General features: G+C 32.7%; 3 protein-coding genes across 3 annotated transcripts; 1 reads left to right on the top strand and 2 right to left on the bottom strand.

Moving 5' to 3' along the window:
* The first annotated feature begins 33,359 nt into the window (after positions 1–33,359).
* LOC134247085 (macrophage-expressed gene 1 protein-like) lies at positions 33,360–35,487 on the top strand. Its single transcript, XM_062729423.1, has one exon. It carries the CDS (start codon positions 33,363–33,365, stop codon positions 35,466–35,468), a length of 2,106 nt encoding a protein of 701 aa, XP_062585407.1. The 5' UTR covers positions 33,360–33,362; the 3' UTR covers positions 35,469–35,487.
* Positions 35,488–38,676: 3,189 nt separating this feature from the next.
* Positions 38,677–54,411, bottom strand: LOC134247089 (uncharacterized). Its single transcript, XM_062729426.1, has 6 exons — positions 54,399–54,411; positions 44,605–44,668; positions 44,274–44,500; positions 41,226–41,370; positions 39,130–39,285; positions 38,677–38,909 (listed from the first exon to the last, which is right to left on the bottom strand). Exons 2-6 carry the CDS (start codon positions 44,666–44,668, stop codon positions 38,677–38,679), a joined length of 825 nt encoding a protein of 274 aa, XP_062585410.1. The 5' UTR covers positions 54,399–54,411.
* An 8,853-nt stretch (positions 54,412–63,264) lies between these two features.
* LOC134247086 (uncharacterized) lies at positions 63,265–70,968 on the bottom strand. The gene is made up of 4 exons (XM_062729424.1): positions 70,749–70,968; positions 70,458–70,614; positions 67,046–67,198; positions 63,265–63,602 (listed from the first exon to the last, which is right to left on the bottom strand). The coding sequence occupies exons 1-4, from the start codon at positions 70,845–70,847 to the stop codon at positions 63,493–63,495; spliced, it is 519 nt and encodes a 172-aa protein (XP_062585408.1). The 5' UTR covers positions 70,848–70,968; the 3' UTR covers positions 63,265–63,492.
* Positions 70,969–72,089: the final 1,121 nt, after the last annotated feature.

The following is a 72,089-nucleotide window of genomic DNA, read 5'->3' as shown; positions in this document are numbered from 1 at the left end:
CACCATTGTGGCCACGCCCTATTCCCGGGGGTAATGATTTGAACAATTTAAAATCTACACTACCCTAAGAAGCGTCCACAAAAGTTTCACTTCTGGTCCAGTGGTTCTTGAGAAGATTTTTTAATGACTCCACCCTATTTTTTGTTTTTTCTTGATTATCTCCCCTTTTGAGGAGACTTGGTCCTTCATTTTAACAATTTAAATTACCCTCTACCCAAGGATGCTTTGTACTAAGTTTGGTCAAAATTGGCCCAGTGGTTCTTGAAGTCGAAACTGTAAAAGGTTTACAGACGGACAGACCGACAGCTAGACGGACAGATGGATGTACGACGGACAAAATGTGATCAGGAAAGCTCATTTGAGCGTTCGACTCAGGTAAGCTAAAATATGATTTTCAACCTTCTGTATTTAATACTTTAAGTTAATCTAACTTTCTTTAGGACAGACGAGACGTTCCTGAATAATAGATAAAATTTTCCAAGAGTATGTCATTGAAGTATTGCCACTTATGTTTACTCACAAAAAATTGAGGTACCTTACCAGGCATTTCTGCAAGATACCAGGGGTAGTTTTTCTTATTTAATCCTTTGGGGAAGAAAAATAATTTTTCAGTTTCAAATGTTTAAGTGTTTGGGTTTTTTAAAATTCGTTTAGAAACTGGTTTAGAAATCAGAATGTAATTAAAATTTTGAATATTTTTCAAGATTACGAAGATATTCAAAACACGCAGCACTGTTAAGGCTAGAAAATGGGGGCGGGGCCTAATTTATACGGGAAAAGTTTACTGTGACGTCACACACAAATATGACTTTTATGCATTCATCATATTACCCCAAAAAAGAAATATTGCAACTTTAAACTGTATTAGCATAATAAACAACAATAAAACTTACCAATGCATTAACAAATGTCGCTAGTTAATTCCCATACAGCTGGTTTTAAACAAATCACTGATCTCGATGAACTTGTCAATCATGACGTCATTTTGGTAAAAATGACGTATTTCATGTACTGTGAAAGGCAGATTTCGGAATTTTTTAACAATGAAAAATGTGTTTTATTATAAAACAGAATATTATTTACAGGTTTTTGATAGGCTAATATACGGAAGCCCATTTAGGACCTATCAAAAAATATTTTTGAATTCGTTATAACAATTTTTAGAATTCGTTATAACGAATTTAATTTATTATAACAGATTTATTGAATTTGTTATAACGAATTTAATATTATATAACTTTGTGAAATCCGATAATCTGATTGGTCAATACGAAGTACTTATTTTTTAATAACGACCGCTGAAAGCGAATAATGACTCGCACGCTCTGCCTCGTTTTCACTTTCGCTTTAGACAAACATGTAAGTTCGCAAGTTGTAGGTAAGAAAAATTTAAAAGACATAGTGAAGAACTTTGAGGCTGATATTACAAAACAATTACAAGGATATCTGTCAACATTTTTCGAGAATACTTAGCACATATAGTCTGGTCCTGATTTTTAAAAAGAAGGCTAGAAATAACTTCAAACGGCAAATAATTATTATTTGGTCCAGCATAATTTTTTCACCTATTTCGAGTATGCTGAATCCGAAAAAATATGCTGGCCTTCATGAAAATGGCGCTAAAGAGGTCAAAATGGCGATTCAAAATGGCGGACATCAAATTTTTCTGATTTTCTCTTAATGTCGTTCAAAATGGAGAAGTAATGAGTGAATATCTAACTGCGTGTAATAAAACTATAAAAACATAATAGGATGCTAACATTATTAGTTAAACTCAGAAAATTTAGTCGTTTCTACACTTAATTCGAATTTTCTCTGATTTTTTTGTCTATTGTTTCTATATTCTTCTTTGTTAAGGATTTTACATTTGCAAATATCCATACACTGCAGATTTGTATTTTTCCCACTACATCTCACTATTCTTCAATTGAATAATAGTACAGCTGCAAGTTAAAAGTCAAAATGGCGATTCAAAATGGCGGAAATTCATCCTTTTTTTAAAATTATTTCTTAATGTCGTTTACATAGGAGAAAGGATTTGTGAATATCTTACTGAGCGTAGTACAACTGTGTAAAATGCCAACAGAACACTAATTTGATCACTTTAAATCGGAAAATTTAGTCGTTAAATTTGAAATGTGTTAATTAGCTCAAAATGGCAATTCAGTTGACGTCTTATACACTCGAATTTCGTAAATTACCCAAACTGCTTAAATCTGGTTTGTTTTGCAGAAAATTAATTACAGTTTGCTTTTTTTATTCATGAAATAATAATAATGTTCAAATATGCAATGAAAGTTGGAAAAAATTTTGTTAATGACTTAGGATTTTTATAACACGGATTTTTGTTTAATTACTTCTATTGTTAAGATTAATTTTTGACGACAATTCCGAAGACATTTTACCTTTTACCTGTCTCACCATGCTTCTTCATATAAAAAGTTAATAATATCATACAATAATTGCTTTTTTGAGGACAATATGAAAATTAAGCTACCCGAAGAGCAGTATCCCCCGAGCATTAAGGCGAGTGGACATTCAGTTGTTGGAAATTCTTGATTATTTTTAGTCCAGTGTAGAAAAAAAAATAAATGTTTATGTTCATGTTGAAGGTCTAGTGCAACATAACTTAGTATGATTTTTAAAATGATTGACCACGACCAATTATAGGGCTAGTAATTGTTACATCATATAAATCTGAATATATTATAATATCCAAATATAAACATACAAATGTATATGTTAAGAATTATCAGTATAATATACGTAAACCATAAATTTTCCTGTATATAAATTTTAAAAAAAATGAAATTTACAAAAGCTGAAAGATGAAAATGTTTGTGTTCAATCCCCCCCCCCTCGATTCTTGATACAACCTTACACTATCCTAACAAAGAAGTGTGGATCAAGTTGCCTTGTAAAGTTCTTGAAGTGTTCAAGAAAATTTAGTTGTCAAGAGAAGTGTTGACTAGATCGAAATCAGGAATGGCTTAGGCCTATTGGTACGAAAGCTTGTAAGTGATAGGAATCACGAGGAATCTGCAGGCGCTCTTAAATTGCCTAATTTTACAACTTTTCTCACCAAAATATGCACACAATGTGATTTCAGATGATCAAGTTTGAGAATTTTCTTGCTAATAGAATGACCTTTCTTCCCTTAAAGACAACACATCTTCATGTATACGAGGTCACAAAACAAAGAGCTACATGTCTTGAATATTAGAGATTTTTTTATACCCCCGCTTGAAAAGCGGGAGGGTATAGAGTAATCGGTATGTCCGTCCGTCCGTCTGTTACGCTTTGGGGTACCCATCTCTTATCCGCAACTCTTCTCATACCACTGAATGAAATTTGATGAAACTTTAACAGTATCTTTATTACATATTGCCATTGTGATCTCCTATTTTACCACGGGTACTTTTTCATCCGACACACATTTTGGGTTTCCCCTAGCAAAACATGGGCACTGTCATTATATTTATATTGGAGACCGGGGTATCATTTAGTGAGCTAATTGCTTACAGAACCTCTTGTTCATTTTGCATATGGTTTTGGATAATAAAATAGACTTTTAACATTTGAACATAAATGTTTTGTTCCTTGAGTGTTGGTTGATTGATTATATATTGTTTAACGCCGAGTCAGCAATTTTTCAGCCATGTTTCGGCGGACTATCAGTTTAATTAATTGGTTTTTGAAGGATTTTGGTTTCTCTGGCTTCCCCTGTGAGCTTACTCTTTTTCGAACTCCAGAGAAACGATCTTTTAGATTCCAACGGGATTGTCATCCTTGACACGGGGCACCATTTTACTTGAGTGTTGAAAATACCAAAATTCCGAAGACAGACTGAAACATATTGCAAATAAAGCTGGAATAGAAGATGTTAGGGGATAATACTAAGTTCTTATAAGTGCTAAAAAGGTAGAACAAAGTGTTCAATGAAATCGGACAAGAATTTCTTCAGTTATATTTGATGATGTGCCGAGGGATGTTGAGGTAGATGTGTGAGTTGATAACGACAGGATTCAGGAGAGATTTTAGGTGGACAGGGGCTCAAAGGCTTTGGAACACGTACGGTCAAATACGAAGGGGGAAATTTGGAAACTCTTAAATCGAGTTTGTTTTAACTATTTCCAGAGAAAAATGAATCTTTTCAAGTATTTTTTGTTCATATTTAATGGACCAATCAATATACTATATATACTATATATATAAAAAACAAACTGTAATTTATTTTCTGCAAAACGAACCAGAATAAAGCAGTTTCTACGAAATTCGAGTGTATCAGACGTCATTTTGAATCGCCATTTTGAGCTAATTAACACATTAAACGACTAAATTTTCCGATTTAAAGTGATCAAATTAGTGTTCTGTTGGCACTTTACACAGTTGTACTACGCTCAGTAAGATATTCACGAATCCTTTCTCCTGTGTAAATGACATTAAGAAATAATTTTTAAAAAAGGATGAATTTCCGCCATTTTGAATCGCCATTTTGACCTTAAACTTGCAGCTACACCATCATTTAATTGTAGAATAGTGAGATGCAGAGGAAAAAATACAAATCTGCAGTGTATGGTTAATTTGAAAAGTAAAATCCTGAACAAAGCGGAATATAGAACAATAAACAAAAAAATCAGAGAAAATTCGAATTAAGTGTAGAAACGACTAAATTTTCTGAGTTTAACTAATAATGTTAGCACCCTATTATAATTTTTATAGTTTTATTACATTCAGTTAGATATTCACTCATTACTTCTCCATTTTGAACGACATTAAGAGAAAATTAGAAAAATTTGATGTCCGCCATTTTGAATCGCCATTTTGACCTCTTTAACGCCATTTTCATGAAGGCCAGCATATTTTTTCGGATTCAGCATACTCGAAATAGGTTAAAAAACTATGCTGGGCCAAATAATAATTATTTGCCGTTAGAAGTATTTTTTTCTATAAATCGGACCAGACTAATAGCATTTCATGGTTGAAATCGACTTTTCCACTCACTCAGCGAGCAGAGTTTTGACGCTGTGTACGCGATTACGGAGACTAAAGAAAATAAAGACAATCATGCCATGTTAGATTGTATCTTATTTTAGAAGACATAGGTATTTATATTTTGTGAGTGCATTTCCTCTGCAAGTGTAAACGAGTGCGATTCTCAATCTGGGGGAGGGGGTATTCTGTGTTATTCGGAGATAGATACAGTCGTGTGCCAAAAGTGAAGATAATTTTATTTTTCTCTATATATTTCATTGAAAACAACATTTTTTAAAATCATTGGCAAATAGTCAATTTTTGTCCAATTTCATCATTTATTTCAGCACTTAAACCAGAAAATGTGCAGTTTTCTTTCTTTAAAAGATCATTAAATATTTAGTTTTTACTAAAAGATAGTTCATCAATTGACATCAGTTCTAAAATTCATGATCGACGTTGACTATATAATTTATTGTGAGTATGTGACTTAAAAATTCATGTCACGAATTCAATGAATCAGTTATAACAAATTAAATTTGTCATAATGAATTCTAACAATCTGTTCTAACAAATTGAATTCGTTATAACGAATTCAATGAATCTGTTCTAACAAATTAAATTTGTTATAACGAATTCCAAAAATCTGTTATAACAAATTAAATTCGTTATAACAAATTCTGATCATGAAAATCATTATAACGAATTCAAAAATATTTTTAATAGGTCCTAAATGGGCTTCCGTACTAATAATACCAATGTATATTCTTTGTTAAGTGCGATTATTCATCAACTATCGAGAGAATGTATTTAAATAATTCTGTCGTGTTGTAATGTTCAGGTTAGGTATATTTTACATCGAGGTGCCTCATAAAATCGCTTTTTCGCAAGGGCATACACTAAATAAATCTTTATCATTTTTTGAATATAAATAAAGGATATGTTCCTTAACTTGAAAAAGTGCTGCTGCTTTCTTTAAATCGAGAGCATGACTTCATAAGTACACAAATAATTTGGTAAAAGTCAAACATATTTCGACATCACCCTATTTACTTGAAATTATAACTATCAAAACGCGAATTCTATTCACAGCAGCAGCACTTTCCAGAAAGTACAAAGTATGCAGAAACAATTAAAAGTTTGAATTTTTAATTTCAACTAGGGTATGCCCTTGCGATATTGAAATTTGTAATTGACCTACATTCCGTGTACCTACTATGCATTCATCACGTGACTGTCCATCGATGGGACCAAACTCCATATAGTACAGTGTAGGTTATACTATGCTATTTCCATAAGTATTTAAGTTCTGTGATAATAATACAGCTGAATAAAAATAAATACAATTTTATGTCTCATAAAATGATTTATATACAATCCTTTTTACATTGTTTTTGACAAATTTAGATTAAAATTGCAGTTGTTATTGATTTTTAATGTAAAAAGAGTGGGGTCGACTGGATCGGGATCGAACTCATGTTTGGATCGGGTTCGGCTTGATCGGGATCGAGTGCTCAATTAATTTGATTTTACGCAAACATGAGGTTGGAATCAATTTAGAGAGATATTCAAATTTCTCTGATTTAAAGCTATATTTTCTACTCCTGTGACACCACCTCAGATGCGTTATCAGTTTGGACAGTTTGATGGATTGTGCAATTGTCTTAATCGATTTCGGATTAGTCAGCATGGAGGTAAAAACCTGATATCCCAAACCGCGCACTGTAGTGCAGATAGGTCAATCCTTCTTTGAAGAGTTGCTTTGTGTTTTTTAACTGAATGAACCAGATTTCGATAATTCACCGCTACAGAAACATACATTTAAATTGTTAATATGAGCCAGGGGCGGTCTCAAGACCCGCGAGCTAGCCAGCTCAAGAGAATATTACTCGACTTTCAAGTTGGTCAGCAGACATCCATCCAAGTAGGCGACAGTGATTGACAATAATAAACTTTTACACCATCAATATCACCAGTTCACCAGCAATAATTAAATTTGGCACCACTGCAGTTTCTGGAACCCAGACATGAAATACTTGGCAAGTGATGGGGTTCACCTGAAGACAGCAGCTGCGACCACCGGTTCATGAAGAAGTACCTTCAGGACATAAATGCTGCCCTCCATGCCTCCCATCTGATTGGATGGGAGAATAATGATAAGTAGTACATTGCATATATGATTATAGATTGTTATGCATCAGTGTTTTCCATTTACTTCAAAGTAAAGGATTAGAGATCGCAAAATCTCTGTGGATCTTACAACAAATTGTTATTCTAAAGCGACAATTTTGTCATTTAAAGCGGTCAAGAAGAAGGTACAGTTTCAATACAAATAAAGCCCTATATTTTTCTAAAATATGAAAGTGCCCTAAGAAATTAAAATTCATACTTTCTGAATCTTCGGAATTCTCTGCAGTAAGAACACACAAAATGGTTTTTCTCATATGACTTCCTAAATGCCAATTGTGACGTCATTAACTTGTGCATTTTCCCGTATTTTCTTAAAAAGTTGCAGAAGACCTCAATTTTTAGTGGAATTTTCTTTCATCAAACATACTCTGCCACCGTCGCCCGGAAAGATTTTGAGATATGTGATTTTTCATAGCTGTTTGCACAATATCCAAAAATTATGGCGGGCGGCGGTGGCAGACACTATTTTCTGAAGGAAAATTAGCAGAAAAACTAGTCATTTTGAAGCTTTTCTGCATTAAACTTAAAAATGTACCAAATCATTGACCTCATATTTCAAGAATGGCTCTTCTTCATGTCATCTATTTTAATGATTTATCATAGTCATCTACTCAACTATTGTTAAAGCCAATTTCATAACTTTTTAAGAACATGAAATTTTTAGGGCACAATAAAGCCCAAACCGTACCGTCTTCTTTACCTGATTGCCGGCTCTTAGCAGGGACCAACCTAGACTTAAAATTTAGGGAGACTTCACTTCTCCCTCAGAGAAATTTAGGGAGAAGTTTTAAAATTTAGGGAGACTTCGTGGTGCGCGCGACGCTCACTGATCATTGAAACTTATTAAAAATGAAACCATTTCATTGTTTATAACTTAAAATATATGTCATTATTTTTTTTATTGACATCTTAGTAAAAATAATCAAACTAAAACAGAGAGAGAGATATAGAATCTGTTTTTTTTTTTTTGGCAATTACAAGGTATATCAAGCAAAAAAAAATTTATAAAACAAAGTTTTTTTTTCATTTTCCATAATATGAACAATATTAACTTTTGAATTCTATCTTTAAGTTTTCATTTTAAATTTACAGCCTCATAGCATGGTACAATTTTTTGTAATTTTATTTTTAAAATTTGTTTTCAATATTATGTTTTTATTGTTTCTGAAAAAAGTTTTGGTGTACATGTACTACATGTACTTACTGCATGCTGATTGAACTCCGTATATCAGCACATGATCAGACGTTTAATTTCTTGGACAGTGATAACTCCACAAGTTAACAGTAAAAGTATGTCTGTATTCACAGCATGAAATAATTATTTGGCAATAAAAGATCTAAAATCATCTTCAACGTCTTTGGCATGACATCGATAGCTGACCAGCTGTTTTGCGTCTGGTGTAACAATGGAGTTTTTCATAACCGGAAGGGTAAAATCTAGAGGAGTTCCGACAGAGTATTCGACGCATTGGTCATGTGTAGCGAAACAGGTGCAAGTGTCCTGCTGTTTCGTTTATCCCAGCAGTAATTAAACAAGATTTATAAATTACTGAGGGTTCTACCATGTTTCTTAATAGATTCTTTTTATTATTTTCAATAAAGGGTTTGCAAATGTTAAGGCGACTTAAACTTCGCTTTCATGATAAATTTCGGCGAAGTTTGGATCCCAAAAGCGACTATTTTGCCTCAGTCGCCCCCTAGGTTGGTCCCTGTCTTAGGGAAAACACTGAATGCATGTGATAAAGATTCTGGCTAATGGCGCAATATGTCATGTCACATGTGATAAAGATTCTGGCTAATGCTGCAATATGTCATGTCACATGTTAGACAAAAATATGACATTATATTAGTGCTTATTTAATTTCAACGTAAACCTCGACATGTCTCTACACATCATGTTACATGAATTAATAATTTGCTGTCAATGTCAGCACTTGTCAAAATTTTGGGAATCGCCAATGGATTCCATCATATTATGTGCAGGCTCCAATTTGTTTTTCTTAATCTTCCCAATATCCAATGAAGGTTGGGACGATTTGTTTATTTAATAAAAAATGTTTGCCTATCAATGTTTTTTGTATGTGAAGGCTCCAGCTGTTTTTGTCAGTGTCAGTACTGGTCAGTATGGGAATCGTCAATTGATTCCAATTGATGTTGGGAATCGTGAATTGATTCCAGTATGATTATGTGAATCGTCAATTGATTCCATCATATTATGTGTAGGCTACCGTTTGTTTTTCTTAATCGCCAATATCTGATGAAGGTTGGGACGATCTGTTTCTTTATTTCAAAAAAGGAATTTGTTTTTCTTAATCTTCCCAATATCTAATGAAGGTTGGGAGGATCTGTTTATTTATTTATAAGTGGTTTGCCTATCAATGTCTTTTTGCATGTGACTGTGTGAAGGCTCCAGTTTGTTTTTCTTAATCTTTCATGTATCTAATGAAGGTTGGAAGATCTTTTTATTTATTTATAAAAAAAAATGGGTTGCCTATCACTTTTATGTCACGGTTGTTGAATTTTATTATGACCATGATGAACTGACCTATTTTAAGCTGAGCCGACACTTGTATATGATAATAGATTGGCAACATGCATTGTGAAGAGTTCAATAGCAAATGATAAAGATGAAAAATGTAAGCATGTTTGCTCCTATCTACCATGTGTTTATAGCTTGGTGGCAAAGAAAATTATTAATTCTATTATATTATCACCTATGGCAATTACAACTGCTTAGACTTATTGTAGAATAAAATGCCACCAAAAAAGAGGAAAATGTGATGGGTCCGAAGCCTCCCAAAAAGGTGAAGTTACGCAGTCAACCGGCTCAATTGCTCTCTGGATTCAGTTTGGACAATTCGGTGGATTCCAATTGATCATCGACTCAAGTGGCTGCTCCAAAAAATCAGCTGGCAGCAGCAAATCTTAGACAACAGCAAGAGCCTTGACTCCCAGCAATGCTTCTACAAACAAGATCGCTTCAAAGGCTGCACCACTGCACCGCAGACTTCTATTACATCTTCTACTGATTTGAATAGTTCCTATTTGGTAAACACCCTTATAACAGTTGCATTGCTTTTCCTTATAACAGTTGCATTGTTTTTCAGGTTTTCGGTGGCAGATACATTTAACAGTAACAACTAGATTCTGTCCCATTATCAGTAGACAAATAAAAAAAAAAATAAATGAATAAATAAATAAATAAAATCTTTAATGATCATTTCATTGACCTCAAAAGTTTACTTCTAAATTTAAAATAGAAAAATATTTCAATTCAGATAGAAAATAATGTTAATCATTAAATCCTCAGTCAAGTAGTTTTAATTGTAATGGGAACCATTTCAGATGTTCACTAAATGCTCCCCCAAGTTCCTTATGTCCTTCCTGGTGTCTTATATCGGCAAGCTTCATAAAATAAGGCAATCTAGTATTTTAGTCATTTTAGGGTTTACACACACGCAAATACATGCACATACATAATGACCATATCAAAATGTTTACACTTTTAATGCATCCATTTTAAAAGCAATTCATCATAAATAATTGAAAATTGGCTATATTAAATATATTTGTCATTTTACTCATTTCGTGTTCTTGCAAGTGCATGTATGTGCAGATTTACCATGTCATTTGGTGAACACTATTAAAAGTGCTATTATATTCTGATTTTTAAATCATTTCATTCTCAAAACATACAAATATATATAAATATATATAGATAATTTGGTGATATAATGTATTATCAGTAAATGAAGACATTTTGGGAAAAATAAGTTGTGCAATGTGACATTAATGAAAATGTATTACAGATTATATCTGAGAGACACTTATGGCTAAGCTAGACATAGGAGATGATTTTAGAAATATCCCAAAACACCTTCAGACTATCATTTAACAATCAATATTATTTGATAAATGTTAACCAGTGGGTGCTAGTTCATCTTGTCAGTTTTGTTTAAGTTTTAAACAGGTCCTTGTAATGGTTTATGTTGGAATAAAAATCAGGCCAATATCTCAAAATGTCTCTCTGATGTTAGAAACTTCAAACGTTTACGTTTGAGAGTATATTTTCTTCTAAAGAAACAAAAACTGTCTTCTCAATAACTTGTTTGACTATATATGGAATTGGAATTGAGGTAGATTCTATTCCTGTAGGAAGTAGATTATCTAAGACATGAGAACAAACTCATTAATATTAGACAAATGTTGAGAGGGATAGTCCAGGATAAATGTTCAAAATTTGCCTGTCAGGTGGTCACACCTGGTCGTGCATTGTTTGAGACTCTTTATAGATTTGACTCCTGAGTTCAATTGCAAACCAAACCATTACATAGAAAATCAACTGCGAAGGAACATATTGAATTAAGGCAATGTAGCCTTTTAATATGGATCATTTTTGTGGCAAGTCAATATTTCATCAGTATTAGTGGTGTTCTTTACAGAAGCTACTTTTATAAGTAGATAGATGCATCTGGTGCTTTGGGTTAAGAAACTGTATAAAGTTTAAAATGGTCTGCTAAATCTTAGTTAGATATTCATATAGATTGTCAAATTTATCTTAAAGTTCTTCCAATCATTTTGCTAGTAGACATTTGGGTCCCATATTTCAGCTATCAAAATTTGCCTTTTAGCTGATAATACAGCAGTTATACCTTCAAAACTCATAGTTTACTGTTTTATCTTCCATCTACAGAAAGAATTATTTGCAATTTTTAATTTTATGAACCAAATACTCCTCTATGGTAGGAAAGTTGTCAAAAGAGCCCAGAGCTTCAAATCACAAAACCCATCTTAATGAATTAGTATCTGACTTATTTCACACTTTTCAAGAAGCAGATACAAGAACCAACTATCAGCAGTCTTCCTTCTTGCCTTGAACTTTTTTATGCACTTAGGCAAACTCGTTCCTATAAACAACACATACAACTCAAAAGTAATTCAAAGACAAGCCATAATATTTCTTTGATGATAATTCACTTTAGATAACAAAGATATATTCCAAACTATGAATGATAGGCATCCAGTGATACTTACTTTAACAGCCAAGGACTTAAAATGTCAATTTTGTCCAGTTCATGCCTTAAAAGTATACATTACTTAACATAAACACACATCTAGTCCTTTATTCACCTTCAAATCTGATGAACCAGTTAAGTACAGTTTTGTGCGATTCCAATCAAAACATGCAATATAAGTTTTCAACTGATTGCTTTACTTTGGTCATAGTTTTTGTGTTTGTATTGCAAGTTTTGTACTGCTAGTGGCAGCTTAGAATGGTTTATCTGAAATTGTAATCCAACAACTCGGTTGTTGGCACTCAAAAGACATTACATTAAAATAAATGCAGTCAGGTTTTAAATTCCACAAATGATGTTAAAAATTCTAAACTAAATGTTTCCCTTATACATGTACTGTCATTGACTATTGAAAGAGAGAAGTGAGCATATGGTTGTTTCTCTCCAGAATTTAATTAGGATCTGATACTTGAGGACAGCACCCAGCTGCTTATAAAATTTATGTATGTTGGTTGGAATTCAGCTTTAATTTTGGTCTTGAGAATTGTGTATCAGGTCAGCATATGTCTGTTTACAAAATTGTATCATGCCATGAGCTTAGAAGTTCAAAAATTTGTGTATCAGGTCAGCGAACAGCTGCTTATAAAAACTGTATGTTAGTTGGAACTCAGCAGGATTTTGTTCTGAATTTTGTGCATAAGTTCAGCATATGGATGTTCATAAAATATTAATTGTAAAAATGAGCTCATGTTGTTTATGAGGTAGCATATGGTCTCTTTTTTTAGTCTCGTTAACCTTATGTTATTCACAGGTTTAGTAACCTTTGTCCTTTATATTTTGTTACTTATTTAAGGAATGAAGCTTATTTCAACTTATGTTATCCGATATAACATAACTTGGGGCAGTTTACGCTTTATAAACCGCGAAGCGGTTTATAAAAAAGCGTAAACTGCCCCAAGTTTTGTTATATCGGATAACATAAGTTGAAATTAGCTTCATTCCTTATAATTTGATTCTAGTGTAGACAATGAGTCAATATTTCCTCCGGAAAAAGACTTCAAATTGAGCATTATTTTAAAAGTAACGTCAAGCGGAGTAATACATTTTTGACGTTACTCATTGTGACGTAGGCAAGTTATGTTATCCAAAATATTATATGTTCCTCTGAATGATTCAGCCAATGAAATTGCTTGATACAAGTGAAATTAAATTATTCAGATATAACGTTGTGCTTATGTGGGTTATTAATGTTTATGCTTAATTAGTCCATACGGTTACATGATATTCAGTTCACATTGTTATTATCTGTTAAAAAACACATGTTTGCTACAATTAATATTGAGCAGTATATAATTTATGAAATGCCTTTCCTTGGGTGGCTCTGCATGCTTCATGCAAGCATTTTGCATGCTGTGTGGCCTCTTTGTTTACGCCACCTTCTTATTACACAAACTTGGTAATCATTATATAACAATAGCTGGGATAAGCACTAAGTCGCAATATATCATATCTAAGTTGAAACTAATCATTATTTGGCCTTATCCCAGCTATAATTTACATGATTGTATGTAATATTGTATATTTATGTGTTTTTGTTCACTTTCGTCATTTATCTGGTCAATAAATGACATTTTCACTCAACTCAAGTTCTCGTGTCTTCACTAGTTTTCAAGTAACAAGAACAAGCTACGGAAAGGCTTTTCATATTGTGAAAGTTACTTTTATTAGTGGAAAAGTTGGGGATATAAATTCAGTTTTAAAAACAATTCCCGTTTTTGCACTTCTATTTTCCGTTGATTTCTCATAGTAAGCCTTAACAGTGCTGCGCAGATATTGATGAACGTCTCGTCTGACCTTAACAAAAATTATTGTTCAATAAATGAAAAAAACTAGTTCCATATATGAAGCATTCACACATTCATAACAAAACAATTTTCAGTAAGAACACTACTAAATTTGGTATATTTTGTCTTTAAAGTAAAATATATCTAATGTTTCCTGTGATGTATTTAGAGTTAATTCTCGGTGCTCCGATATTAAAAACATCCATTCTAAAAAATAAAGGAAGTGGGTATACAATGTACTTGAATTTTCCAGTATCACGTGATCGGAAAATGCGTAATATAAATTATTTTCATATTTTCTGAAAGATAAGAGGTTTATTGACAAAATATCAAATTTTCGTAAAATTTCTTGAGGGGCCGCCCTTATCAAAAATTTGCTCTGCTAGAAACAGACAAATTTAACGAAAAAAATCATAGAACAAAGGGAAAAGGTGAGATGTTTAAATAAATATATCATACAGCATTTATCATACACATATGTTCCAAGGAAAAATGAGGCTCCATTGAATAGGTAGTCTCAATGCATGAAGATAAAAACCCATCTCCATATTTTAACAGGACGCAGTACTATACATGGGAGTCTTTTTATTGCTAGGGACAATAAATCTACTTTGTTTGATTTATATCCGAGTGTTTTAGATAAATTCTTTGATGTACTGCATTAAAAAAACAAAGGGGTTATATTTACATGAAATATACATCAATAAAGGTACCTCAAATATGAATCATACATAGTATGCATCTTAAATAATTTGACCTAAATAAACGCACTAAGTTCTATAACACATATATACAATAATTGCTCTTTTTGAGGTCAATACAATGATACCCAACCGAGGAGAATAATATTCCTTAAAAGCGAAGAATGAGTTGAACATTTTACTCCCCCGAGGGTGGCTAAATCATCGTATTTTTAATATCCTGGGCATTACGAACTTTAATTAGTCGGATATGATGTTTGAATGTTATAGCCGACAGGATAATGGTTGTTCTGGACAGCGCCTGGATATGGAGATGGAGTTGTTTTGTTCTGGTCATATTGCCGGGATACGTTGTGCCGTAATGCTGTGGTGGTGGATGGTGAGTCACTATGTATTTAATTAAACACAAATTAATAGCTAATTAATACTATCTGTATTAAAACATATGCTTCTTTTTTTCAAATTACTGGGTTTTTTAGTGCCATGATTGCTAAAATATGTCTTTAATATATTTTTTAATTTTAAATGTTAGTCTTCAAACAGCTTTTATTTAGATTTCAATATATCTCGACACGCAAGACTGAAGTAAACTACACTAAAATTCATTATTCGTTAATTATGATAACAATTTAACTCTCAATATCAAATAAACGTACCCGTAGATGTAATTATTGGGTTCCGATCTCCATCTCCATTCTGTTCTCTTCCGGTTTGAATCCGACGATAAATACATCTTATAACACTAAGAAAGATGACCAGAAAGACGATGCCACCAAAGATAGAACCCATAATGATACCTACTGTTGGATAGTGTACCACAATGAATATGAATATTATCACTTGGACGTAAAAAAATAACTTGAGAAGAGTATCATACCAAAATTAAAATTACAAATTTATTTTTTTTCCTTATGGATTCTTTATTAAAAAAAATAATAATTATAGCGCGTATTTCCGAAGAGCTAGGTTCACTTTATATATACGTTGTAGGTATATGCATAAAACAAATATGTATTTTTGATTAAAACAGAATAGTTATAATTTTCCTGGCCTGGGGGCCATAAAACTTAGACGAGCTCACTTTTATCTCAGTCTCACTTTTACCAAAGGAATATAGAGTGGAAAAGTGAGACTAAGATCAAAAGTGAGATCGTCTAAGTTTTATGAGTGAACATTGTCCTTTCAAGGCGATACTTTATCTAAAGTAGGTATAAATCCACTGAAGTACCGGTATTCAAAAAGCCAAAACGCACCTGGAATAGGTCCTTTCGTCGTCACTTTCAGTGTAAAGTAACCGAGTGTATTCGTTTTTGACGACGTTGTTAATTTGATCTTGACATAATGGAATTCCTCGCCACAGAATTTTTCAGGTCTTGAATCAAAACAACTGTATGTCTGTTGTGGAATAAACAATACATACAAAATAAATTCTTTTGATCATTCAAATCTTTCATGCAATAGTTAGATTGCAGTGTACAAATATTCGTTTATTTTCTTCCTTGAATAAGAAATATACATTTCTAAACAGCCGGGATTTTTTTTGTTTTATGAAGAAAACTTATCATATTGCAATCGAAAATGATGATATTCGAAAGAGGATTTTCTTTTTTTTCTTTTCTTTTTTTTGGGGGGGGGGGGGGGCGTGTCCGTTAAAACCTTAAGAAACTTACAAAAATTAGTGACCTTAGAGTAAAATTCCATTTTCTTCATAAATAATGCTGTATTCTAAAGGATAAATAATAATGTTCAATCATTTTTATGATAAAAATACTATGAATAGTTTTACCCTTTGTAGTTCGCTTCCTAAGAGTCCCCCATAATACCAAAGTTTATCAGTACACTCAGAAATTAAGAATTGTTGAGCCTCCACGCATATTTTATTACTTGCGCCGGGACTGAATGTATACGAACAAGATTGGGTCCATTCAGATCCAGTCCATTTAAGGTAATAAATGTCGTCATCATCCATACTGATTGTGCCGACATAATCACAAGTTCCGTCAAAATTCACTACAAAAAATATATATCGCATCAATCTTTTTTTTCTCGAATAAATCTTCATTGATAAACAATTTTAGATGTTTTACGAAAAATTATCCTTAATTAAAAAAAAAATCCTTTCAACTCACATCTTAACCTTAATTTTTGACTCGTCTAATATGATGTATTTAGAATTTCACCTATAACTTTGAATTAAGTGTGACAACAGACGAAACAGACACATTCTATGATGATTTTATAAATTATATTTTGTATACATGTTTATTTCATAAAGACAGTATTAAGGGTCATAAACCCTCTGCTCACTTATATAAAATGTTGCTTGAACCTTAATAATTTTCCAGAGGAAATGTATTTGTTAAGTAAAATACAAACAATTATAGCATAGCTTGCGGGGCAAAATTAGACAAAAAAGACTCTCCAGCTTCGCAAATCTATGAAGGAATAATAGACATTTATGCCACTAAGAGTTATCTCTCTTATCAGAGTACATGTATCAATGAACCTTAAATTAAAGTTCAGAAGTCCATTCAAACAAGTCAAATCGAGAGCAGAGCAAACCTGGACATCATAAACCAAAGGCGGGATTAGGTGTCATTATTTCCATGCCTATAAAATTAATTAAGCTATATTTTTTGCATTTTGTTTACTTACAATATCTGGTGTACCCACAGGATATTTGCCAGGAAGAACAACCCAAAAATACAGCCAACAAACATTTAACAGATTCACACGGAAAAAATAAAAATTCCTTTTTCAAAGCCGATAACGATAAAATATTTCCTCAATATAAACTTGTGACAGCATAAATTTCAAATTATATACAATAGAACAAAACAAAAAGCAAAAAGAGTGTTTAAGGAAGTAAAAATAAAATTTGCATTTGGAATTTGGCAAATACCTTTCCTGAATGATCATGAAGCAAAAAGTACAACAAGGATCACATGAGCATTAAGAATGAATCTGAAACAAAAAAAATCCCCGTTGAGATGCTTTGTCTTGGTTCCTTATTATCAATCGTTTTAATTTTAGACGTTCAGTATTTTCTGAAAGTAATTTAGCATTCCCTTTTTATAATAAATAATGGCTGTTTTGTAAAGGAGATTTATTTCAGGTTTATTTCAAACAGATATACAGAAATTTTAATGCCAAGTGATAGAAATATTTTTTGGTCTACATTTACAAAAATGATAATACTTTGTAACATTCATTACTAGAAAAAAATATCCCCCTCACAAAAAAAAAAAAAAAAAGAAAAAAAAACAAAAACAAAACAAAAAAAAACCAAGAGTCATTTTCATCTTAATCTGTACATGAATAATTTGGAAAATGAGTTCTAAAGTGACAAGGGAAGTACTTCAATGATTTTTTTGACAAATTGATACTATACCTTACAAAACTTGTAATAAGATAAGAGAATTTGCAAAATGTACTAATCTTAACTAACCTTCAACAACAGCACCAACCCTTATCAATTTGGGACATGTTATTAGTAAAGCTTGCATGCATATAAAATATTCATGTACAAGTATTTAATTTACTTTGGAATGCTAAAATCATAGATTTTTTGTAGCTTTCCACTCAAATGAATTATAATTAATATTCTAACAGTGGTGTAACAATGTTAGTGACAACTTACACGAAGAATCACATTACATGATCCGATTTGCAAGATCAATTCAAAATGATTGCCATGTTCCATCTTCCCAAGTCAAGAGTTTCTGATCCGCTCCGCTCCACATAAACCCTTGACCGAATAGGCTAAGTTTGACGGGGTTAGAAATGCGTTCTCTGAATGGCCTCATGCAAGTTTTCAGGAACCAATCAAAATCATTGTTTTATTTAAACTGAAACTACATCGTAAACAGAAAAACACGTCAGTTTTAGTCCCAAGGATAACGTATTTTTCATTAGAAAACCCTTTTAAAGGTTTGTCTCAGTTTTTTAGTTGAGTTATATTGAATTTATTACCGACTACCAATATTATCTCGAATTCGCTTTTGAATTCGTTTACTCTGATTGGATAATAGCAGAGGTCAGGAGAGTTCAAAATATGTATTCTCAGTAGATGGCGTGACAGTAAACCCCGTCAAACTTAGCCTATTCGGTCAAGGGTTTATGTGGAGCGGAGCGGATCAGAAACTCTTGACTTGGGAAGATGGCCATGTTCAGGACTCTAGAATTTTTCTTACTGATATGACGTGAAATGGCCTGACAAATAAATAATTATTTGAAAGGACATCAGAGTAATTATTGATTTTATTACATTAAGATAAAATTGACTGCCAGCTACTAAGTGGCCGTTTTGATTTCTTTTGATTTTATGATGCAGAAAGAAGAAATCGAAGATAACGAATAAAACATGGACCCCTGAAAATTTCAACACAAATCAGATGTCAAGAAGGAGTGAAGATCCCACGATCGCATTCGCCGTAACTCTGGTAAAATGACCAGATACAAGGAACATCCCGTTGTCAAATTCAGTGTAAAACGAAGATCTAAAACTTTGTATGAAACAAATCAGCCAAAATATGACCTAGACTAATGATAATGATATTTTTGATAAATAATAATGCCATTATAAGATAGAAAATAAAAAAAATTGTATTTTTTCATTCATATGTCAATACGATGTATCCTGATGAGCTTGAGATAAAAGATACCGCAAAGCCTGACATATCTGTTTCATATTTGGATATTTTACTTGAAAAAGACGTTAATGGTAATCTAACAACCAAGCTCTATGACAAACGTAATGACTTTAACTTTTCTAAAGTCAACTGCCCTTTCTTAATATGCAGCAATATACCTTCATCAATTACCTGCGTACGGAATTTTATGTGTCTACGTTGATTCGGTACGCAAGAGCATGCTCTACGTATGAACGATTTCTAGAACGTCAAGTAATAATAAATTATTGACAAACAAAGTTTATGAAACAAGAATATCAGTAGTTTCGTTTAAAGTCATCAATTGGTAACTTCTAAAGTCGATATAAAGACTTTGTCAGCAAATACAATTTATTACAGAGTCAAATGTTGACTGACGTTTTTCATTCTAATTGTTAGTTTATTATTTATATACTGTATTATCGACGGATTTTTCCGTTATTTCCCGATAATGACAAGGAGCACACGCCAGGTGTGACCGGTCAGCAGGGGATGCTCACTCTCCATGGCAGCTGATTCCACCTCTGATTTATTGGATATCTTTGATTGCTCTGCTCCTATTTTGTACTGTTTTTTTTTTTTTTTTTTATACTTTTGATGTTGAATACTGTTTTTTATCTTAATATATTTTATATATACAGTTGTTTGACCAGTTCCGAATAAGAAACGGATTCGGCAGTGCTAAAATAAACAAGACATTATTTCAAAATTTAATTTTTTTTGTCAAGGTAGTTCAATCCCCCCGAAAAATTATTTCGCAAGTTAAAATAGGTGTCCATTTTACCAGTTACGAATAAGCCGATGTGTTCCGAATACCCTAGCGGTATCCATTCAATTCAACCCTGAATCAAAGAATATACATGGCATGCTTAAGAAAAGATAAATTATTTGCTTACCAATAAGTTATTTGTATATCGAAAGGATAGATAGAAAATAGGGGTACTTTGAGCACTGAGCTCTCTTTAATGATACCCAACGCCTTCTATATGATCATTAAGACAAAGTCCATGTTTTGCTCTGTAGACCCGAAAAAAGTGTCAGATCAAAAAGTAAAATAAGAGGCCACAATGGCACATTGAAATAAAGAATCTACGTAAGTATCATTAAATCTTAATCAGTGGAATGGAGGAATTGCGGATAACAGATGGATATACCATTCAATATTAGAAAGAAGGGCAGTATCCATGTAACGCTAAGGGAGCCCAAATTATGTGGCAGATCAAAATGATAAAATAGAAGGTGTACATTGGCACTACTTTACAAAGAAGATTCCTTGAAAACCTAATTACATTCTGTGAAGCTTTATTAAATTTTATTGGTAAAAAAAGGAGTTTGTGGATACAAAATGAGTACCCCAAAGGGTATCAGACGGACGGACGTACAGCTAGACGGACGGACATACAGACGTATGGATGGACACACATCCCATAACTATATGCCCCTTCCCCCTGCTTTTCAAGCGGAGGTATAATAAGTCACGTTTACAATGAAGAAAACAACGATGAATGAATTTATCATAACCGGGTCAACCTCATTCTGGTTGGACTCCAGCCATAGTTGATGTTATATCCCAACCAGCAAAGGTTTAGGAAGGCAGAGTCCCGAATAACATTGGGCCGATCATGCATATGTTTGATATCCACCAGGATCTTATTAAATTCCGCAATGAGAGGTTAACCAACTTCCTTTTCAATCTGTAGTAAAGTTAAAGAGATTCTCCAGCCACTTTTCTTAAAATAAAGAGAAATTAATTTTCGCTTTCCATAGTCAGGTTAACTCATTCACTGGAACTCGTGAAGAGGTACCGGGATTTCTCATACTAGCTCTTCGTCTTGATTATATAATTCCTTCTGAACTCTGCGGACCTGAGCGGTTGACATGGTTGGGGAGTGGCGATGTTACCCAACCTGTATGAAATGCAACCAAGACAGTCAAGATTCAGCTTTCCACTTTTTATTAAATTAAACAATCTTTTTGTCATCGTTATGATTACAATAAATAATTTCTTAGGATATACTAAACATTATACTCAACTTTATTAGTTCTAATATAAAAAAAAAATGTAAATAAATTACGCCGTGTGAAAATTTTAATAATTTGACAAAAACTGCGCAAGTCTAGAAAATTGTCTTATCTGTATCAGTCCAGTCCAATACGAAAAATCGTAATGTTACGAAATATAGTAATATTACAAGAAATCGTAATATTACAAAATATCGTAATATTATTCTTATATTACTATTTTTCGTAATATAGTTAAATTACGGAAACTCGTAATATAGCAAGTTGAGAGAGACTATATATAACGAGTTTTCGTAATGCAAGACAAAATAAAACATTGAAAGAAACTGAATGATGTTTATGGAAGTATGACGTCAGAAATACATCATGCCCCAATGGTACTAGTATCACGTGCATTGATGAAAAAGTTTTCCGTCCAAATTTTTCTTTGATACATCGATCAAAGGAAAAAATATTACATTCATTTCTTATCATTTAATTATGATTTTAAATAAATAAAACGTAACTTTCTTTCACCTTTCTATTGAATTTACGCATCAAAAACAGTGCGTAAGAATACATCACAACAATGTGAACGTTGCTGAAATTCAAAATGGCTCAAACGAGAAACGTTCTTAAATATTGTCGTGGCATTACCAACATTCTCTGAAATAATTTACAGTTCTTTAACACAAAAAACTTACCTGTTGTGTTATCCCAATCGGTATATTTTCCCCGGTAAGTTATCTAAGTTCGTAAATGTAAAGGGAAGCTACTCAAATATCCTAACAGTTGGTCACAGAAATTTTGGATTTCTATTTGAACATCTTTTCATCTGAATATATTATAAATACACATGTACGTATCACAACCTGTCAATGCTGTAAAACCTGAAAGAGTCTGCTGTCGACTGTGTTAGATTAAAAGAATATGTCCTCATTCATGCAATGTCGTTTTTCTCGATCATTCGTTTCCCAAAATTTAACAGATTAATGGTTTTCGGATTTCCTCTCTTTGGTAGCATAAAAACGTTTCTTCAGAATTCTATTGTTCATAACAGACATCTCAAAGCCAAACATTTAACAAAATTATGTCGATTTCTCTCCTTCTTTCCCAAAACTGTACTGTTGTTATGCAGACGATTTCATTTGTTTAGCAAAGGGCGATAATTCAACAAGAAACGAAAGTAGAAAATAAGTCAAGAACATAACGGACAGGTTTCGAAATTCAGGAAAATATTTATTACCCGGTAAACATGTTAGTAAAAGTATTTAATTATTTCAAGAAAGAACCTGGAAGCGGGAAATATACATGTAAAGACTGCCAAAGTAGTTCCGGCTGCTTAGTGCAAGCGAACTCTAGATTTTATTGATGCAGGTATCAAAAGAATTTTTCAACCAATCAGAATCGTGTATTTCATAGAAATTAAATGATTCAGCTTTCCACTGAAATCCTGTCTATCCCGGCCGTTCATTTCATACTAAGTTTACGTTTGTAGATTTACATCTCCATATTTGTAACTCCCTCGAAATTTGCAATGATTACTTTAAATTTTGATTTGAATTTTAATTACTATTATTCTGACCTTGAGTGCTTTTTAAACTTCTAATGCATTTTTAAAATAATTTCCAGTCTTTTGCAGAATCTTTAAATATTATTTGTTGTAGCTAATTTATCCAAACATCTGAACTCTGGTCACTCCAATCTCATTGAGTGCTTCTTCCTCCTAACCAAATAAATCTTCCGATAAACAAGTAAACAACCGCATTCTAATGAAGAAGAACAAGAAAATATTCCGATATCTTCCAGTGTTCTAAATATTTATATTAGAAGTTTTTAGTATTTGCTAGAGTACATATCAAAATTATTTTTGATACCTGGAATGTTGTTTTATGTGTATAACTGGAATATCTACAGACGTTTTTCTGCAGACTTACATGTACGTGTTGCGGTGATTCGGATTTGTTGCATTGAAAAAGTATGTCGACTCTTCCAAGTACGATAACGAAACCGAACTAGCTGATGGCAACAAATCAAAACTTTGGATAATTCGAACACTCATAAATAAGCTTCATACTATAATTATCAATTTTTTTTACACCTTTGAATGTCTTGATTATTATAGGATTAAACGTTCTTTTTTCAGAATTTATCGATGTGTAAACTCTGCCTTTTTGCTCACAAACTGAATAAAAGTGCGAAGCACTTTTATGTAAAGTTTGTGAGTAAAAAGGCAGAGTTTACACATCGATAAATTCTGAAAAAAGAACGTTTAATTCTTATAATTCCAATTACGAAGTTTTTAAATTATTAAAATTATTTCCCTTTGAGGCCGCCATACAATCCGTTATTTTGTACGGCGTAGGAATACTTTAATGCCACCGATGCCACAAAGAAACGTGTACAAGATGAATATCGATAAAATCCAACTTAAATTGTCAAAACAATCAATAAATAAACTTATAAAAATTCATTGAATGTTGTTTAAGTCAACAAATATCGTAAATACGCGTATTCTCCAGAATAATTCGTCCTTGACCATGGCCATGTTGACGTCATGACGAAAGTTGAAGACCGACGACGTCCTCGATTTGCTATGGTTCGTTCAAAGATTTAGGGAGAATATGGGATCTGTAGGATGTAAACATATGAATTTGATGCCAGAAAGGCAAGAGTCTGAGGTACGTTTCTTTTCCCTATCACAACGATACCAACTGAGCTGATATGGAACGTCGAGAAATTGACAGCATGATCAGCGAGTTTTTAAAATTCACACTCGTGATGCGACAGTGACATAAACATAATATTCCCGTCTGTCAGTCCTTTTTTATTCATTCGATCATTCATTTATTTTTTATTTCAAGTTTCTTGTAGCTAAAACGGACTAGAAGTATCTGTTTTCATTGTTTTTACAACAGTCAAGAAAGTAGTTCTGATTGAAGAATTCATCGATGTGTAAACTTTTTCTTGAATTTGTTTTCGTCCAATCAGAACACAGGGAATCGATAAATAAAATTAAGATTGGAATTATTAGCTCTTAAATTAATAATCATTCGGAACTGGCCAAACGACTGTATAGTAGAATTAAAATGATTTAATTAAACGACATTGGATTTCTTACTGTAAAATAGTAATCATAATTCGCAATGTTCGTACCCTAAAAGACGGCATTAAGAAAGTCATCTATTGTTTTACCACTTGTCGCCCGCGTGTTTCGGAGATTGGAGAATCTACTATATAGTCACGGAATAAGGAACTGATCATTATTTTACAGGTTCAAATCTACTGCAGGACGTGAAGACCGGTTCTTTTGATGAGGTTAGCGTAAATAATATCATGACGTTAAATTTTAATAAGAATATTTTATGACATTTAAGAGGGTATTAAGAAAATGAATTTGGCAATGAATTGAAGATTAATTGAAATTTTTAATGTGCATAAAAAAGATTGATTGCGGGGAAATGGTATATGTGTGATTTTGCGATAGAAATAGGAAACTGTATGTATACGCATTAAAATGCGTGACTGCGGGGAAAGTGGTTAATGACTCCGAGTGCCAACTTTAGGTATAAATTTGCAACCCTCTAAATTATGGCATCTCCATGCAAGTTAACATATTCGAGAGGGACATTAAACAACTAGCTAACCACTAACACATATATTTTCCCCCAAAGAAAAGGCTATGAAATTAAAAGGTACTGATATTTTTGAAAAGCGATGGAACTAGTATCTTTATTAATCAAAAATCTAACAAGAAGTACTTCTCAAGTACAATATTTAATATATTAAGGATCAATTTTCATTAATTAAAAACGTAACAAAAATTCCTCTTCTTGTAAAATTATTTTTAAATAATATAGGTCATCATATTTTGATTATCTTTAGTCGATATTTAAATTGAAAGTCTAACACGGACGATCATTAGATTATATATCTTATCAATGTCAAACCAAACCAGATAACTGCTTTATTCATATCATCAAAAATATTTTCTTGTTCTATTTCTGAATGAAAGAAATGCTAACGTTAGACTGCTTTACATTTGTAGATTAGGAGAAGCAGGAATTCTGTTTAACTACATTTTTCGAAAATTTGTTCAGCATCACATATCAGAAAAGTTAATATTGCAATTTTGCTCTTATCAGCACAATATTTGAAAACAAATCCTAAAGCAATTTTTCACTTTTGTTCCCAATGATATGATGATTAATTAAGCTTTTATTAAGCATATGCCCCCGAAGATTTGATTTGAACGATCTTTAATATATATTTTCTTCAGATGTATATACATACTATTATCAAAATAAGCATTAGCTTCATTGCTAAGAGGAAAATTTTATTTATGTAACCATTAATTCATATCAGCTTAGAAGAAGGAACACATGATAGTGAACTTATCGTCTCCCTAGTTCATTTGTAAAAACCTTGATTTTTCTGTAAAAGGAGTTCATCATTGCATTTTATCCGTCTCATAGGAATATTATTCAACCTTTCCGACAGGGTAGCCCTAAGTCGACATGGAGTAATTGGAGCATTCTAACTCTTTCAAATGCTTTACCTTAGGAAAAAAGATAAAAGATACAGAATCCAGCCAATTTGGTAACTTTGAATGTCAGTCAGTTTTAGAGTGAATGGTCTGATTATGATTACTTACTATCTTTTGAAATATGCGAAAAACGATATTTACATCCCCAATGCATCAATTGGTACAAGAAAATTTGTTCACAAAACTCATCATCAATATTCACAGGTTTTGGCTTCCAAAAACGTTTCCTACGTTACATCATACATTTTATGGTTGAGTAGTTTTTAACACCAATTCAAGTGCACTGTAACCAAATTACACCTCTTACCAGTTTTTATAATTGTCTGCCACACAAAATTATTTCGCATATTATGTTCTTTACATTTCTTTTCATTTCCGCATAATTATCATATGTATCTTATTTACCTCATAAATTCATAATATTTTATGGGCAATCCTTAGGTGACACTTATCATCTGTAGGTCATGTACCTCATGCATGTATAATAATAGCTGCTCTATTTTATTACACTGTGGGTATCATTTTATATAAAGCAATATTTCTATGTATTTTTTCACGTGGAAAACCTTGTACGTATGTACTAGAGAATTAATTCATAAAATATGACAAAGTAAAATGTTATCCTTTGACCCGGGGTGTATATTTGTGGTGGTGGGGGGGGGGGGGAATCCCAAAGCACTCGTGACCTGAATGAAGAAAAATTCTTATCAGTGAAAAAAACTCTCGCTCGATAATTAAAAATAACTGAAAAGTAATCAAAAACATGATACATTCTCCAGGAAGACAATGTATTCCAAAATTCTGAATGATTTGAACATATTAAAAGATATAAACCTTACAGGATACTTCAGTGCTAACAAAATAGTCCTTTGCTCCCGCAGATGTCTCTTTTATATTATTTTTGCTCTATCTTTAGTTTCATATACAATGAAAATTTTTTCTAGGTGAGCGGATATCAGGGAAAACCAGATTTGATAAACTAGATTATTCAAAATCAAACGATTATCAAATTAGAATCAGGAAGAACATATTAATTAGTATGCATTTTTTTTCTAGGTTATCTTCCATAACGATAGGCGACACAAGGCTTCTTTAAAGAGCTTAGTCCACGAACCATCAAAAATGCAAAATATTAACACAATTTTTATCATAGATAGTATAGACTTTAAGCTTTTCATTACCGTTTTTTCTTTTTTCAATATCTATTATACTTTTTAAAAACGAGGTCTTGCAATATGGCAATGTTTTCGTAGAAAAATGCAATAGGAACGTCATTTTTTGTAATGTAACGTCACGTCAATTAGTGATAGAGAATGGCTTTGCTATTACAGACATATACGAATATAGGCCTTTAAATGCAGTAATTAGTATCAGATATTTATCTTATCAACTTTATAATCAATCATTTAAAACAAAAAAGATGAAAAATCTGACTGAATGGAATAAAAAAATATTGGAAATCACTTCCGCTGAGGTAGCTTTAGATCCATAAAATAGTTTATATTGGAGCCTTTTAAAAATCAAAATCTAATTACCGATACACTACTTGAAAAGAAGAACACGATATTGAAAGGATCTTTTTACTACACATTTTTGATACCTTGGCGAGCGCTCGCGAACTTGTAGTCTGTCGTACAGGCCTCAGCTGTTAACCAATTTTCATAGGCGAGCGAGAAATATCCGCGAGATTTGCACACACCTCAGCTTCGCAGATATTTATCTTCGCGAACCAGCCAATCGCTGGATCAAGACTAGTAAAATAATTAATGTATGCAGGACGGTATTTGTAATATGTCGTAAATACATCGTTATCGATTGACTTAAATGTAATAAATTTAGTATGTTTTTTTTAAACTTGTGCATTGCTTGTCGTTTACCACTTTCCATTTTATTTTCACATGATGATTTCCATGTGTAGTATTGCGTATGTAATTCTTATAAACACACGTCAAGATAAAAAGTGAAATACAGGTACAGACATTAACATTTTACTAATATTTATCGGGAAAGATTGATTTACCCGAAAAAAGCTCCTTAAAAAGGCCTTACTAAAGACAGCATAAGAGGACAGTGAAAAATGATCTCTGTTGTTCTTGAAATCGAAAACACGTGTATATCGTAGTAAGCAGTTTGATAAAAAAAGATGGGGGTGGGGGGGGGGGTTAATACAAAGGACGAACATTTATACAAAGTTCTTTTTTTGTTGTTGAAGAAAATATACCCGTGTCCAGTAAATCATATAATTTTGAAGTCTAGTTTTAGACAAGTCCTGTAGTTCTCATTAATGCTGATATAATTTTATGTAATGAACGTAACTATAATTTATGGCAAAGCATGGAAACCCCCCCCCCCTTTCCCCGGCCTCTTCTAACGTGTAGTGATAAACTACTAATCTTAGTACATGTACGTGGTAGCGGATCCAGCGATATGCCGATATTAAATGCAGAGGAAGACATAGTCCCCACCCCACCTTTTCCCTATACCTTCCCCAAAGGACACTTTATAGTTTTCTGAAGTTGGTGGAATATATTTATGCAGAAAAAAAGCAAAATTCACACTATTAGGTATTTCGAATGGAACTGGTTTATTTTCATTCTCAAAATATATTTGATTCAGGTTCTTTGGATGAGTTTTCAAGGATTTATGGCTCAAAAAAAAATCATTTAAAGTCATTCAATCATAAAAGTAAAAAGAAAACGGCATTCGAATGAAATTTAAGCCCTTCCCCCTTACGTGTTACAGATCTAAAATAAGTTAACTACATATAATTTGTGCTTTGTTATCTACCAGTATACGGTTATTTACGACAAGGAAAGTATTGGTTGAAAGAAAACATCACAAAAACAACTCTGCGTCATGCACAAGTAATTTACATTTACAGATTTTACACGTAATTTTACATGTACTCAGGATTTTTTAGATATTAAACTCTGGATATTTGTAAACAAATATCTATTAATTTTTGTCAAATTATATATCTGCTTTTTTATAACACCCCACCCCAAGCTATAAATGGTGGCAATATACATGTATGCAATGTATACGCCAATAAAGATACTAAGTTACTATAATAAATATAAACATTATCCAGGGCCATATATTACGGCGCCGTTGAAGGGCCAGGTAAAAAAAATATTTTTATTTGTTCGGATAAATTAGAAATTCGTTCGGACGAATTAGTTATTTGTTCGGACGAATTAGATATTCGTTCGGACAAATTAGAAATTCGTTCGGACGAATTAGAAATTCGTTCGGACGAATAAGTTATTTGTTCGGACGAATTAGATATTCGTTCGGACAAATTAGTTATTTGTTCGGACGAATTAGATATTCGTTCGGACAAATTAGAAATTCGTTCGGACGAATTAGTTATTTGTTCGGACGAATTAGATATTCGTTCGGACGAATTAGTTATTTGTTCGGACGAATTAGATATTTGTTCGGGCAAATTAGATGTTTGCACAAATTATCCTGTAAAGAGAGATATACAATTTGTCTATTCAGGAGGATTCATCCTTTTTTAATACATAAATAGCTCTTTGGACCATGACATACACACGTAGCAACTAGACATGTGATATTAAAGTCGGGTATGTTGATTGTAAATATTCGGAAATAACGGATCTACTGCGTATACCGGTTTATACATTGTATTATTGGCCTAAAGTCTGCCATTCTGAAAGTATATTTTCTGAGAGCCCACTAGTAAATTCAAAGGGTCAGTTACTTCTTATCAAACATCTTTTCACTCCCATCCCTGACTAACACTGGGGTGCCAGTGGTCAGTTACCGCTTCTTTGAAAAGATGAGATCCACTCCTTAAGGTTTTACTCCTACTGCAGGCAATTGGTACGGGAAAAAATTGGCATTGAAAAAGTAAGCCCCCCCCCCACGAAATAGGACTGTCAACATTGGGCAACTTTCAAAAACGATGCTACGTGGCTGCATTGTATTAAAATATCGAGCCTCTTATTCGAGGGTCTTAATTTTTTTTAAGGTGGGGCTTACTAGCTAGGACATTTGTAGATTTGCTTCTATACCGCTGTTCCCACATTTAAGTATTTTGTGATAAAGGAACAAAAAGAGGGAATCTCATAAGTCCATCTCCAATGGATTCTTTCTAAGATCGTTAAAAACTATTATTAAGTATCTATATAAATTTTATTTTATATTTAAATATCAGAAAAGCGCATGAATTAAAACATACAGGTATAATATTGACCAAATTAAAACACACGCCCCTTTCCGGGAAAAGGATAAAAAATAGATGAATACATGTACGTTCCTAGAAAGTGCAGTAAAATTTAAAAACACATCATAATTTAATGCAAGTTAAGGTTCTCAATGATTAAGACAATCGATCGTTTTTTAAATAGAGGAGTGGGGGGGGGGGGGGTGTTACTTGAAAATATTTTGACATTCATTCATGATTTATTTTCCCCGTAAAAGGGGTTGCTTTCATAATTTCCCTTTCTATGTGAGTCATTGGCCTATCAAACCTTCAAACTGGTACTCAACTGTAAAAGCGTATAAACAAAATTAAGAAATGCTGAAAGTGAAATTAAATAGTTTGTTCGACTACATGTACCTCTCCAATAACGGGAGGGGGTTATAATTATGCTCTGAAAATCAATGGACTATAGGGAATATACCAGATTGATCGGTTGACCTCGTAATTCACCGGCTCGCGAGTCATATGAACAACCTGGCATCAATACGGACAGGTTAATTTTTGTGAAGTTTTCTAAATTCACAAACAGGAATATTTAATTAAAAACTCAATGAGGACCTTTTAATCATTTTATACACCGCATATGTACCAGATTAATTGATTGAATGTTTTACGCCGAATCGGCAATATTTCAGCTAAAAATCGGCTACATATGTATCAGAAATGTATTTCAAAAATCAGTCACATGTCATGATTAATAACTGCACGGTAGTGAATATGTACATAAAAATCATAAGAAAGAGATCAACATTAAAACGACTTATCTTCAAAATATTTATTGATATTATGTTGTTCATTAAAGTTATTTTGCAAAGAATCAAAATAAAATGAAACGTCTTGGTGCAAACCGCACATTATTCGCGGTTTCCTGATAGTTGTTCACAATTTCTCTAATTTGTCCGAACAAATAACTAATTCGTCCGAACGAATTTCTAATTTGTCCGAACGAATATCTAATTCGTCCGAACAAATAACTAATTCGTCCGAACGAATATCTTATTCGTCCGAACAAATAACTAATTCGTCCGAACGAATTTCTAATTCGTCCGTACAAATAACTTATTGTCCGAACGAATTTCTAATTTGTCCGAACAAATATCTAATTTGTCCGAACAAATAACTTATTTGTCCGAACGAATATCTAATTCGTCCGAACGAATTTCTAATTTGTCCGAACGAATATCTAATTCGTCCGAACAAATAACTAATTCGTCCGAACGAATATCTAATTCGTCCGAACAAATAACTAATTCGTCCGAACGAATTTCTAATTTGTCCGAACGAATATCTAATTCGTCCGAACAAATATCTAATTTGTCCGAACAAATAACTTATTTGTCCGAACGACTATCTACTTCGTCCGAACAAATAACTAATTCGTCCGAACGAATATCTAATTTGTCCGAACAAATAACTAATTCGTCCGAACGAATTTCTAATTTGTCCGAACAAATAAAAATATTTTTTTACCTGGCCCTCCAGCGGCGCCGTAATATATCATAGGCTTAGCCCCCCCTTTTTTTTTTACAAAGATATACATAATATAGCCATTAGGCATTAAAAAATTGGGGCTTACTTATTTGTGTTGGTTTAACCCCCCCCCCCCCCCCCCCACACACACACACATTTTCAATAAGCCCCCCTTTCAGTTTTCTTCCGACGCCTATACAGTTGAAAATTATTTTTCACGTTTTTATGCAAGTGCATGAAAATTATCTACGCGGATTTAATGTAGTGAAATGAATGTTATTTAGATATAGAAATAAAAACCGATTGTTGCTTCGTGTGATACTATATAATACAATTCCATGTATTGTATGCATCGACGTGGGGATTTGTTATAGCGGACATGTGCATTCAACGTGCAAACATGTGAGTTCTACTTTGAATCCAGTTTACAGAGGTGCTAATGTTTCAAATAATAGATAATTTCCCGTTTCAATAAAATGAATTTAACAAAGCGACAGGAAACTAAATCTGTAAAAAAAAAAAAAAAAAAAGAAGAATTTTCTTCCATTTCTCCCTGGCATTGATTCCTAATGATTGCATCTATTATGACGTCATAAATGACGTACACTGAGTAACGTCACGTACAACTGTGATTACCTATCAGTTTTTCCCCTTTGATTTCAGAAAATGTAGTTTTTAAATTCTTCACCACATTTATTGTCTTCAGCGAACAATTGACTGCTTTTTCTATCACCTTGTGTGTTATCTATTTAGTCGATGTCTTATGACCCACCAATTAGTGACTGACTCTAAAAAATTACCGTTTCTTGATAACAACAAAGTTTAAATTTAACTCTTAATTCATTAGGCTACTTGTCAAAGCCATAAACAACAATATTAATTGACATCAAAGTTTTTATTCGCGGTATTCATACATATAATACGTTTGAAAGTTGCACTTGCCTGTAAATCAATCTAACTTAGAAAAGAAAAGTCGATAAATCGGCATTTTTTAAAAAAGTCTTTTTTTTTTTAAGACTGAACCCATCATATTTATTCCAGCAGTCAAATGTGTCTATGGGTGCCTCAGATAACATTTTCTTACTTGTGGGATATGAGTGTCTATCCACTCTCAAAATCAATATTATACACCTTTCTAATTGATCTTTTAAAGTTTGCGTAATAGACAAAGACAAATATGGTGGTTCTTGATCATAGCTTTTTTACACACGTTGACATTTCATTTTATTTTTTTTCAACATGAGCACACTTGTTACCGCAGAACATTTTCATTGGAAATTACTTCTCGAACAGTTATGATTATTTTTCTGTTTCAATATTTTGCGGTAACGACTGTGCTCTATGCGAAAACCACGATTTATTATGTAAAATTTGAGCAATTTTCCGGAAAACCTCGAACCATGCTGCGGTTTATAATTTAGTATGACATCGTAATATCCGGTTTTGACGAAATTGTTGCACATGTGAAATCTACCGATGTTCTAGGTTGATAATAACCCAAAACATATTTTCTAATGTCCTTTTCATAATTTACAAATTTGCTAGGCCAAATAAGGCATTTTGTGGGTCGAATTCTTTATAGTAAATAGTTTTAAAAGGGGTGAAGGTGAAGTCAAATGTATGATACATGAATCTAAGTCAAAGTACATCTAAAAGCTAAGGTGTATATAAAGAGCAGTTCACAGTAAACCTGCACAGTAGACCTCTCAAGAGGAGCACTATGTTTAAAAAAATTATTTACTTGGTTTTAACCGCACACCTTTGTGAAAGTTTTCTGTTTAATGATGACAACCCACACGCTTGTAACCTTACAAATGGAGGCACACCTTTTATATTTGAGGTTCTGCCCGGGCTAGGATGGGACAACCTTATTAACGAAAACCGAGGCGTTGTATTAAACTACAATTACTCTTACTGCAAAACAACAGAAGACAGACGGTACCTTATCCCTAACGATGTCGTTGTGATACCAATTAAAAAGAGTCAAATGAACATTTTTTCGCAGATATATGATCATTGGTCCCAGTATGAATCAGACACGGCTTTTTCTATCAATGCAAATGGATATGGATGGACTCTAGCGGGAAAAATTTCTGGAAGTATGTCCACCGAATTTCAACACGTAAAATCACATCAAATCGAAGATAAAGCAATGACTACAAAAGTGCAAGCAAGGTTTCGTCGCTACACGGCTAAAGTCATACCTGATTCGCAGCTCAATCCAGAATTTCGGAAACGGGTTTTAAGAATAGCTAACCACATTCAACACAATCGCAGTTTGTCCACGCAATATGAAAGCCAGCTGCTGATAAGAGATTATGGGTCTCATGTTATAACTAGTGTAGAAGCCGGAGCATCGATTGTGAAAGTAGATCACATAAAGTCATCGATTACCAGTGACAGTACAATGGACAAAACGACGATTTCTGTCGCCTCTAGCTTTTCATTTCCTGGACTTTTCAGCGTTAGCTTATCATCACGGTTCAGCAATACTCAGAGTTCTGTGGATAAATATAATCAATACATAACTGATTCCGACATAAGGACGTATGGAGGTCCCATATTGAGCCCCGATAATTTTAATATTACCAATTGGTCAAACATGATCGGAAATGACTTAGTTACGATCGATAGAGACGGAATGCCCATTTATACAGTAATTTCACCTCAAACATTTCCCGAACTATCTGATTTTCTTGTTAACAATGTTGTTCAGAATGTACAAATGGCAATTTCAACTTATCTTAAGCACAATACGTACAGAGGATGCACCAATCCAGCCGATCCTAACTTTAGTAAGGTTGCAAATCTTGATGATGGGTCTTGTACGAGTCCTCTTACAAACCTCAGCTTTGGAGGAGTATATCAGATCTGCAGATTATCCGGACAGTCGTTACCAAATAACGAAAACCCCTGCGAAGGTTTATACACATTGAACCCTCAAACTGGCACGGATAGATGCCCGGACGGTTTTGATGCAATACCTCTATATAGCAGTCAGAAAGTGATCACTAGATCTGCACCTAGTTGTCACAGATGTTGGCTTTTTTTTAAATGCTGTCATGATGTCCCTGTAAGTGCAACAGCCCATTTTCAAGCATACTGGTGCCAGGCAGAAAGTGGAGCTCAATTGCCATCGGACAGCGGTTATTTATTTGGTGGTCTTTTTTCAAGTACCATTGATAATATAAATACTGGTTCAAAGTCATGTCCACAACATTACAATAGTTTCCACATCTTGTATAACACACAAATATGCGTAAGTGATGATTTTGAACTCGCAAGTCCATATGCCGTGCCTTTTGGTGGATTTCATAGTTGCCAAAGTATTAATCCACTAGCTAGCGGACCAGGATCATCTAAATATTGTCCAAAAGGCTTTAGTAACCATCTAGTTACCATTGATGATTCCTGCGAAGTTAACTATTGTATTCAAACAGGGAAATTGGGAGGTTTGAAGTTGCCCAGTGCTCAATTTCCACCTTACATTGATGTCCCAGCAGAAAGTATGGAAGAAGCCGCACACTATATGATCTCTGATGATAAAACGTCTTGGACTCGAATAGTCAATCCCAAAACGGGCAAGATCCATCCCGACGAGAAAAAATGGACCTCCATGCAGTCTTCATCTACAGAAAAGAGCAATTTAAAACAGACATTCTCACAAAATTATGATGACATTATGCATGGAAGCGGTTTGTCGAAAGGAGCAGTAGCAGGAGTGTCCGTCGCAGCGACAACTACATTTTTTTGCCTTCTTGTGGGTATTTTGGTTGGAATTAGGCGTCACCGAAGAATACGATTAGAACACTCCAGACTTCAATAAAACTGTCTGTCATATAATTAATTTTATCTTGATAAGTATTCAAATAGAATGATAAATTTTGAAAGAAATCAAGATGTACATTAGCAAGAATGTTAAAGGTCATGAAATGTACAATTATGTTTATTTAAAATACTTTGAATTTATTTAAAATTAGTATTTTTATGTTCACAATACATCCATGACTGTATTATTTTTTACTTGATTGCATACAGATTTTTTTTAATTATCATTTTTAAATATATTTATTTCCAAAATAACAACAGGGTCTTGGGATGAAATATGCTAGGATATTCCTTGGTAATCCTCACATATGTTGCCGAGGGCCCAATTGATTGGATAATCTTAATATACAACATTAAATTAATCTATGTAAAACATCTGACATGGCAAGAAGAACAACTCAGTTCGTCAGTTTACATTTCTGTATTCTGATAATCTCTTATCAGCAATTGACCAGATTCCGCTAATTTTGCGCATGCCTTCATTCTTCCAGCGTGCATTGCCTTGTCAACATACATTCGCCAGCCATCTTGATTTGTTTATTGTATTCATTGTTTCACTATGAACACAATAAGGCGGTGAAATGTATTTGTTAATTTTATGCACATGTTTTTTATGATTGTGAAATGTTTTTCATTTTGTTTAATTAGTATTTTGGCATGATTTGTCTCGTCATTTATTAGTTCAAAATAAATGACAATTTTCAATTCAAACTCTCCTCATTTTGTTTTTAGAATATCAAACGGAGCAAAACTATTGTCAGTGTATTTGCATAAAATCTTAATTTACAGCCTTAAATTAATTTATGTAAAACATCTGACATGACAAGAGGAACAATTCCGATTTTTCTCTTCGCTAGTTTACATTCCTGTATTCTGATAATCTCTAATCAGCAATTGACCAGATTCCGCTAATTTTGCGCATGCCTTCATTCTTCTGGCGTGCATTGCCTTGTCAACATAAATTCGCCAGTCATCTCACAAATCTTTAATTCCAATTTCGGTACACAGCAAATGTTTATCCAAGACATAGATCTAGACAGAAATTTTCCTAATTTCTTCCGAAAATAGCCATTTTCAATATAACTACAAAATATCGACAATATTTGAAATGAATGAACACATCTGAAAAAAATGTGGCTATTGAAGGTTCTATGATATAAAACACTAAGTAGATGTTTTATACGTAGATCATGCTCTTGTGTATCGAGTCTACAGAGAGATATAAACTCTGTATACCGGTGATGAAGGTACAAAGCTAAATAAGAGATGGAAGTTGACGACAAAAAAATTAATTAAAGTCATCAAGTTTATTGTAAACCCTGTTTGCTAGGTTACCATTAATGTCTTTTTCAAGATAAATAATTACCCAAATGTAAAATATATGTGTCAGACCAAGTGGTATCTTTTATTTCAAGCTCACCGGGATATATCGTAAAGACATAAGAATGAAAACAATTATTGTTTGTGGCAATACGTCGTCTTACTGTAGAGTTGAAGGCAATCGCAAGTGTTTTCTCGAAAAAGATTTGAACAAAATATGCCGCATATGAATATATATAGATACGCTAATATTTCCATTTCTAATTTTTCTCTCTGTGATAACTCTTTGAAAGTTAGCAGAGTTAATTTCTTAATAAAGCTACCGGAATGTAAAATAGGCATGTCAATAGGTCAGGAGCTAAGGAGGCCTAATATGCATGCTAATCTCGTGCGCATCTGTCTCTGAGTCTGACGCTAAGGAGGCCAAATATGCATGAGAATTTCGTGCGGCTGCCGTTGTGTTTGACGTCTGTGGGCGAGGACTACTGACATTAGGATGGGAATCCTCGTCTAATTTAAATCTATGTCTGCATTTTTAAAGTCTAAATTTTATTTCACAATGAAATGGAAATATAAGGAATCACTGTCTAGTTAGCAGAGTATGCCAGGGACATCAACAATAGTGGGAAACATGGGATAATTTATGCATAACGGGCTTCGTTATTCCTTAAATAATTGGGCGCAATTTGTACTCTGTGGAATTCACATAGATATTTCAATTGAAACTTCTTTTTAGTATCAACTTGAAAGTACTGAAAACGAGTAATTTTTCGCGACTGTGAAAGAATTTCTACCAATAAAAATTACAATAAATTGGTTGCGAATATGTAGGTTGCGAAACTCGCGAATATTTTTTACTCGGAAATAAAAGTTGGTTTATAGTAATTATGCGTATATATTAAGATGTTTTTAACAAAAACATTGTTAATGACCAATGAAAAGGTATTTGATGTTGTTTTGCAGTATTTCGGAACATTTTAATTTATGTTGATACAATTTTACACATGTATTTTAGTGAGAAGTAAAGAAATAGGAATGGAAAATTATCAAATAAAACCTTTTTCGTATCAATGTTCTCTGTGATTTTATGATAGTAAGGATTGAAGCATAAGTATGATAATTCCAACACAATTTCATGGTTGGAAATGTACAAAGGTTTTTAAAACTACATATGATTCGTTTGAATACTTCTTGAATACTGATTAAATCTAAGTCTTTCTTAACTGAAGTTATATAAAATTACAATCAAAAGTGATTGATTGTGTTGAATGGTTCAGATCATATCAGGTGTTGCAAAAGACTTTAATGGGTCCTTTTCGTAACATACTAACTTCTGCATATGTATTTTCTAAGAAAAACTGAAAATACATGTCAAATATTTTCTTAGCTATATGCTTTTACAATTGTTAATGACAAAAACAACCAATATAACATTTGTCCTTTTTGTAATTATTAAATTCAATCAATTTTCTTATAAAGCCCGCTTATGGCATACTGGTCTGACTTTTTGATTTCGCCTTTCTCCTGTTGCAAAATCTCAGTATTCGTTTTCTACTAATACTTAAGACTGATTTGTTACAAAAAACATCTATAACGCAATAGTTCAGAGCATTGAAACGTATTAGAATCAAATTTAGATGATATCTATGAAAAGATGTACCATGAATCTTTTAAACTCAGTATTTTAACTCACTTCAAATAAATATTTTTTAAGAAATATATTTCATATTTTCAGTAATACATGACACATTAAAAAAAACTTGAAATTAAAATTGATATTTAAATAAAATCATTTGAAATCAATTTGCTTTGGTAACGAAGCATAATAAACAGAAATGTTCAGTCATATTTCCATAAAAATCTGATAAAGAAAAATTGTCCATTTATTAATTCCCAGGGTAGGGAGGGGCTTTTTCTGAGGTGGTCTGATCAACCGGATATCCGGTTCCAGAGTATCCGGTCCCAGCATTATATGCATTGTTTTGTCCAGTTCCGTTGCTAGGATACGGTGTTGTTCCATATCCAGTCTGAGGTGGATAGGAATTCATTATGTTTCCATTGGCTGGCGCTCCATACCCAGTGTATGGTGGAGGGGCTTGATAATTTGGATTGTTGTGGCCTAAAAAATAAATGATTCAAATACATGTAGCTGTCAATCTCCTTGACACATTTCTAAGGTATGTATGAAATAAATGACCATTGCAAAACAAAAAAAACTAAAATAGTAAGTGTTAGGATTCCGAAACGAACAATAACATACTCGTATGCTATTATCAAAAATGATGATTCATCATAGTGCTTTTTGTGACTATCATATTTTACATATAAATAATTTTCACCTGCGGCTGTTGCCGTCACGACCTGCTGATGACCACCAGTTCCAATTACAACCCCCCGTGGATGATATCGACGACGTCTACACACAATGATAATCACAGTGATGACAACAATAGCAAAAACAATGCTCCCAACCACCGAGCCGACCACGATACCAACTGTGGAATAAAAGTCAATCCAAAATACGGTACATACATCGATAATGGTTTCATTTCAAAAAGGTAAAAATGTATCTCAAAACAGCTTAAAATTTGACACTCACTTTTAGATATATCGGAGAATAAATAACATGACAACTATATGTAAAAGGGAAAGAAAAAAGTTCAAATTGGTCCATTTTTGGCCCTGTGAATTTCTGAAAAAAAAATCAGAACTACTCAGTTTCAGTTGAAAATATGCTTTATTTCACTTGGATCCTGGGTGATTTCATTTCAAATAAAAATGACGTAATTGTTTCTCTTGTCTATATATTATGACGTCTTTGATTTCGTAATTTTCCTCAAATCTTGAAAATTTCCTTAAAAATGATATATTTAAGCTGTTTTTTAATATTAAGCAAAGCCCCCAACCTCTGATCTAAAAAGTTTAATTATAGAATGAAAGAACTGTTTCAGAAGATTCCAATCCATGAAATTTTTGTTGGATCGTGGGGTGGGCTTTTATTTTTATCAAAAGTTGAAGATGCTCAGTATCACCCATTTTCTTCAAAAATCAAAAACATTGCAGTTTCACAACGCCTGAGTTTCTAAACCTGGACTCTCAGAGGAATTTTTTTATAGGAAATGAAAGTACTAAGTCTCTACTTTATGTTGATGTTCGAAATGGGCTGTTTGGACTCTGTGGGTTAATTGGTATATTGACAGGGCCATTTTATGGCATTAGTGAACCTACCTCTTTCAGGGTGTATTGTTTTTTCTTGCCATTTTACACTACATATCAATTTACCGTTGAAAATATTTTAAAAAGTCATTAAAACACTTAAAGAACTAGATGAGGGATATAAAGATAACGAACAGTATTCAATATCAAAGTCCATAAAACAATACAAAATAGGAGCAGAGCAAACACGGACCTCCAAAACATCAGAGGTGGGATCAGATATAATTCCTTATTTAAGCATTATTTTACACACACAGAAATAAAAGACCAGGGGATGCTCATTCGATCATGACATCGGATCCGATATCTGTTTTTTTTTTTTTTTTTTTTTTTTTTTTGTATATCGTTTTCTTATGTTCTAGTTTTCAAAAGATTTGAATGACATGCTGACATTTTTTTGCTCAACAGATGCCCAAAAATCTTCTCTGGAAGCAATTTTTTTCGTAATATACGGAACTTTGATTTTAGGAATCACTGTCGTCTAGTAAGTAGAGTATGCTATGGCATCAACAATATCAACAATAGTTGGAAACGCGGGATAATTTGCATAACGGACGAAGCCCATTCTGCATGATTATCTCAAGTTCCAACTATCGTTGATGTCCCTGGCATTCTCTACTATTTAGACAGTGATTCCTTATTTCATTCTGAAGTAAAATTGAAAATTTTGATTTTACAAATGTAGACTTATCTATTTATATTACATGAGTCTCCCTTTGTCAATATCAATAGTCCCCACCCACTGACGTGAAACACAAAGACAGGCACGAGATTTACATTCACATTTGACCTCCTTAGAGGCAGACACAAAGACAAGCGCACGAGATCTACATGCATATTAGGTCTCATTAACTAGCTTCTTACCAATCTCTTGGCGAAATTTATATTCCGGTAGATTGATCAAGAAATCAACTCTACAAGTTTTCAAAGAGTTTTTAAGAGAAATCAGATAGAAATGGAAATACATAGTGACACAAAGTTGAAGTGTAAGAAGAGAGTACTCCTCACAAGAATCGTACATTTGATGTATTTATTTATCAATATAACTGTTTTATTCATAAACAAAAATCCCAATGAGAGCTGCGATATATATGTATGATCTTGCCTGAATTTATTTTTAACATTCCTGCAAAATAACCGTAAAAAATTATGAGTTCAATTATCATTTGTCTTGAGGAAGATAACAAGAACCTCTAGCTCTCTCTCTCTCTCTCATTACCTTCATAGGGATTTTTTGTTGTTACTTTTAGTGTGAAGTATCCAGAATAAATGCCACTTTTTGATGGCGCTGTTAGTTTGATCTTGACATCACCATAGGTATCGCCACAGAACTTTTCAGGTGTGGAATCTAAGTAGCTGTAGGTCTATAAAAAATAATTGGTCTCGTAAGTTCATGTATTTTGACAGTTGCTGACGATCGTTGTCTTTTTTTCTCTTACGAATGAACCAATATACTAGAGTACTGTTTGACCATACATTGGTTGCAATATCGTATTTTAGTTTTAAGTCTAATTTCCATGTCATGCTTTTTTCATAAACATTGAGAACAATGAAGCATTGGATTTGCTTAAAATGAAATGCTTCTTATTTGAGTGGAAAGAAATAATACTACTACGATTGAAAATTTGAAAAATTGTAGCAATGTAACAACTGGTTTTGATTTAAACGGTTATAACAGTTGACACTAAACCAATACACTTTTAAAATAAATACATTTGTCATTTTTGCTGAAGTTTCCAATACCTGAATTTTACAAAAATCTTTTTGATATTTATCGATATTTTTCATGGAGAATTTGCACAGGTGGTATGATTGATTGAATAGTGACATACAATTTTCTTCTAAAGGTAGTGCACAATAAATGCGCCAAAATTTTCCTCAAAATCAATTTTTCTGAAACGTTTATATGAAGGATATCGAGATAACGCTCAGCATTTATCATCAAAGTTCCTTTTAGCAATACATAATAGAAGCAGAACAAACACGGACCTCTGAAACATCAAAGATGGGATCAGATGCTATGGAGGAGTGAGCATCCCCTGCGGACCGGTCACACACACATTGTGCTCCTTGTCATGATCGGGAAATAGAAAAAAATCCGTCGTTAATTCAATTCATAAATAATGGATTTACAATTAGTACGAAAAACGTTAGTCAGCATTTGACTCAATGATAAATTGTAATTGCTGACAAGGTCATTGTATCGACCAAAGAATTTATTATGATATAATGACTTTAAACGAGACTGGTGATATTTTCGTTGCATCAATTTGTTTGTCAATAATTTACCTCGTTTAAGAACTTGCTCATACGTAAAGCATACTTTGCTGCATATCAACATAGGAATGGATATTACCATTGTTAAATTACAATACGTTGTCGATATATCTAAATGTTGAGTTAAAGGCCACAGCAAGTCTTTTCTTCTTTTCACGTTGAAGATTTTTTTTTTTACAAATTCTGCTTCATATGAATACGAAAATAGGTCTGCTTATAACGGAGCGCAATTGTAACCCATTGGATTTCCAATAGATTGTTGGAAGACCTGGTCTCCCAAAACAACATAGATATTGTCATTCAGGAACTCAAACATCTTTTTAATTTCAACTTCAGAGAACTTGTGTGTCCAATCAGACTAAAAAATTTTGCAAATAATCAATGACCAGGTAAGTTAATTTACGAGTTCCGTTTTAATTGAAAAAGCAGCTGTCAATGATATCAAAAAGCCTGGATTTTAATTTGTCGTAGGGAATGTTTGTGTTTAAATTTGAAAAGTTGTAAGTTTTCAATTTTGATTTTGATAAAAACTTGTTCTTTGTAATGTTCTTTGGAATATTTGAGTATCCACATCTGATCCACACCGCTTCTTGAATACGTTGTTGCACAGAACTATTGATGTTTTATCTTCACTACTGTCAATATCTTAGTAAGGAGTAAAGAAAGAGGCTTGGTTGAGCATTTACTGGATCCTAAAACATTTTGTTTTAGGATACAAAATTTCTCACTTTATAGCAAGCGCAGCAAGCTCAATATACTAAAGTGAAAGAACAGAGGAAATTCGGAATTAAATCTGTACATACGTCAAGCAAATCTTTGTGTGAAACCTTCCCATAATTTCTTTGCTACCCAATACCCTTTGCGCAAATAAATAAATAAATACATAATAACGTACAGCACAATACAGCTTTCAGTTTGTAGAAATCTTTAAAAGACGCAAAACTCTTAAATGTCTTTTGGCTATTATATTGCACTTTGCCTATAGTTTCAAGTAGACGCTCGGCGGTTTCCGTAAACCATGACGAGCTCTTGTGTGACGTCACAGTCTAGATGTCTCGTGCGACTTGACGTTTGATGTGGCAGATCAACGTTTTAATTTATTGAAGGTACATCTGCGCTTGCCCCAAAAGTCACACTGTAAAACATACTATATATGAAAGATATTCAATCATTTTTGCCCACAAAGTTTGAAATATGACCTATCATACCCCTGTAAGAAGACTGTAAAATAAGACATTCAAAATTATGAATTTATCTATTACAAACTTCATTGATGATCTTTATAAAGACAACCTTTTTGTTAATTATATTCAGTGAGATATATTGATACTGGTTTATTTGAGTAAAATGCAATGTAAAAATGAAAGAGTCATATAGCTTCGGTATTAAAATGCACATGTTAATATTCTAGACCTTTTTTCAGAGGAAGTGTATGATTAAATTTTTACAAAACAAGAAATCACCAAGACGATGCAAATGTGTCGCAAAATTAAAAAAATATATAAATAAGGAAAATTGAACCAGTGGATATATTGGAGATTAAAAAAATTAAGTGGCTAAAAATATTAAAAGATTCAGTAGATGATGCAACAATATTTGACCTTTGAACTCTTGATATGATCTTGACCTTAAGTTCATAATGAATAAAGACTCATAATATATGTGTTCAAATATTGGCCCTCTACTTTTTATGGGACAGAAATAACACTGCTTGTATACTGTAACACGCTTGTATATTTTTGCATTTATATAGCCCGAACACATTCTGAATTGTAAACACCCAAATGGCCACTACATAATATTCTCTGATTTTTTTTTTCACAAAATATGACGAAAATATTGCCTAAACTTGATTAATTTTCTTACAAGGAACATCAATTGTTGTCAATATAGAAATTTTATTTTTTTTTCCGGTACTTTGTAAGAATTAAGTTTAAATTGAATTCATGGGTATTTTGTTCTACATATACCTTAACAAAGAAACGCTTACTTCTTCAAGATCCGTCCCTATAAGCCCTCCGTAATACTGAAGCTTAACGGAACGACTATTGATATCAAAGCTTTGGGCCTCAACACACACTCTGTTATCGGTATTGAATGGACTGAACTGGAATGAACATGATGACGATAAACTTTCCCCACTCCATGTGATGTAATAAATGTCGTCATCAAAAATAGTCTTTGTGTCGTATCCAAAACACGTGCTATCAAAGTACACTGCAAAAGACAAAAAATCCAAGGATGTGGAAAAAAATGTTAAACTTTGAATTAAGAGTATATCTCAAATGAAATAAAATAGGTCTAATATATAAACTTCTCACAGTTTGAACTGTATCCACTGACAACAGATATCGTAGCAAACACCAAAATGGAACGGAAATTCATCTGAAAGAAATGTATCACATACATATGTTTATTTTCAAAGCAACATTCTAATAAAGAAATTCCTTTCACAGTAGACCTGTACTTACTAAAGCAAAAGATCCGTTTCTAATTGACGGCTGGAAGAAAATGTATCCATGTATGATTAAAGATTTTGCTTCTCAATAATCGCATATGTAAAGTCTTTTGAAACCTACTTCTTAAACGTTTTGACAATTAAAATAAAGTTTTCTGTTCCCTCTTAAAGCTAGCAAATAGGCCAGTCATCTACTTCCTAGTTTGACAGAAACACTACAGAGTGTACTCGATCCTCTAAGACTATCTATAGACAATCTAACTGACCAACTAAAGAAATCAGAATAGAAGTGTGTTGAACTAGAACTGAAAACTGATGACTTAGAACAATATACTCGCAGACAAAATTTGAGTATATCAGAAATTAAAAAAAAGGGTGAAAATACTAAAGCCTTGGTTGCTGGTTTTGTCAAAGAGACAATGAACGTTGACCTAGACATGAACGACATTGACAGGAGCCACCGGGTAGGGAGACCAAACACAAAACCCAACCGTGACATAATTGTCAGATTCACTTCATGGAAGACGCGGCACAACATCATCAAAAGATGGAAAGCAGTGCACGAATATAATATACATAACAACACCTCTTACTACCTCTTCGAAGATCTTACCAAAACCCGTGCCGCGATCTCGTACCATGCACGACAACTAAAAAAACAGAGAAATCGAAGATACGTGGACGGCAGATGGGAAAGTTTTCGTGAAATACCATGATGATGACAAATTAAAAGTGTGCACGCGAATTAGTGACCTTAAACCTGGTGCATATTCTCAAACAAAAACATATGCCAGTGCGGCCATGGAAACAGTTGAACTTTCCGCGTAGTGGCCACATTGTAATAGGTTTGGGGGTGGAATACTATTTTTTATTTCCTTAGATCTACATTTTATCATAAGAGATGATCTTAATGTCACTAATACTGAATTTCTTTGGTGTGAAATACATATGCAAGATAATTAGAAAATTTTACTTGGTTTAATATATCGACCACCTAACTCAAATGTCGCCTATTTAGAGCGTCTTTCTGATTCACTTGATATTGTATTAAATGAGTCCATCGCAGTATTTCACATGGATGACTTTAACATTAATATGCTGAAAATTCGAAACAATGTTTTTAAACAAAGAATGCTACAAAGTAATTTAATAAACCTGATAACTGAACCAACAAATTTTTCAACTACCCCTGGTACATGTATAGATTTAGTATTCACTAATAATCCAAGTATTGTAGATAATGTGTATGTGGCATCTCCATTTTTTAGTACTCATTCACCAGTTAGTTTTGATATAAAATACAAAACATTTAAACAATATGCTTACAAACGCACCATAAGAAATTATAATAATGTTAATTTTAAAGATATAGAAAATGATCTTAATAAAGTCAACTGGGATTCTACAGTCTTTAATTCCTCAAACATACATGAAATATATGATAATTTCTTACACACTTATGATGATATCTTGGATAAACATATACCTAAAAAGGTAGTCACAATTAGACCACGAGATAAACCATTATGAATAATAGTATACGTCTAAGGATAAGACAACGGAATCGTATACACAGAAAAGCAAAACACAGAGATTGCCCAAACTTATGGGGTCGTTTCAGAGAGCTGAGAAATGAAGTAATTTCTATGGTTAGACATGCTAAAGAAAAGTATAAGGAAAAACTTACATCTCAAATACTTAATAGAGATATACCACCAGGACAATGGTGGCGAATTACGAAATCAATTGCAAAACTTTCTAACAAACATAAACCTATGCCTCCTATAAAATCAAATGGTCAAATTTTACTTCATCCATTAGAAAAGGCAGAAGCATTAAATAATTATTACTCAAATGTTTCTAGTGTTGATGAAAGTAAAACAGTACCTGAGCATGGTCCTGGTCCCCCCTTAGTAACAATTGAAAACATAATTGTCACTGAACAAGATGTTGCTGATCAATTAAACAATTCAAATGTAAATAAACCTCCTGGCCCAGATGGGATAACACCAGAAATTCGTAAACAATTATCCTCCTCTATTTGTAAACCACTAGCAAAACTTTTTAATAAGTCATTTGAATTAAAACGCTTACCTAATGTGTGGAAGCAAGCTAATATTACCCCAGTTTTTAAGGGTAAAGGTAGTCCTGACTTAGTAAATAACTACAGGCCAATTTCACTAACTAATGCCGTTTGCAAAATTATGGAAAAAATATTTTTAAATATTTGTACAATTTTATATTAAAAAATAATATCTTAACAAAATACCAGTCGGGATTCCAACCTAATGACTCAACTGTCAACCAATTAGTGGAAATTTATAATACAATTATATCTAATCTAGATAAAGGCAAAGATGTCAGAATTATTTTTTGTGATATTTCAAAGGCTTTTGATAGAGTTTGGCATAAAGGTCTACTTTTTAAATTAAAATCTTATGGAATTCAAGGTACATTACTAAAATGGATAGAAAATTACTTAGATGATAGAGTTCAAAGAGTGGCTGTAAATGGATTCTTTTCAAATTTTAAACCTGTATCAGCTGGTGTTCCTCAAGGTTCTGTTCTAGGTCCTTTTTTATTTCTCCTGTATATTAATGACATAACTGATAATTTAGTTAATAATACCAGGCTATTTGCAGATGATACATCACTGTTTATAGTGGTAGATAATTATGTTAATGCCGCAGCAGTATCACTTAGATCTGATTTAGATAAAATTAATAAATGGGCCCTAGCATGGGGTGTGGATTTCAGTCCAACCAAAACCTGTAATGTAAATTTTACAAGAAGTTCAAATAACCATCCCCTCGTCCAATTTGGCTGTAATGCTCTATTTTGCTTTTATTCGACCGATTTTAGAATATGGTAGCATTGTTTGGGGTAATTGCTCACAAGAACTCTCAAATCTTTTAGAAAATATTCAAGTAGAAGCTGCCCGAATAATAACAGGACTCAGGAAAAATTTATCTAGAAATGCTTTGTATTTAGAATTAGGTTGGGAACCATTAAATAAGAGAAGGGAAAGACAAAAACTCTTGTTGTTCTATAAAACTGTTTATGGTATATCCCCTCTTTATTTACAAGAAATGGTCACACCTTTTATGCCACCAAATCATGGTTACAATCTTAGAAATATTGATAATTTTAATTTTGTTATACCTCAAGCAAGGACAGTCTCATATTTCAACAGTTTTTTGCTTTCTACTATTAGATTATGGAACAATTTACCACTTGAAACAAAATGTATTGAATCTTTTTCATGTTTTAAAAATGTCTTAAAGAAACCTGCTGCAGATAGAATAAAGGATGTCAAAATCTTTCATTATGGCAATCGCAAGGAAAACATTATACATTGTCAATTAAGAAATGAATCTAGTAATTTAAATGCTCACCTGTATAATCAATACTTAAGTGAAATAGTATCTTGTACTAAGTGTGGATATCTGAACGAGGATAATTATAATTTTTTCTTAAGATGTCCTGCCTATTATAATCAGAGAATGATACTTTTTGAAAGTCTTCAGAGTTTAATAGAATTAGAAACAATGTCTCCTGATCAAATTTTGAATATTTTGCTAATTGGTGATAGGCAACTACCTTATAAAATTAACTGTTCAATTTTTGAAGCAGTCCAACTGTACATCAAGTCTTCAAAAAGATTTTGATAGTATTTTGTAATTAAATAAAAAACAAATCCAGATATTTCTTATTTTTTCTACTTTTTTCAAGTCTCAGCATTTCCATTTTCCATGTACATGTTGTATTTCCAATGGTAATTTGTCTTTACACTTTACAATTTTTCTCTTTACTCTGTCATTGCTTGAATTTATTTACTTTTAAATGTTACTATTTCCTTCTATTTTGTAATTTCTTAAATATTAATTCTTTGCACTTTACGTATTCTGTTTTGCTGTTTTGTTTGCACTTCTTTCTTTATTTTTTATATATTTTTTTGTCATTATATTGTATAGCGAATATGCATAAGCTTAGTAATAATACTTCTGTATAATTTAATTCAATTTATTTCCTTTTTTCCCACCGTTAGTTAAGAAAAGAGTTTAATGTAACGTATAAGGAATATTTTCATCATTGTAATTCTTTGTCAGTTCTTAACATTTGTAACCTTTACCTTGGAGAGGACTTATATAGGCCATGCCTGATGTCCAATCCAATTATGTAATCTTACTTTACATAATAAGATATTGATTAAATTATAGGTCGGAATCAAAACTTATTTTTGTTAAACTCAGTCTGATAGTTTAAGTCAGACAAAAAACGTTGCATTATCATGCATGTATTTAAGGAAAATGTTTAGCGAACTCTAATATTATAAATAGCGTAACAAGTTTACTCCAGCTGGTGGACCAAACATAAAAAACGCCTTCACTTAAGAAATAAATTCCGCGTTTTCGTGAATGTTGCAGAATAACCTCCGAGGTCGAGAAATGTTGTTTGAAAGATAAATATAGATAAGATAGATATTTCAAACAATATTTCAAGACCGAGGAGGTTATTCTGCATTATTCACAACAACAAGGACTTTATTTCTATTCTACCATGTATACTACAATCGCTAAATTACGGATAATCGTTTCCTCTACAGAGAAACGAATTAGGTCACCATGTCTCGATTACGCTGTTTCATTTAACAGCAGAGGTAAAATTTGTTTGATCACCTGTGTATAGAATGCAGACGATTTGAGATTTCGTTACATTAAAAGTAGCCTTTTTAAATTTAAAATTTGTTCGTAATATGTATTGATCAGTTAAAACGAATATACAATAACAAAATCATGTTCCTGTTTTACTGCTAAAATCATGACGTTAAATGTGTAGGGAGGTCCGTGGAATAGCCCCGCTTAGCTATGAAAACCAACATTCATCAGCAACTTGATGCAATTTACAGTGTTTATACTGAAAAAGCCGACACATCGATGCGGTCTAAACTAGTAATTCATTCTACAGCCAAACATGAATTTGAAGCCGCGTGGGGATCCGGGTTAGAATAGGTCCTTAGTTCCCCCTTGCTTGTCGTAAAAGGCGACTAAATGGGGCGGTCCTTCGGATGAGACTATATAAACCAAGGCTCCGTGTCACAGCAGGTGTGGCACGATAAAGATCACTCCCTGCTCAAAGGCCACAAGTGCCGAGCATAGGCCTAAATTTGCAGCCCTTCACCGGCAATGGTGACGTCTCCATATCAGTGAAATATTCTAGAGAGGGACGTTAAACAGTACATAATCAATCAATTATGCATTTGAATTGTTCAGATTTGATACGTGTTTCTAATCTTATAATTTTTTGATGACGTTCCTGATTTATTGGAGAATAATGTCCGCTGGTTTACTTTGATCTTTACAACAATCGTGGTAGAATCGTTGTTAGAAAACAAAAATAAATACAAATAATACAAAATAAATCAATATATACAAATGTATAATAAATAAATAAACCATTATTCTTCAAAAAAGACAGATTACACGATCAATGTGTACTGGTTCAAAGCAGGTAACAGTTTGGTCGTTTTTTTAAGGCTCAATATTTAAACTAATTTATAGGAGCTTTACAAGTGATAATTTAACTTATACCCATCGCTCTTTTTCTAAGGAGGAAAATATTAAAAATAATATTGGAAATTTTTTTTTTTTCAAACAACAATTCTGAATTTAAATTTACAAACTTCATACCTACAATGGATTTCAAAACTTAATAACAATCCTTACAAAGATATATAGCGGGTTCGAGTTAGTGTTCTGTCAATCCTCTTTTTACTCCTTTCTTTTAATATATTAACAATAGTGAATAAGAAACTTCAGGAGAACTTTTGCAACAATTCAACAATTTGCAATATTTCAGAGGTTTAGTTTTTCAGATGTCGATACTAAAAGTTTTGCTGCCTTTTCAGTAAAAAGGTGGACTGGTTATTTTACTTTACCTTGTCACTAGTTATTTGCAAAATAATTTTGATAAAAAATTTGATGACGTCACAAAAATGTTTTAAGTCAATATACTAGGAACACACAGTTAGAAACGATTTAAGATGGCAGCAATTATAAATTTGGAAATAAATCGGATAGATAAAATGAGAAATAAATCGTGAAATCAAGAATATTTGCACACAATGAATATATTTTTTAAAGCCACTTGGTCCGATTCTAATCGCTAAAAAATATATTCGTTTTTCTTCTTGAAAAATAATTGTCCATAAATAATTTCAACTTTTGTCAAATTATATCTCCAAAGTCTTTTTCTTTTTAAAGATATCAAAATTTAAAAGTTAAAAAAATAATTTTTGTTAGGTCACACAAAAAATAATCATTTGTTTACATTGCGTGGAATCACCTTCGAAAAATTAAATTTTTTGCTTACATGTATAACTCATGAAGAACAAACTCCAGCATTTTTCCACAACAAAGTGTACAGGGCAATATTTTAGCCCTCGTTACTAAACTCCCTTTCTAAAAAAAAATCTTTAAAAATACCTGATTTTCCTTTATTCTGTAATTATGCATATTAATATAAAAATTACTATGGATTATATTCAGTTAATTTCTTAATTTTTAAAAGATATATCATGACAAATGATTCTTCTAATGGAAAAAAATACTCGAGTTTGAATTCTCTTCATAATTAGATATAACCGATAAAAGTATTTTTTTCAAAGGTGACTTCAAAACAGATCTTAACTTCCCGTCAGGAACTGCTGGTTGTTAACAAGGTTTTTGGTCTATGTTTTCCATGTAAGGATAGTTGTAATAAACTATTGAATCAATCTTATAATTAATTTTTATATTATCTATGTAATGACATACTTTTATTGTTTAGGATAATATGTGCCTGTTTCGGTTGAAGCGGCTTTAATTATAAGTATGTGACACAGTAGATCTATGGTTGTCCCTGTAATTTTTTTTCACACTAGCGAGCTACAAGTCTGTAGCTATCTCAGGAAATGCAATATCAAATTTGTTTAAATCATGACCGTTTGGAATAAGATTGGGTCAAAACTGGGATAAAGGTTTGGTGTAAGAGGAATATGAAGAAATAAATCTTAAAATTGTATTTTAAAAAAACAAAACAAAAGTCATGCTAAGTCAAATTGAATTGAAATTCCCTAAGTTCAAGTCAATCTCTAGTAAAAGGGGGATAGCAGTTTTTCGTGCTATAAAAAATAAATTTTTAAATAACTTTCTTCTTAAGAACAACAGAGCATTGATTAGTCATATTGACATTGGCGTCTCTCCTTAAATTGTTCTATAAGTTAACTAAGGCTAGGAAGTTTGTCATCATTAAAAATGTTGTTTTCAAGAACAACGCAGCAATAAAGAGTGATATGTTTATGGAAGCATCCTCATATAATATAGATTCAAATTTTTATGAATAATATGGGGGTAGGGCGTTGCTAGAAAAAAGTTTTCCTTTCTGTTCCTATTTTATTCTCTATGAATCTTAATTGTTTTCCCTTCATATTGGCCATTTGTGTACATCACTGTATTAAGAAATTGCGTCATAGATGTCTGCAAATAACAATGGCCTCACTAAATTACCAGAAAATCCGCTAATTATTTAAGAAATAAAGTCCGCGTTTTCGTGAATGTTGCAGAATAACCTCCGAGGTCGAGAAATGTTGTTTGAAAGATAAAAGCCGAGGCGCTAGCCGAGGCTTTTATATTTCAAACAACATTTCGAGACCGAGGAGGTTATTCTGCATCATTCACGACAACAAGGACTTTATTTCTATTCTACCATGTATGGTACAAACGATTAATTAAGGATAATCGTGAACCTCTATAGAGAAACGAATTAGGTCACCATCTCTCGATTACGCTGTTTCATTTAACAGCAGAGGTAAAATTTGTTTGCTTACCTGTGTATAGAATGCACACGATTTGAGCTTTCGTTACATTAAAAATAGCCTTTTTAAATTACAAATATGTTCGTAATATGTATTGATCAGTTAAAACGAATATACAATAACAAAACTGCTAAAATCACGTTGTTTAATGTGTGTTGAGGTCCGTGGAATAGCCCCGCTTAGCTATAAAAACCGACATTCATCAGCAACTTGATGCAATTTACAGTGTTTTTACTGCAAAAGACGACACGTCTATGCGGTCTAAACAAGTATTTCATTCTACAGCCAAACATGCATTTGAATTGTTAAGGTTTGATACGTGTTTCTGATCTGATAATATTTTGATGACGTTCGTGATTTATTAGAGAATAATGTCCGGCGGTTTCCTTTCATGTTTACAATAATCGTGGTAGAATAGAAGGTCATAATTTGCCAGCCTTCAAAATTATTTGACATATCATCAGCTTATCGACTGATCAGTGGTTTCTTCACTACCATTTTCGGAATTCGAATTTGAACCCCTAGCAGTGTTTTTTTTCTCGGGGTATGACTCTTGTCATTTTTATGTGAAAATTCTATGCAAATAGTAAAAAATGTGTGAAAAGTTCCAAAAAAGTGATTTTAATGAGGTGATTGGCTTATAAGTTACCCGATGAACATCCCGTAAGATCTCTTTGTAATTTGATAGACATTAAAATTTCTAAAATTTCTTAACTAATGCAGAATATTTTTTAGCATAAATTTGTTTTAAAAAAATTAGAATGTATATGCAGTGATAAGATATGGCTATTTGATTTCCGGGTTTATGTGGTTTTGTTCTGTAGCACATAGCATTAAAAGTCGTCCGTGTGGCGCAGTGGTTAAAGCGTCCGCTCTAGAGTCGCGAAAAAAGGAGTTGATCCTTGCGTTGCAGGTTCGACTCCTACTGTGGGTCGTGGAAACCGGTCCTTCGGAAGAGACCATTTAAACCGAGGTCCCGTGTCGCAGTATGTGCTTGCACGAAAAAGAACCCTCACTGCTCAATGGCCCTAAATGTAGAATAAAGGACAAAATTTGAAGCTCTCCACCAGCAAGTCATAGCCACTCCATATGAGTGAAACATTTTCGAGAGGAACCTTTAACAACCGATGAATCAATCTATCAATCATTATATTTGAATAATTCGAAATTACTTTTTAAAAAAATGTATAGTCTTTATATTCAATTCAATTACATATTTGATTAACCGCTTTAAAATGCAATTACTTACAGTGTACCTTTATCGATATCTATCCACTTCATATAAATGATCAATTGTGAAAATTAGAAGTTCTTTTGAAATACCCTTTTTTACTTACGCAATGTACATCCCGAGATTGTTAATACTCAGTACTAAAATATACACATGATAACAAATGTGTGGTACATGTAATGCCCACGTGATCAACAACTCGTGATAAATTGTAATATGCATGAATACTTTAGATATTTTACAGGTCAGCGAGTTTAATATGGTAAAGTATAACATGTATAAACAATTCTGAAAAAAAAAACCTTAAGATAAAAAAAAATATTGCTCTAAAATAAATCTGTGTCATGAAAGTTGTTTTCTTATGTATGAAGGCCGATTGAATATTGCAATGAATTGTTTTTCAATCATGGAGAAATTGACTTATTAAGATGATGAACATTTAACTTTTAGTTAACTTTTTAAAATGTAAATATAAATGTGCAAAAGCAAAGTTTTTTTCATTGTCAAATGAAATTAGTGGAAAACCTGGCAATTTGGCATTTACAATGAAAGGCCTGAAACAAAAGCTTACCTGTGAGGCTAAGATAAACATAGCAAATGATAAAGAATGAACATTTCCCTCTATAACCTACGTACATGTAAGTTTTAAAGATAATGAGGATGTGATTATACTATTTTATCATTATCTTTTGCATTTATATGAAATGGTTATATTGATTGCTGCTCAAAAGAAATAATTGTATAAATTATAATGTAATGTCCCTCTATTTTACAACGGTGACTCCTCATTTTTGTAAAAAGTACGTATAAACTTATCTTTAAAAAAAATATTTAATGAAAGGAAAATATATTATCTTATTACCAAAAAAAATTAAGAGAATATACCGAGTGATTTGCGATGAAAATGTACTCTAGTCCTCAGCAGCATTTTCCAGTCCCCAACCGTATAATTACAACCTTATGTTTATTGTACTTAAGAGATAGATAACATAATTCCCAAATTTAAAGTGAAAAAAATAATTTCACTACTTGTTTAGTATTCTTTTCATTTACACAAAGAGTAAAGCAATTTTATGGCAAAACTTAGAGCTTATAAGTAATAAAATTGCTTACCTTCAATTATAATTCATATAACTACGGAGATTTTATACTGTTTATCTTGCTATTACCTTATACAATCAGCTATTGAGATAGTATTTTATCTCAAAGTAAACATAATATCGCATGGTTGACTTGTAAATATAGCAATGGAACACAAATGAAAATGAAATAAGAATTTGAAAAGTTCACAAAAAGATGATAAAAAATGTTTTTTTTAATGTATTCTAATGATCCGCAAGGTCGTGAATGGATGATAATTTCCGTACGTCGTGATATTAGTTGAGTGTTTTACAATAGAAAATATGAGCCATCTAGCATGACTAAGGTGATGACTTTATATGTTTCATTGTCCAGTTTTCTTACTTAAACTTAGTTAAAATTCCGCCATCACCAACTCCACACTTTCTAGTAGGCGATCAGTTTTAAAAAAAAAAATAAGGCAAGCCTAAGGAAGATAAGTCGATGTTATAGGAATTTCTTGAAACAAAAAATGTTACGTGTGTATTTTAATGTCATCATTGTGACCTTTTTCAAAATGGTATACACGAGTCATATATCGTATTTTGCTGATGTAATTGATAATTTTGTTAAAATTTTGTTAAAACTATAAATTTCCGGGAACCGTTTTGAAGCCTTCTTTGAAAAATTGTATTATTTGAGATTGATTACAGTTTTTTTACTTAACTAACATATATTAATTACATATCAAAATAACATGTAAATAAAATCAACAATTACTATAGGAGTTTTATGAAGAGACTTACTTTTACATTCGACAGCTGACTTTTACATTTTAGTAATTGGAGGTTATCTCTGTTAAAATTGTAAAAGTCAGTCGTCGATTGTAAAAGTAAGTCTTTCCATAAAACTCCATAACAAATACTGGTACAGAATCTACAAAATGTATACCATTGAGCACTATATCCCCGATCTGGCAGAGATAATGCAATATTTATCCAGTCATTCCCATATAATTCATACACTTACCAAGTCCGTAGTATTGAAAAACGAATTTAAGAGCAATGAAATAATTTTGTGTTTGATTGATAAAGTAAACATCCTTCATAAGTAAAATGAAATTTTACACGTTAATCTTTCTTCGTTTAGTTTTTATGGCTATTCCAACTCACCACATGCTAGAACTCCGCAACGGAGGTTATAACTCAGAAAAGCAGCTGTAAAGTTTTTAAAGCCTTTGTTCATGTTTTAATTTTCATTGAACTTTGAAGCTTTATCAATATACTACTAAATTATGACAGAAGAAATTCTGAACTGCAAACATAAAAAATATTGACTAAATATGTGTAAATCCAGACAACGGAATTTTTGGACAATAAAATAAACACTATTTTCCAGAAGGAATATTGCCAAGCAAACAGATTAATACATTACTTGCACCACTTGATTTGAAAAATAAAAGGATATATCTTGAAAATTAAAGACCTTATCTGATTATAAATTGACCAATTTTTAAAGAAAAGTTGATATACAAATTGCTCTAAAATTGTAACGGAGGTTACACAAACTCGTTTTGAAGATTACGAGATATAGATACTTTGTAAAACGTGTCAAACACACTTCATAAAGAATTTTTTTACACAATTAAGAGAAGAACTAAACAGTTTTCCCCTCTTTTTTAGAGCAATATACCAAAAAGTGTGTTTCGTTACGGAGGTTATTCTGAATATCTACAAAAGAGTTAACCGAATTTAAGCCTTTTTATTGGCTTTACAAACTTTTTTCGCTCAGCATTTCTGAGGGTCAATCAACTTAATCAAATATTCAATTGCTCTTTTTAACTGCAAATGTGAAAGTGAAGATATAAACTTCTATAACCTCCGTTACAAAATATACAACCTTCTGTTTCGAACAATCGGTGTGAATGCGTTTACCTAATTGTGAATTTAAATAAAAAAACAGTTAGAAAACAATATTTATTTGTAAAAAAGGATAAAAAAATTTTGTATTAAGGTTTTTAGGCAAATACATGAAATTTAAAAGAAAACAAATAATTGTAACCTCCGTTACGAAATACCTTACTGAAACTTGTAATAATGAAGTGATTTACTGAATCATTGTGAAGTGACTGTCACACATATACATACTTTTTCTTGAAAACTTATTCAATATATCATAATATATGAAAAATTCACTTAGAAACACAAAAATCCATTTTTTGCAGAAAAACCCAACCTCCGTAACATCGCTGGTTTTACGTATAAACGAGTATAATTTTCCTGTACACCACTGATAGTTCGCATAAGGGTGACCTTTTTGTGCCCATACACATTACGGAATCTTAGACATTTACAAAAAGAAAAAAAAAACATTATTTTTTATTTGCAATATGCAAAAACCATCTAAGTTAAGGGCATTTTTACCATAATATTTTCAAAAATACCTTTATTTTATGCTTTAAACGCATTATGATTTTTATATTCCAATTTGTTGTCAACTTCAAGAGTAAACTTCCAGCATTATCTGGTAGATTTAAACACCTGAAATGATGCACATGTCAGATTTTGTTGAATTTCTGTTACGTAGGTTAGAGGTTACGGAGGTTAGAACCATTATTAATTTCTTTACTTCTGAATTGTTGTTTAGCTTTCCTTACATTTGTTTTTTGTTTACTAGACATACCCATTTGTGTCAATCATCTGCATTGAAATAGTACTTCACATAGCCTCTGTTTCTTCACAATCACCGGCACGTAGGTTAGGTTCTTATATGCGACATTATAAACAAGAGGCCCACGGGTCTTATAGGTCACCTGAGCATTATGCAACAACTTTCCAGTTACAGTGTATTGAATTTGATTCATGTCTCAAACCAGATGCTATATGGCATTCACAAATTTTGAAAGGGCACCATTGATCATCATAACAATAAACTTAGCAGTTGCTTAGCTTGGTTACTGAATAACCATACGCAGGGTAGGGGAACAAAAATGCACTCCAACTAATCAGTAATATTCATCAATAATCAGTAGTGCCCTCAACACTCTGACATAAACCCCTGACCCTAGGTTGCACTAATTTTTAAAAGGCACCCTAAAAATGCCTATCAAAAAGTAAATAAATGTTTTATAAATACAAAGGACCAGATTTCAAACAATTAATTAATTTTCAGTATATAAGTAGAGCCCCCCCCCCCCCGACCCTTGGGCCTTGAAATTCACAATTCACAATTCTGCAATATTAGGGCCCTTGCTCATCATAACTATATAGGTAGTTCATCTGCTTCATACCCAGAGACAGAGAAGAAAATTTTCAAAGATTTAATGTATTTTCACTATATAATCAATAGAGCCCCACCCTAACACCAGAAACCCAGACCCTGGGGCAATAAAATTCACAATTTTTGTAGAGGCACTCTTGCTCATCATAACTATGCACTTACTTAGTTTATTTAATACCTAGGAGCAGAGAAGAAGATTTTTAAAGAATTCATGTAATTTCACTTTATAATCAATAAAGCCCCCCCCCTACCACCAGAACCATTGACCCTGGGGCCATAAAATTCAAAATTTTGGTTGATGCACTCTTGCTCATCATCACAATGCACTTATTTAATTTATTTAATACCTAGCTAGGAGCAGAGAACAAGATTTTCAAAGAATTCATGTAAATAATTTCACTACTGTAACATATAATCAATAGAGCCTCCCCCCCCAAGACCAGAACCCTTGACCCTGGGGCCATGAAATTCACAATTTTGGTAGAGGCACTCTTGCTTATCATAACTATATTGTATGTACTTAGTTGGTTTATTCAATACCCAGGAGCAGAGAAGAAGATTTTCAAAGAAATAATGCATTTTCACTATCTACTTATTTAGCCCCGCCCTAGCACTAGAACCCCTGACCCTAGGGCCATGAATTTCAAAATTTTGGTAGAGGACTCAATGCTGATTACAATCATGCAAATAGTTTGACTGCTTGATGTCCAGGAGTAAAGAGGAAGATTTTTAAAGATTGCATTAATTTTAGTGGTTTTGGCCCCACCCCTCAGGCCCCAGGGGGGCAGGGATCATGAAATTCACAATTTTTGTTCCCCTTCACCCATAAATGCTTTGTGCCAAATTTGGTTGAAATTGGTTCAGTGGTTGCAGAGAAGAAGCTGAAAATGTTCAAATGTTAACACACGACACACGACGGACGACGACGGACGAAAACGGATAGCAATAGGTCACCTGAGTTTAATCAGGTGACCTAAAAATCCATATTTTTAAAAATTTTGAACACGGTTTTATTGATTTGCCTAAAAAAAGATTCTGTGCTAAAGTTTTAATATATATTAGACACAAAAACACACTTTTAGCTGTACTAACGATATATTCTATTATCTTAAAATATTCAAACAATGTTACGGAGGTTAGAGGAAATTTGGCGACAGCGATGATCAAAGGTTTGTTTAAAAATCGTTATTCATTTATCAATGAAAGTTTCCTTTATTTGATTTTGACATGTTTCTTCATTAATTAAAACAATTTTTGTTTGTTTAAAACAAAATGCGACCAGGTAATGCACATTCAAACTGCAAGGTATACTATGGCGAAATCGCCTTCTACACAATTGCAGGCTTCCTTTTGTGTAAATACTCGGAGAAAAAATATCAAAAAATATACCAGCTAATGTTTTTTGTGTGCCAATTTATATTAACATAAAGGGCCAAGGAATAATTTGAATATCAGTAACCATAGCTTTGAAATGTATTGGCGACATAGCGTTTTTTCATTTGTATGAATTATACGGGAATGACTGATCATATTCCTAGCATATTTACGATGGTTTTGATCGGTCGCGAGGGCTCAATGACACCTGAACCAAGCTAGTTTTTAATTTCTCCGTGATTGTCCTGCTCCCGATATCTTTTTGCTTTGACTTTTGAGCTCGATAACTGTTTGTTATCCCCTATTCAATTTAAGGTCACTTGGCAATAATCAAACATTGGATAAGATACATAGAAATATTAAAGTGTAAACAAAACCCCTTCCTTGAAGACAAATAGCAACAAAGCAACAGAAGTATTATGATGAGGGTCAACGAAATTACAAGAGAGCAAAAATCAAGAAATATATTACTGTATGTTGCATAAAACCCCGCCTCAAAAATATAGCCTCTGAATCCAGGGCCGATAAACTTACAACTAATGAAGAGACATGCTTATTTATTGTAAAAATAGATTATAAAAATGGAAGCCGTCAGTTAGCATTCGACTTAGACTGTATATGCTGATAGAGTAATTGTATCTACCAAAGAGCATACGAAATATTTACTTAAGAAACCTCTCTACACTGAACACTAAAGAGTTCTGATTCTATGGGGGGGGGGGGGTTGCAGTTAAAGTGATCTGCCCTTAGATCTTAATTCTTAAAATTAGAAATTCACAGTTAACATAGTTTTTAATTAATTTAGTTATTCTTAACATTTTAAAAGGCCAACATAAATTAAGTGAACATGTAATTTACATGTATTTTCTTTATAGGAGTAAAGAATAGCAATTTCAATTCACTGATACTCTGTTGTGTTTGACTTTTTTTTTCCTGGGCGCAAATGCCACGCATCATATGTTGAAAATCGTATAAATAAGCTCAATATCAACAACTTTATAGAATACATATTTCTCAATACCCATCTATCGATAGAAAAGTTAAAGTCAACACGTTTATCATATCGTTAAATTGTTAGATTCAACGAAAATCGCACAATCAATCAAATTGAAAGTAGAAAAGTGATTTCAAAATATATCCTAGAATTAATTGTACTAATAGCTTTGTTTTCCTGCCAGGTCTTACTAAGTTGTACAGTTGTGCGGGAAACCCTTATATAGCGTTACACTGCTTTTAGATAACATTTAAAAAAATTAAAATCCTAATTACAGCTCACAAGATCGTTCACTGATCACTGGCCAATTATAAGAACAAAGTAGGGGCGTTCATCTTAAGCATTTCCTCACAAAAGTTTTCTTGAAGGGAATGAAACAACTATCAGTCACGTATTAAAAGATTGAGGGGCAAAATGAAAACCATCTATCCTGTGTTCAATAAACCAGAAGTGAAAAAAGAATTAGATAGATTGCACGATCAGTACGTACTGGTTCCTGCCGACAAAGCAGGTAATAACATTGTCTTCGTTTGTAAGGCTCATTATATAAATTGCATTCTAGAAGAACTTGGATTTAATTCTACAAATGGTAATCCTACTTATACATATACTACTCTTTCTAAGGAAGAAATTCTTCAAAATCACCTCTCAGTTTTGAATACTTTTAATATTCCACAGAGCCAAAATGAATTTGAACTACCTTATATATATATTGGATTCCGAAACTTCATAAGAATCCTTACAAACAAAGATACATTGCAGGTTCCAGTAAATGTTCAACCAAGCCTCTTTCGTTACTTCTCACTAAAATATTGACAGTAGTGAAGGAAAAACTTCAAAAGTACTGTACAACTATATATTCAAGAAGTGGTGTAAATCAGATGTGGATACTTAAAAATTCTAAAGAACTTTTGGACAATTTGAAATCACAAGACTTTACAAAAATCAACAGCATAAAAACTTACGACTTTTCAACTTTATACACAACAATTCCGCACGACAATTTAAAATCCAGACTTTTTGATATTATTGACAGCTGCTTCTTCAACAAAAATGGAACTCGTAAGTTTACTTACCTCGTCATTGGTCATTTGAAAAATTATTTTGTTAAAACAGATTCTGATTGCACACATAAGTACTCTGAAGTTGACATCAAGAAGATGCTTGAGTTCCTGATTGACAATATCTATGTGGTTTTTGGAGACCAGGTATTCCAACAATCTATTGGAATTCCCATGGGTACAAATTGCGCTCCGTTATTAGCAGACTTATTTTTATATTCATATGAAGCAGAATTTATACAAAATCTTTTGCGTGAAAAGAAGAAAACACTTGCTGTGGCCTTCAACTCGACATTTAGATATATCGACGACGTATTGTCAATTAATAATGATAATTTCCATTCCTACGTCGACACGATATATCCTGGTGAGCTTGAGATAAAAGATACCACAGAGTCCGACACTTCTGCTTCATACTTGGATATTTTACTTGAAATAGACACAAATGGTAATCTAACAACCAAGCTATATGATAAACGTGATGACTTTAACTTTTCTATCGTCAACCTCCCTTACTTATGCAGCAATATACCTTCATCACCTGCATACGGAGTATTTATATCTCAGTTGATTCGATACGCAAGAGCATGCTCTACGTATGAACAATTTCTTAAACGAGGTAAATTATTGACAAGCAAGTTGATGAAACAAGAATATCAACAGTCTCGTTTAAAGTCATCATTTCGTAAATTCTATGGTCGATACAATGACCTTGTCAGCAAATACAGTTTAACATTGAATGAAATGCTGACTGACGTTTTTCATACCAATTGTTAGTCCATTATTTATACACTGAATTGACCACGGATTTTTTCCGTTATTTCCTGATTATGACAACGAGCACACGGCGGGTGTGACCGGTCGGCAGGGGATGCTCACTCCTCCATGGCACCTGATCCCACCTCTGATGTTTCGGAGGTCCGTGTTTGCTCTGCTCTTATTTTGTATATTTGTTTAATGGACGTTGAGATTGAATACTGTTCGTTATTTCCATATCCTTCTAGTAGAAAAATAAATGACACGAACCAAAACAAAAAAAAAATATGACTTAAATACATCAAAATACATAAGAAAAATATTATTTAAAGTACATGTATAAATATGTAGTTGAGCAAACATCACTTTGTACAATTTAAAAATTACTTAGAAATTTAAAAATATTCTAAGCAATACATAAATGCATATTGAAAGTGGGCGAAGGTAAAGAACAAGGTTCACTTTTTCCTTATAATACATATAATACATATTTTTTGTTAACAATGCACTGAATATCACTTAGAACTTTGGAGATTGCGTATCTATAAAAAAAATAACGTAATTTTCTGGCTTGTCAATGCATTATGACGTCACAAAATGCATCAATTTCCTCATATTCTGAAAAAGTCTACAAAATCGGCCAATTTTTAAAGCTATTTTTCGATAATTGATATGGAACGCAACCTCTGATCTAAAATATGCAACTAGTGAATGATAGAACTGTTTCTGAGGTTTAAAAGACGTGTTTTATTTTTTTCTGTTAGATCAGAGAGTGCGCTTATATTATTTTTCTTCGCTGAAAGTAATTAATTATACCTGTTTACCTAAAATATTCAAGAACATTGCAATTTCATAAAGCCAGTTCTCCGAGACCTGGACGTTTAGGAGAAAACTTTAAATAGGATATGAAAACATGACGTCTCAATTTTATTTTAATGCTTCAAATGAACAATCAATTGTAAATCAATTATTTGGTATATCTACAGGGCTATTTTATGCACAAAGTGAACCAACTTCTTTTAATGTTGAACGATGATGCTGAAATTTTTTTAATCGTTTAGAAACAAAAGCAAATAAAAAATAAACAGTTAAAAACTGCACATATATTTTTTTTTCAATTTTCACATATTTTTTCAAAACCTCTATCGTGTATTGACAATGACAGGAACAGTAACTGTGTATTCCGTGGCCATTACATCGTTTGTAGGATAGGGAGGCGGGGGGTCAAAGCTCATTGAAGGATTTCCTAAATCTACAAAAAATATATCGATATACCATGTTTTTATTTTCCTTCTATTCGTTTAAAGAAATTCATAATTAGAGCAAATAAAACTTTACTGCTATGTTGTAAATAGTGAAAATTAATACATTTTATTTATGTTTTCAATAATTGTAACTTCAAAACTTTTTTCTTCTTAGAATCAGAAGTTGTTTGTTCTGATTTTTGTTCACAATATATATATATATATATATATATATATATATATATATATATATATATATATATAGCACAAATTACAACAACTCTTAAACTAATATAACTGCCCTAAGTGAAGGAATATTGATATAGAAAGCACAGAGAAATTCACTTTTACAAGGATACTCACTTCCGCCCCAGCCCGGGGTTGAACTCTCGACCTACGGAATCTGTCTCCTAGCAGTATAGGAACAGCGCGTTAGACCGCTCGGCTATCTAGGCAAGTTAAAAAACTTGCTTTCGATGCCGATGGAATTCTCACAACGCTGCCCTACACTACACGGTCATTGAGAATGGAAGTGAGATACAGTTATTTAGACGTTAGTTTTTCGAGGATTGTTACCAATACATGTTGTGATGAAATTAATTTTATTTATAAAGCACAAATTACAACAACTCTTAAACTAATATAACTGCCCTAAGTGAAGGAATATTGATATAGAAAGCACAGAGAAATTCACTTTTACAAGGATACTCACTTCCGCCCCAGCCCGGGGTTGAACTCTCGACCTACGGAATCTGTCTCCTAGCAGTATAGGAACAGCGCGTTAGACCGCTCGGCTATCTAGGCAAGTTAAAAAACTTGCTTTCGATGCCGATGGAATTCTCACAACGCTGCCCTACACTACACGGTCATTGAGAATGGAAGTGAGATACAGTTATTTAGACGTTAGTTTTTCGAGGATTGTTACCAATACATGTTGTGATGAAATTAATTTTATTTATAAAGCACAAATTACAACAACTCTTAAACTAATATAACTGCCCTAAGTGAAGGAATATTGATATAGAAAGCACAGAGAAATTCACTTTTACAAGGATACTCACTTCCGCCCCAGCCCGGGGTTGAACTCTCGACCTACGGAATCTGTCTCCTAGCAGTATAGGAACAGCGCGTTAGACCGCTCGGCTATCTAGGCAAGTTAAAAAACTTGCTTTCGATGCCGATGGAATTCTCACAACGCTGCCCTACACTACACGGTCATTGAGAATGGAAGTGAGATACAGTTATTTAGACGTTAGTTTTTCGAGGATTGTTACCAATACATGTTGTGATGAAATTAATTTTATTTATAAAGCACAAATTACAACAACTCTTAAACTAATATAACTGCCCTAAGTGAAGGACCGTGTAGTGTAGGGCAGCGTTGTGAGAATTCCATCGGCATCGAAAGCAAGTTTTTTAACTTGCCTAGATAGCCAAGCGGTCTAACGCGCTGTTCCTATACTGCTAGGAGACAGATTCCGTAGGTCGAGAGTTCAACCCCGGGCTGGGGCGGAAGTGAGTATCCTTGTAAAAGTGAATTTCTCTGTGCTTTCTATATATATATATATATATATATATATATATATATATATATAAATAGCACTAAAAATGACCAACGACACGAACAATAAAAATTGTCAAATTTTCGGGACGCCCTGTCCCTTCCTCAGGACAAAGAAAAAAGTTAAAAAGTCATAAGAACAAAGGAAAAAGAGAAACAAAAACAACTAGCACTACTACTTAACTACTAAACACTAGATATTTACATACTTAATTACATGTTGAATTGGAAATTTTAAAGAACACTAATAAAGAAAAAAATTCGGACCGCTATGAAATGCGTCCGGTCTATCGGGTATACTCGGGTGAAGTGCGATTTACATAATTGAACGAATTAATTATGCTACAATCCCCGCACCGTACAAACAGCCATTGATGAGATGGCGGAACATGACAGACAAAACCTATTACGCTACAAGGAAAAAGACAATAGCGACAGGGTCCCTCTGGTAACCACATACCATCCCGTCCTTAAGAACCTTAGCGGTATCCTTCAAAAGAACCTGCCAATTCTCCATTCAAACAAACGAATGGCAGAGGTCTTTAAGGAACCCCCATTGGCTGCATACAGACGCCCAAGGAATCTAAAGGACATGGTCGTAAGAACCAGACTGGACAACCCATTACCTAACGGGGGCTTTAAAACTTGCTCTGACAGGAGATGTCTTCTTTGTAAGCACAGCACTGGCACAGACAGTTTTAACAGCCCTGTTACAGGCCGCAGCTACAAAATACTAGGGAATTTGTCCTGTCATACTGACAACTGCATTTATCTCATCACTTGCAAAGTTTGCTCCAAACAGTATGTTGGTGAAACAGGAGATCTCCGTAGGAGAGTCAATAACCACCGTTCGACCATTAGGACCAAAAAACTCAATGAACCCGTTGGGGAACATTTCAACCTTGAGGGTCACAAATGGGAGGACATGACAGTAGTGGTGATTGACCATAACCCAAGATGGACAGATGCTCAGAGGAAAAGCAAAGAAAAGTTCTGGATGCACAGATTGAAGTCATTCCGCCCAAATGGTATTAACAAATTGAATGACTTCACTAGAATGAACGTAAATTAGACCCAATTCCTGATCATACTAAACAAAATTATTCTCTCAATTTAGTGTAAACTCTACAGTTAATTTGTGCCACCAACTCTCGAACTCGAACAACCACATAACTAAGTATTGCTTACGCCTTTGTTAATTATTTTTTCCCGATAATAAGTCCTTAAATATTTCAAAATTTATAATTGATCACAATTCATATGTTTAAATATTCCTACTATTGATTTTTCTTTCATTATTCTTTATTAAGTAAAGTTACGCCATTTTGAGAGAATGAAATAACGTACGATTTACTGATTGTCGTAATTAATTAGCATAATTAATTCGTTCAATTATGTAAATCGCACTTCACCCGAGTATACCCGATAGACCGGACGCATTTCATAGCGGTCCGAATTTTTTTCTTTATTAGTGTTCTTTAAAATTTCCAATTCAACATGTAATTAAGTATGTAAATATCTAGTGTTTAGTAGTTTAGTAGTAGTGCTAGTTGTTTTTGTTTCTCTTTTTCCTTTGTTCTTATGACTTTTTAACTTTTTTCTTTGTCCTGAGGAAGGGACAGGGCGTCCCGAAAATTTGACAATTTTTATTGTTCGTGTCGTTGGTCATTTTTAGTGCTTTATATAAATTTCCATCCGTGACCTTGTATCTACTTGGTAGATCCGACATTTAGGATATACAGTGTTGTTGGTTTTTTAGTGCTTTATATATATATATATATATATATATATATATATATATATATATATATATATATATATATATATATATATATATATATATATATAGCATTGAAATAAAGCAAATTAATTGTTTAAACTTAACAGAACCTGAAGAAGCATTGTTAACTAAACGTGTGTGTGGGATTTCCGATCTCTGAAACACTAATCCTGGAGTTCTCCTTCTTCGACAAATCAAAACGACTGCCACTGCTATTGAGGCAGTGATCGACACTACAGTAATTAGTCCTATAATCCACGTGTCTGAAAGGAATGACGTAGTTTTATATTACTTTCATTATTTTTTTAATCAATTTTACATTCATAAAATGTGAAATGATGTTATGGTTAGATTTTGTGAAATAAAAAATAGAGAGACTTCAAATATTAATGATGATACAGTTTCTAATAAATCAAACAACATAAATTATAAACTGAGCAAATAGGAACCTACGAAAACAGATATGGGATCAGATGCCATGCAGTAAACATCCCCAATGACCAATTTTATGTATTGCTTTGTTAAAAACAAAACTCACCTAAGGACAAATGATACTAACAAACTTTTGTCAAAGAATTTGAAAATAACAACTTGGGTCATGTTTAGATGAATAAAAGGAATAACTTTTAACACGTAGTTTTTAAATAAATGTTTTAATAAAATTTGGACAAAAGTGGAATTAAAAGTAAATAATACTTGTATAGTTCAATAACGATTACTGCAGAATGGCAGAATTTTGGACATCACAGAAGGTTTACAATTTTTTATACTCTAGAAAGAACGAGTGCACTTATGGGCCCCGGTAAAATGTGAAAAAATAAATAATCAAATTCAGCAAAAATTTTCATTTCAAATTATTAATTGATATTCAAATCATACGATTCAATAATTTTTACCGCTGAAATCCACGAATATACAAAGAACAAAACTATACAATGTGGTAGGGGTCAGCCGACATTGGCGATTTTCTATAGTAAATCGAGAACGGTCATTCATTTCAAAGCCTTTGTTAACTATGAGCCTAACGTTGTGCAAACTTGTGCGGATGACAAAAGACGCATTTTACATTTATAAAACTTGTGTGAAAGTATGAAATTTGCACACGATTAGGCTCGTACTTAAAATATTAAAAATGTATAAAAAGTACAATGTTTTTCCTATAGGAAGTGAGAGCTATTTACCTGTATGACCCATGTTGAACCCACGTGTGGAATGAATTATTTAGAATACTGATAGTCACGTGAGTTCTACCCAGGTAAACATTCCTCAAAGGTGCTCACTGTAAAACATAGGCAGGTTTTGTTTCAGTAAGTCAAAGCCCTGTCGCTTAGAGATGTTTATATATACCTGGTATGCATTTGTTTTTAAGAACACGGGAGGGTAAGGACATTTTTAACCTTCATGCAAGACAATGAAACAGGTATTGAAAGCTACCTATACCACTCTTTTTCAATTTCATATTCAATGAAACTATAAATGTTATTTTTCAAATGCAAGAGTACCAATTTCTTAGTTTAATCATTTAGATACAGGCAACTACACAATTTCATTCCATATTTTTAAAAACAGGTTTGGCACAAGAAATATCATTCCGTAAACGCGCCCCGACTATGATCCACCATCAGATTGTACAAGTATCGATTTAGATATCTATTCCTTGATTTACATAAACGAAACTAAAAGAAGGTTTGGTACGACTTTTCCGGATTTATAGGGTATCAATAGGCCTTTCAAAATATTCAATTGTTTCAAATCCATGCTGATTTAAGTGGCGCTTAACCTTTTTTTAAATTAGAAATATCCAATAGTATCTAACTATTACCAATAGAGAACCATTTGGTAACATATTTTGAAGTAAAATGGCACATCAAAAGGGCCCAATAAGTATTGCTTAAGTGCACTTGTCCTTTATTTCTTGCATCATTTGCAATGAAATTAGGCCAAAAAATATATACCAATCCAGGCATCTATTTTTTGTCTGTATCATTTGGTCTTAATTTTAGAACGTTTTTTGAACGATAATTAAGTGGTATAAATTCATATTAATGTATGACATGTAGACATATATTTTACATGACTTTTTTCCTCCCTTTTCATGCAAAGAATAAATATGAAATTATGATCTCATACAAAATTTATTCGAGCCTTTTGGCCTGTCTCCTTTTTATTTACAGACAAAACCATTGTATTGTTTTTGCATTATGGGATTTTTCAGTTAATGTATCTTTCCCTAGGTTTGGGGATTAATTGATTAATATTTTATTATAATATATCAAATTATTTTTATTTAAATTTTCTGAAACTGTGTATTTAGTTATTTACATTAAGCCAACTGCACGTACGATCAGGTCCCAACAAGGAAATCTCGTTTGCATATCAATGATAATTGATCACTTCTCCGTAAGGGTAGTTGTCTAGTACTTGGTGAGAAAACACAATAAAGCAGATACTAATTATGACTGTTTTGGACTTAAGACTCTATTACTTTGAATTATTGTGATGTACAATCTGATTAAACTTAAATCTTTGATCTGCTCCAGTTTGAAAGTGTTGCGATCAATACGTTATATCGCGACTACCAATGAGTATCTCTCAGTTATCTAACTTACTACCGCTCTTTTGCGGGGGAGTCGAGGAAAGTCTTAATTTCTGGGGGCAAATGACATTGTTTACAGTAGTTACAATCGAATGATTCGAACAATCTAATGCCGAAATCACGATGATTTGCCAGATATTGAACTCCAAATAGTAGATTGTCAAATAAGGAAAGTTTAGAATATTTTATCTGCTTAATAATGTGACAATTTGTAATGAAAATTCAACGAAAAGAGTCTGCTTAATTAAATATATCGTTAAAAATGTGACAATGTAGGATTGGCTCCTCTTAAAAATATATTAGGCTGGTTCAAGGATTGTTTAGCGAGGTATTCCACCAGGATTTTTTACTTATCTGTCCTTATAAATACTACAATGATCGATCTTGCATTGTATTGAATAGCTCATTGCCCCCACCCAACAGACGATTCCTACCTCCTTCGCGAAAGAGTTCCGCTAAGTTAAGTAATCGCGATATCAAGTACTGGAGCGAATCAAAAATCTAATTTTAACGAGATTGCGTGATGTAGGAATTATAACATTTGTGTTTCTGCAATTATAAATACTCTTCATTTTCTTTTGACTTTGAAACATGTTTTTTTTTAAAGTAAATTTGGATGAAATGTACTTTTTTCAAAGCCTTTCTTTCACTTGATAAATGGATATGAAATATTGTACATTACAATCTTCAAAAAACATTTTTTTTCATCATCACTACATTTCGTCCCTTAATGACAATATGAAGCTTTAACTTATGTATTAAAAATCAATTTCACAGAAAAGGAAAATAAAATAGTGTTCATGTTTACAGTACAACACTAATGCATAGTGTCGCCGAGCTCTTTAAGGTTCAATTGTTTATATGCATAGTCTTTAAGTCAAAATGGAAAACCACAAATCATTAAGATATAAAAATAAACCACTTACAGTCTTGCTGTTTTGGTTTGTCTTCTTTATATGCATAAACTTTCAATTGAAAAGAGCTTGATGTACTTCTAAATGTCCTAGGAACGGATAGTTCTACATTGATGTCCGCATTTTGCGATCCACAAAACTTCTTTGGAGTCTGACCACATCCATATGTCTGAGGAATGATAAAGCAAGCATTTTATTTTATTTAAAAAATATAATAAATTAATAAACAAAAACATAATACATTTATACATATTTTTGTTACTTGTCTGGATTTTTTTGAAGATGTTAAAACTTTGTTGTTACCCTCTTCAATTCGCCTTCTTCGATGTAATAAACATGCACACTACAGTCTTGTATGTTAAAGTTTTCAACTTCAACACACACTTTGCTTAGCGACTCCATAGGGTCGAAAGTTATCTTACAGCTCCTAGTTCTTCCACGAGAGGAACCGTCCCAGGAGAGGTGATAGTCATCACTAGTGTAAACACTGTAGAATTTAGAACCCAGATCGCATGTAAATTCCGAGGAGACTAAAATTTAAAATAAGAAAAAAATATTTTTTAAAAATGAGATGACTATGGTAATTTTAATCTATTATCAGTATGCTTTAATATATATATGCAATAAGTACTTACCCGAAGTGCCCATAACTTGATCAGCATGCATAGACCATAAAACAATACTCGTAATCCATATCCAAAACATCATCATGATCTAATTCCTTAATGCAAAAAAATCATTAGGTTTGAAATTATATTATTTAGTCTGACAATACTAATTGGACTACTTAATTTTGAACTGATTGCTTACAAAAATACCCGTGCAATTTTTATTTTCATTTCTTTACTGTGCCCAGTAATATGTGTATTGAAAAGTATTATACATTGATCTTCCTCTTTAATTTGTTTTGAATTATTTAACTTTCTTTCATTTCAAAAGGATATGGAGCATGTAATTCATAAAAGATTTCACATCTTGCATATTGAGTTCTATATGAACTGACAAAACATTTTTTAACGGTGATGTGAAAACAACAAAATCTTCCTGGTGCACACAGTGTGATTTATAAATGGCGTCTGCCAAGAAAACTGACACAGTGAGATTTATAAATTGCATCTGTTATGAACACTCATTTCATGTCGGTAAAAACATAGTACTCACCTATAGAAATTCTGTCCACAATCTATGAATCAAAGGGACATTAATTAAATTTTCATTTTTTTTTAGTAAAAATGGCTGCGACCTCTTAACTGCTATGTAAACAAAGCTTCGCATGACTGGTTTTTCCGCTACTGTGAAATAAAGCGAAATTCCTCGATACATAAAATACGGACCTGTTGAATAACACAACGCTGCACAACGTGTGCTAAATGTTTATCATTAAAGCACTTGAACACTACGATACTTCAACACGGAAGACGAATAGGAACTTTATTATTGCAAAAAAAAAATCAGATATTAAAAGAAATAACATCATATTATTTTTCTTTTTTCGCTTTTACTTTTAGAAGATAACTGAATTGTTCTGTCTATTTTATTAAATCGTTTCTTCACACATTCTCATATTCTGAAATATTAAGTACTTATTAATTAATAATACGACTCCCTAAATATAAACTGTAGAAATATGTTGATGTTGTTCAG

This window comes from Saccostrea cucullata, unplaced genomic scaffold (genome assembly GCF_032062105.1).
Source record: "Saccostrea cucullata isolate Sc308-1 unplaced genomic scaffold, CSIRO_AGI_Scuc_v1 ctg1965, whole genome shotgun sequence".
In the NCBI taxonomy this organism is placed as follows: domain Eukaryota; kingdom Metazoa; phylum Mollusca; class Bivalvia; order Ostreida; family Ostreidae; genus Saccostrea; species Saccostrea cuccullata.
This window is presented reverse-complemented; position numbering and strand designations above follow the sequence as displayed.

Coding starts and splice junctions, on each gene's coding strand:
- LOC134247089 (XM_062729426.1), bottom strand. CDS start 44,668: ATGAATTTCCGTTCCATTTTGGTGTTTGCTACGATATCTGTTGTCAGT. Junction 41,371..44,273: donor TAGGGACGGATCTTGAAGAA/GTAAGCGTTTCT, acceptor TATTTTTTATAG/ACCTACAGCTACTTAGATTC. Junction 38,910..39,129: donor CGTGACGGCAACAGCCGCAG/GTGAAAATTATT, acceptor TTTATTTTTTAG/GCCACAACAATCCAAATTAT.
- LOC134247085 (XM_062729423.1), top strand. CDS start 33,363: ATGTTTAAAAAAATTATTTACTTGGTTTTAACCGCACACCTTTGTGAA.
- LOC134247086 (XM_062729424.1), bottom strand. CDS start 70,847: ATGGAGTCGCTAAGCAAAGTGTGTGTTGAAGTTGAAAACTTTAACATA. Junction 70,615..70,748: donor AAGAAGGCGAATTGAAGAGG/GTAACAACAAAG, acceptor ATCATTCCTCAG/ACATATGGATGTGGTCAGAC. Junction 67,199..70,457: donor CAAACCAAAACAGCAAGACT/GTAAGTGGTTTA, acceptor CATTCCTTTCAG/ACACGTGGATTATAGGACTA.